This window comes from Accipiter gentilis, chromosome 27 (assembly GCF_929443795.1).
Source record: "Accipiter gentilis chromosome 27, bAccGen1.1, whole genome shotgun sequence".
NCBI classification, from domain to species: Eukaryota; Metazoa; Chordata; class Aves; order Accipitriformes; family Accipitridae; genus Astur; species Astur gentilis.
In genome coordinates this window covers 14,496,862-14,568,950 of record NC_064906.1, presented here as the reverse complement: position 1 = coordinate 14,568,950, position 72,089 = coordinate 14,496,862, and positions in this window count along the sequence as shown.

Genomic DNA, 72,089 nt, shown 5'->3' with positions numbered 1-72,089 from the left:
TGTAGTATCAGCTGGCATAATTATAAAGAGCTGTGGGAATTCTTTGAGAGTAAAAAATGCACCGTAACACTTTCACTGAGTCCTTGTTGCTTCTTGAATTAAATTTGGTCTTGTCAGGTTTTTTACCATGTCTTTTTTGGCAACTTTTTATGTTGTCTCTCCTGTTCTTCCTTCCCGTCACTTCATTTTCCATGCATCTGCACAGACAGTCATAAAAATCCATGGCTCACAGAAGACGAGCTCTCACAATAATGGCTATTATTTGTCCCTCAGATAAAATTTGTCAAAAGCAATGGACCAAAATACTTCCAAAAATTTGTGTGTTTTTCTCCCCCCCAAGTACACCAAATATGTAATTGACAAAGTTTTAGCAGTTATTTTTTTCATCTCATTTACATACCATTCCAAACCCAGTGAATAAAAAAATCATATTTAAACAATGCTAGTTGCTAGCTGCAACACATTCAAAGGAGTTACTGGTAACACATCAGACATGTAACTAATTTGATGTAAGCAGGTAATACCTTGGTTTTCTAGTAACATAGAAGAGCTACTTGATATAAGCTTAGCCAAGGTGGCTTTAGTAAAAAAGATATCTCAATTCTATCAAAAAACAATCTGCAGTGCTCCTGACAACCACCTGCTTACACTAACTAAAAGGTCAGATAATAGAATGACAGTTACAGTAATACCTTCTTATTTAAACTCTCTTCAAATCCTCTCATTTAACCTCTATGGCTATAAGTACAACTATAATAATTAAGGTATTATTTTTTTTAATTGCTATTGTGACAAATATCCAAGTTTCATTGTGGATTTATGTGAAAGTCAAGTTTCTGCTTCTTAGTAATGATGGAAACTACAGTGTTACACTCCTCTATAGCATTTTAAACACAATTCAGTGAAGTTATCTTTTTTGAATTCCATGTCTAGTGGATAACTGCTTTTAAGCGGTTAAGTAAACAGTGTGTATATCAATTTAGAAAATATTTTCATTCATTGCAGTTCATTAGGATTAATTTCTGTTATTACCTTTAATCGTACATGAAACAGACTAATACTATTCACCATTACTTTCAAGAAGTTTCTGCCATTGATATAAAATATTTTAGATGCCAGATCACATTTGGAGATTATTGATTTAAGTAATATTACTAGTTAAATAGAGTACACTGTAATATAAGAAAAATGGCATATAATTTTGATCTTGTGTTATGTTGAGGGTTTTATAAATTACCTGTCCAAAATGACAGAAGTCTTGACCATGAGTAATCAATATTTGTCTGATAAAGAAAAAACATGCTAAATAGACATTAATAAATTAAAAAATGAAGGTGATAAAAGTTAAAAGGAGAATAATTGAAAATGTAATTGTTAAACATATTTTACTTCAGTGTCATATTTTCACCTTCAACCAGAGATCTTGGAATACATATGGAACAAGTACTCTTTCTGATTAATTCTAAATGTTAATGAGAAACTTATCTGTACTGACATTTCCTATTTTCTCTTTGTAAACTCATCAAGTATGAGAGAATGATGAACAAGGGAGGTATGTGCAAGCTTTCCTGTTGAACTGGGATGAAAGTTATCTTGGTATACTTGGCTTCCAGACATTCCTGGAGAAGCCACCCATTGGGTGGCTTGGATGGAGGACTTGAAATCCTGGAGGCAGGAAACAGAGGTACAATATCTCACAATAGCCTCCTGCTGTCACCAGCCACCTGACAGCCCACATGGGGTAACCCGTTGTTCCCTGGCCCTTAAAAGAAGTCTGCCCACATGACTGGCCCCTCAAGTCACTGAGTGTGTCATCCCTGTGATCATTGAGGGGTCTTGGAACAGGCAGGGGTGTAAGGAGGAGAAAGGGAGTTCTTGGCAGCTCTTTGATTGGAGCATGAAGGACTTTACGTTGACCTTTTGAAATAAGAACATTTCCCCAGAGCCCAGTCCAGCTTGGGAAAGGTTGGCACAAGCCTGCTCCATCAACCAAGTCTTTCCAACAAAGACTTGGTGAGAAGTGGCCACGCCAACTGCACCAGCAGTGGGAGAGACACCCCTGGGATGCAGGAGTAGGCATCTGCTCCTTCCTGGAGAACTGGTTCCAGCTCCTCTGCCTGTCAAGCCTGGATAAACTGAAGGGAGAAAGCCTAGAGGAGGAAGGATATGGAGAGGCAGGGCAAGAAATGAGCACATAGGGAGAACATGTGGGACAAAACAATTTTGCTCTGCCAGGTCACTCCAGACCCGCTGGAGATCGAGGTGACATGGAAGAGGAGATGGTGAGGGACCAGCAGGAGGTGCAGCCATTGCCTATATACATGGCCCTGGCTGAGATTTCCTCCAGAAGCAGGCAACAAACTTTCTGCAGAAGGGCCACATCCATTGCTTCCAGTCTCCTGCAGGCACTGGAAGCATCTGTAGTCCACAACCTTGCTTAGCCTGGGCCCAGTGCCTTGAAGTAGTGCAAAGTGGCTTAGACACCTGCCAATAAGTAGCTGGGATGGAGGACAGCGAGCTATCCTGAAGGCAGGAAACAGGCATCAGCTTTGCCAGGCTGGGCATCGTCTGCTGGTGATAAAAAATTCCATTCTGGTGTTTCAAGCCTCATGTAATACCTTCTTTTGTGATCTGAAGTGTTTCTGCCCCCCTCTGTAGAGTGAAGAAGAGGGATTTCTTCTATACGAACTGAGGAAGAAGTTGGGTGGAGAGGACCTGGCCTCTTTGCAATATTGCAAAATTTCTTTGGCTTCAGCAGATGTTGGTCTCTGGCCCCCTCAATGCCTGTCCCCATCTCCACTGGGTGACACTGAGCTAGGGGAGCTTCTGATCAAAACAAGGTGGTACCAGACAAACTTGACCTGAGGGTGAAGTGTCATGTTGTGACCAGGCTCTCAGAGAAAGCAGTCTGGGATGTAAAGCTTGGATGTAAGCTCTGGGAGAGTGGGGGAGCACAGGCAAAGGCAAAAGGGTGCCCTGAAAGCGGATTGTGCACCAGGTGGTCCATGGAAAGCTGCAAAGAGTGCAGGTGGGCGAGGAGCAACCAGGCCATGGGTGAGCACTCTGGGGTTCTTCTTTGTCTCTGCCATGAGATAGCGGGTGGCTTGTTTCCAGCCTGAAGGCTTACGTTTCCAAAGGGGGCTAACAAGAGGTAGCCTTCATCTCGGAGAAGCTGAGAGCTCAGAGTGCCTGTCTTGGCTAGGCCAAACAAGGCCAATTTTGCAGGTAGGTGCAGAGAAGAAAGAGAAACTGGGGAGAAGTCAACCTAGTCACACAGTAATACAGCCCCTGCATGCCTCCACTTGGTCCTTTCTGTCCCATTCAGGAGCAGGCAGCATACTTCCAGCCATGGCTAACTCTTCGCTGCAACCAAAACCTTTCTGAAGAAATCTGAAGATAATTTCCAGGCAAAGGGCATTGGTCGGCCGGCTAGGGGAGATGCAGGTCAAGAGAAGTGTTCGTTCCCCTTTGCACTGGGGAGGAAAAGCACCCGGCGTACCGTGTCTGTTTTGTGCTCCCCAGTCAGTATAAGTCAGGCAGTGACACGGTGGACAGAGCCCATCAGAAGGCCACTGGGATGAGCAGGAGCTGGAGCACTGGACACCTGCTGGGAGGTCGACACCTTTCTTTGTTCAGCAGTAAGAAGAGAATGTGAAAAGGAGATCTTACTACTGTCTTCATCTACCCTGGAGAATGTAGAAAACCAGATCCAGGATTTACTCAGAGCTGCACAGCGACAGCATAAGAGGTGATGGGTGGAAGGTGCAACTTTTAGATATTATGGATAATCTTTTCTCTACAAGGGTCTTCAAACAATTGCAGGGATTTTTTGAATTCTCTGTTTGTGGAGATAACCAAAACTCAGCTGGACATGTCCCTGAGCCACCTGATTTCAGTTGGCCTTGCTGGACCAGATCAGCTCCAGAGGTTCTTTACACTAAATTATTGTATGACTCTATGAAACGTGTTGGAGCTGTTGTCACAGTGCCAGAATTTGATACATAAAAAGCAGGAGTGGATGGTAATGGCTAAGTTATACTTACCAGCTTACGAGCAGTGGGTGACCCTACCTAGTATTTATTTAATCACTGCTATGGTCAGGAGTTCTGTGCAAATTATCTACTTTTTTTTAAAAGTGGTATTATATTGATTATTTTTACCTCCTTAGGAAGCACTGTTATAAAAATCTTTATGTTCCTGCAAGTCTTTTAGCAAAGAGGATAAAAATCAAATTTCACAGCTGTGCTAACATTAGGCCCAGACCGTTTTCAGTACATATTAAATACAAAACATTAAAATAATATTAAAAGCCTAATTTAAGCTGACAAAGGCAAAGAAATCAGAATTTGGATGAAAAAAAGACGAAAAGGAAAGTAACCTCTCTCTAGACATATATACACCAATTTTCTCAATTTTTTTTAATAAGATTTATATTTCTTTTGGAAAAAAAAATAATGTCCCTGGGACTATTAGGGAACAAATAACATGGGACCTTTTCCAAAATAATCTATTGTAATTCATGATTTTCATCAATTTTAAAATATTAAATACAATTACTAAATCCAACATATCAGGTTAAGGATATTGCTCTTTTTATGTTCCAGTTAAATCCTTTGGAGTTTTCATATTGGCAGTATTACATAATACAAAACTTAGAATAATATGTGCAGTTAAATGCACTTCTACAAAAGTACTTAAAGGGGATTCACAGCAGCTTCTTCTCAACTATAAACAGATCTCACTCATTGTTTATTTTGGGGAGAGAAGTAGATCAGGAAGTTCAGCTAGTTCAAGTGTATTTTTAGAGAAAGACAAACTTTCAGAACGTCTTATATTAATATGTCAATGGGAGTTGCAAGGGCATCCCATGACTAGCTTGCAGGAAAATCAGGACAAGAATGAAGTGCTGTAAAAACGGGATAATTATTATTGACCGTTCTGTGTGTTATTTCTACCTTCTCATAAGCTATGAATGTACCTATACTTGCTGCAAAAGTGTTCTTTGTTTTGTGTTAGGTGGGTATTCTGTAGATTTAAGAGAAAAGGTGGTAGGACTGACCTTTTCCTGTCTCTTTTGTGAACTACACATATATATGCATTGCGAGATGGATATAAACAACTTTTGAAGCTTACTTTTATGTTGAGAAACATGTACAGAAATGGTACACACCATATGTAAACACAAACACTATGACTTTGGGATGGAATATGCTAAGAAGTAGATGAACCTTGATCTGAGGACACCAGGTACAGACATCTGTGGGTCGTCTCTGGTGCTGTACTGGTGGGCTTTGTTAGATGCTTGGTATCTGGAAGGGGAAGCTGGGGTCTGAAGTGTCAGCCTTTGTTATCGTAAGGTGAGTGACCTTTCAAAACACACGATAAGTCAAAGTCTTCTACTAATTTATCGAGACAACATTGTCTCAGAATTCTCCAACCGATCTTAGAAATTGTATCTTGCTGTGTCTTTTAATCTTGTGGATTTAGCTTTTTTCCTACAAGGAAACACCTATTTTGATTTTTCAAACAAAAGCCCACAGTTTTTAAGCAAGTGGAAAAAAGTAACTGTTAGCTTATCTTTAAAAACGTGTTCTGTAATGTATTCATTTGTGATAGACCTACATTTAACATAGAAACAAAGATGCATATTGAATGAAAACTAGAGTAAAGATAAAACCTCTGTATAAAAGCTAACAAATGCTTCAGTATTCTACATCCAAGAGCTCAGGCAGTCAATCCAAACAAAATCAGTGGATTTTGTTTATTATTCAATATAGGCTGTAGGAGATGAAAGAACTGGTTGGAAAAGACAGAAAAGAAGTACTGAGGTAAAAAACCGTATGAACCAGAAAAAAAAAAAAATCCCCCTCCTGCTCATCTGCTACTTGCCCCTGAAGGCCCATGTTCTACTTGAAAATTGTTTTCCCACCTAGAAGAGGTCGCCTGGTGTCAGCCCCTCTCTAATGACTCTCACGGTGTTATCACAAGTTTTGTGTCTGTGCACATCAACAAGTAGCGTGCCAGTGCCAGCTCTCACAGCTGCGGGAGGGGCAAGGATCAATTTAGAACATCAGAAGATATTTGTGGCTGCAACTCTGGTGTCCCTAGCTCGTTTGTGGATCGTGTTTTTCTTAGACCATACCATGGCCATTGCAGTGTGAGATGTTGGTCCATGTCAGACAATCCAGAACGATTTGGAGATAATCTGGAAAACTGTTGCACCTGAATTTGATCCTTTAGTGAATGACTTAAAGATGCTTTTTTCACCAACTGAAAAAGCAGAAATTGAACCATAAAAACAGCAACAGCAAAAAACCCCCAAGCCTCCAAATAACAAGTGAGAAGTTCCTCTGGAAAATAATGCATATATGAATTAATCTGGAGGGGAAGAGAAAAGAAAATCTTAACTTAAAGAATAGTTCAATAGACATACTCAATTAAAAGACAGAATGTGTTACTTTCCAGCTACATCTAAGTGTCTGAATATTAAAGTATTTCTATTGGCATACTCTGGGATTTATGACAATTGTTTTTTGGTGGTTTTTTTTTTATTTATTATTTATTATTATTTTTTTTCCCCAGTGAAAGATTAAAAAAAAAAAAAGCAACAAACCAAAAAGGGTGAATCTGCATAGCAAGGTCCTGGATACTTTTTAGCTGTCCGTATAAGCATATCTTGTGTGGTCTGATATGTAGTTCAACATGCAGTTTTCAAAAATGGCAAGCATGCACATGACTTATAAGACCACATCACTTTTCAGTTTTGACAATTTTACAGAAATCACCCAAAGGCCAGAACAGCAATGGACGTTCATACCCACTAGAAGATGTATTTTACAGTAAATTGAGCTTATGAAAGGAAACTTGTTGAAGCTACTTTCTCACAGGCCAATCTACTCATCATTAGTTGGCAATACTCCAGTCCTGTTTTATGGAAAACATACATACTTACCTAATCAGCTCCCTTCTCTATGCTACTACATTGCTACATAATACTTTTTTTTCCGTGCACAGATGCTACCACTCTTCGTCTCATACCAAAGATGATCTTAGCATAGAAATCATCACATTGGCTTCTATGAAAACCTCACTAGCAGAGGATACTACCTGGTCATCCTATAAGAAGAATGATGTTTTTATAACTTTCTATATATTTTCCCGTAGGGGATTTGGGTCCATCTTTCTTCCCTATTATTCTCCATGCTCTCTTCCACTTGCATATAGCCACTGTAAGCTTTACACAGTTTTCCCGTATAATGACTCTACAGAGGAAAAGATAAAATTAGGAATAAGCACCTATACAATTGCAGTCTAGGCAATTCTTGCTGTAACTGTTGCCTACTTCCTCATTTTCCAAAACTTTAACAGCAAGTCAGCAGATTTATGTTTTAGATAAAAGTCACCTAATTGCATTCCTTGGTTTGAGAAAAATAAACTTACAAAAAACTCATCTGTCTTGACTACAAAGTGAGTTTACAAAAGCACTTTAGTACAGAAAAATGCTGGACAGGGTTCTGAATAGTTTTATTATTGCAATATTTATATAAACTACTTTTAAAAGCATAAGGACTGTTTTCCCTCTTCGTACGTTTGTAGCATAAATATCATCAATGGTGGTAGGAATGATATGCATGTTTGGAAAATAAACCATTTAAAGACTATGACTGAAACATACAGAACTAGAAAAAGACTCTTTTAAAGGAGAAATACACTGTGAGGATCTAGAGTCTTTTATTAGCAGGTTGTTGGTTCACATTTTTAACACATCAGTGGAGACACGGGTGTTAACTTTTGATGATCTCACAGGGAGCTGTACAAAGCAATGTTGATATTAGATTCAAATTTGAATATATGTGAATATCTCCTAAAGAAAGAAAAAAAGAAAGACGACTTCTGGAGTCATCTCACAATGCCGATGTCTGTATAGGCAATGAATTGAATTAAACCTATTGCACTGAGAGACGGCATTGTGTAGGGACTTGTATGTTTGTTTAAATAAAGCTGTTGTTCTAGCAGATATACGCATGATTTGATTGCTTTTTTGGAGGCAGGTTCTGTTATCTGTCTCTACAGAGGGCAGAACACTGAAATTAAATATTAAAGTGAGTAAATGCATTTAGTTCAGCTGAAAATTCCGTCACTACTGAGATAAATACCTTTTATAGTTTAGACATTTCTATTTAGGCTTACTGAAAGCAAAGGACTTTGCTTTTGGAAAGTTCTGAATTAAAGAGTAAGCAGATAAGCCAGTTTCTTGAGACAGAGTACTCTGCAGCTACAACTGTGTAACTATGACACTGTAGCTTATTAGCTAAATGTTGCTGCCTTGAAAAAAAAGTTGAAAAATGGCTGCATCCAAACCCCACACTGCTAAACCCTGAATGCTGATAAAATAAGCAAATTTCCTCTGTTTAGTCTGTAATAAGCGTGATGGGCTCCTCTAGAGCTAACAGGGTTAAAGCCTCCAAGCTGCTCGTGGAAGGAAATCAGAGAGGCCAAACCTAAGAGGAGACCAGCTTGAAGGCACCGTGGTGTTGGTGGCAGTCGGGCGGTGCGATCAGCACGTGGCAGGACTGGGCTCACAGCGCAATCTGTTGAGGACTGAATGAAATATAATTCCACCAGGAAAACCTTCACAGCGTTATCCAGCGCATTGGCCCTGGAAAATCCGTAGACTGTCTTACAGCACCTTTGGTCTAGATCACGTATAAGTTTTACCCTTTCAGTTATGCTCGTAGCTATTGAACTCTAGATCTTTCAGTCACGTGTCAAAATAAATACTGTCTGACAGCTAAAGAATACCTTTATCATCCCTTGTTGCTCACTGACTTCATAGAAGCATACCTTTAGTCTTCACAAGAAGAAAGGAGGCTGTGATCTCAATATTTCAACACTTTTATTTACCTTATCTGTAATATAATTAATAGATGACTGCATAAAGATCAAGGTAGCTATCAAAGAAAATGAGACAGCTTCATATGAAACTTGCTCTTTTGAATCAGTCTAGGACTCTATCAAAGCATGTGTGATAATTTCATGTAAATCCCGGTGTTCTGAATCTGTATCTTTTAACCTGTACATACCATTTTTAACACACTACATTTCAAAGACATTCAAAGCTGATCTAATTTGTATTACAGAATTACATTATAATCTGCAAGCAGCACATCATACTGATTTCTTAAAATTAATGTGGAAGCTCATTATAAAGACATCTACAGAGGGCTCATGTAGTCTTTCTCAAAAATACTGTGACTTAAAACAACCACATTCTGTATTTAAAGTACACCTTTTTCTAGCCAGTCAGATCTTTCTCTGAAGTCGGTATTTTGAAATTCTGTATTTTGAGCATAAACCCAAGATCAAAATATTCCCAAGACCAAAATATTCAGTGGCATCCAGGACTGCCATTTGTAAAAAAACCCTGAATTTTTGGTGTTAAAATAAATAAAGTTTTAAATTTTTGATTTATGAGATGATGAACTAAGGAGATTGGTCACTGTAGTGGAAATGAATGCAAGTGATGGACTGAAGTAAAAAGCAGTAATAGCAAGTAGGGCTATCGTAAAGGGAAGTCTCCAGTTGTATTTCTGCTAACTTGTTTATGTGAGACCTAAATAGACTTTTCAAAATGAACCTAGGATTATAAGTTTAATGAACAGACCTAAAAAAAGGGCCTGTAGTCCTTGTCGTGACAAACTAATAGACATTTGTTTTCCAGGGAACCATCCTAGATGGGGTACAGTCATCGACTGCCCTTTTACCAGGTTCCAGGGTGAACCACTTTTTGGAAAAGCACAGCAAAAGTAGTATAGACTTCCAGGCCAATCTCTTTAGACATGTTATAAATTGTAATCTGACCACTCTCTAAGTCTGGTTTTCAATTAACACTGAGTCATTACACTTGAGCACCATCCCGTCCCAACATTGCTTTACTCACTACCTCCTGCCTGCCTGAATAAGCAAATTGATTCTGTCTATTTTTATTCTCTTTTCTAGATTAGCAGGAACTACCCACACTACACAAGATAAGAATGCCTAGCAAAAACTAAATATTAAATACAGATGATGTAAATAGCTGACCAGCCTCAAGGTTCATCAAATGATGAAACGAAAAAAAAAAAAAAAGGGAAATAGGCCTACCTTGGAAAGACCTTGGCCCTTAAAGTAAGTTTAATAAGCTGTATACTGCAACTGAAGAAGCTGCAATAAAGCTATCAGGTTTTAGTCCATGACCATGTCCAAAATCACAGTCAGATAATCTGAGCACAGAGGACTCCAAGACAGCTGGATAATCACACTTCATGCCCATGTTACTTTCTAATGGAAGGACATCAAACCAGATCTTCATATCCTTGGTCTGGCTGATAGCATTACTGTGTGTTCTCTCAAGAATATGTCTTTATAAAGGGGCAAAGAGAACTGATCCTATTCCTAACCTACCAAAGTGGTTCCATATAAATTACTAGGAGTCATAAACCCCTAAAAAGAATCAAAGTTTACAAGCATGTATAACTTGAATTAGCTACAGTTAAAGTAAGCCTTGAAAATCGACAAACATAGTACCAAACAGAGCTTTTGTTTAGAACATACCATATATGAAAAAAAAGGACTAGAACAAATATTCTTCAGTCAACTCCACAAAGCTGGTCGTGTGCTATCAGAAGAGAGAGGATCTCCAGAGTGCCTAACCCCTGACGAGCAGAATCCAGTCTGATACAACTATTTACCCATCGTCTCAGAACACGCGACGTTACAGCAAGACAGAGCCGGGAGGTTCAGAGGTGAGGACTGCCTAGTAGCTGCCAGGCAATCAAGAAAAAAGCAGTGTCTGGAGAGAGGAAAAGCCCATAGAAAGCATCTGAATAAGAAAGCCTAAACAAAGTTGACGCACAGTATATCTTAAGGTCATCTTTCTGCCTCATCCATCTGCAAGCTGAAGGTGTTTGCCTACTGTTTTGACTGTGAAAGCGTCAGTGTCTTGGGTTCCCACTGTCAAGCACTCAGGTGGTTTTTTACTCATTTGGAGTAGGCACATGTTAGATTTAGAGCATCCATTAACAAGGGATTAGATGGAGAGTGTTCATTAACAGGGCAACGGGAATAGGGACTGTACAGCGCACAGAGATGTGATAGCACTTTTCCTGCACCTCATACAGGCGATCACAGCTGAAATTTAGATTTTGCATTCATCATTTCTGCAAAAATTGGCATGAAGTTGTTGAAGGTCATGCCCACATAATTGAGGACAAAATTCCACTCATTACCTTTAATTGGAAGAGTGTGCATGTCAAGAACAAAGCTTGGTCTCTTAAGTCTGAAGAAGGCATTACCAACTGTATAGAGTGAAAAACGTGAAAACTAAAACCCGTGAAAGCTTCGTGTTTCACCAAAAAGGCCTGCTAGTAATACACTTTCTCTACAGTAACACATAATCATCCTGGGATATATATTAATAATTATGGCTTAAAAGAACAATAAATTAATGTGGTACAGAAACAAACCTGTAACAGTGAAAACATTTTGTGCCCCTTGCCAAAAAGTATTTAATAATTCAAATGAATCTTTTAAACAAACAGAAATCTAAAGAACGATCCCACTATCTGAATGCCATGAAATCTACTGGCCTCTCTTAAGAACTCTTAAGAAAAAGCCCTGAAACAACAATTTCTATTCCATCTCTTCCCCAGAGAAAAAGAATCCAGAGAAATGATCCCTGCTAAAAACAAGTACTGATCTGAAGCTACTAGTGATGTTTCAGCTTTGAGTGCATGCCTTGTTTTTCAGGAAATAACTTAAATCCAGTACAGATTACAGCTATGAAATAAAAAGCAGAGCCACATCTGGCTGTCACATCTGTGCAAAGAAAAGCTTACTTTGTTTGGCTTTTCTGATTTATGGGTGTATCTAAATCATCTCAAGGCTATTTCATTTCTCATTTGCATAAAGGAAGCAACAATATTGTATCATTTTTAATTGTTATAATGTGCAAACAGATTTTGTGCTATGCCACTTCACTGTTGTATCTTTGAAGAATACCTAAAACAAGGGGAAATAGTGCACAAATATATATTTTTAGCCAATTTCAAAATAAAACATAAATCTTGCAACTTAATAAAATATACATTTAAACCTACAGCTATTGCAAACTACAGTATTATATATTCTACTATATGATACATAATATATGGTGTTTTTTTTAAAAAAATATTAAAAATTATTAAATCAAATGAGGGAAAAGTCTACCTCCTTTTTATAAGACCAAGCCTTGGTCAGTTTTTCAGCTCTGTAAATGAATTACATGCATTAATGGGATCATTGTAAGGTAATGAAGCCATTGAGTTACAAGGCTGCAAATTAAGCTGTCAATCAAATTCAATGAAAAATTTTGAAAAATTTTCTGTTTTATACAGAGTTGAATGTGGAAATAAAATAATAAAATATTTTCATTTGAAATTCCACTTGAAATATTTTTTCCAAAATACTAAACTTTACTTCAGAATATATTTTTATTGCAACTACCTTGTTAATGTCTATATTCATACTCTATCAAATACATAACATTAATGTTATATACATTTTGTATTTTTATGTACATATTATTACTAATACTTGTAAGCAGGCCAAGGAGAAGCTTCCATGACCCTGATGTATTACTGAGTTTAACTCAAGCTTTGCATGAATCCAGATATCTCCCATCATGGCTTTTTTAGTGGTATCATGGAATTAGTTGCATAGATGTCACAGTGGAAAACTAAGTTTTTCTCTTGCAAACAGCTACACATATAGTTAATTTTGCACACACAGCCTGCTTCAATAAATCACTAAAGCACACAGCCAACTTTACACAAATGCTTCAGTCCGTCCTTACTCAACAAAGCAGGTTAAAACAAGTGTAGTTAAGCAGTGCGGTGGATTAAGTTCATTAACCGCCCCATTAAAGGTATGGAGAATATGCATATGCATAAAGCCAAATAACTGGGCCCAGAATAAATGTATTGATCTTTTAACCTCTATTATGAGAAGAAAAGACATCAAGGAAAATGTTAAGACTGAGAGAAGAATAATCACAAACAAAGCTTGACAAACAGAAAGCAGCCATTTATAATATTGCAGAAATGGAGACTGCTGATTACAAAGGGGATGGAGAAAAGGATCAGAAAAACAACATAGAGTTCATACATCAATAAATACAGTGAATGCAGCTACAACACACTGTAAAAGAACTAAATTGTCAGTTTAACAGGAAAACCTATGATCTTCTTTGATTAGTATTAGCTTAAGTTATTCATTGTCTGTAATGGGAAAATGCTAAGAATTATTTTAAAACAAACTATATAATTTGGAGGTTAGATCAACAATGACTTTTAGATGTCATAAATCATTACTTCTTTGAAGAAACAGGAAAAGGAAGATCACATCATACTTACTCAAGCAGACAATGTACACAGTGAGAAAACCCCCCTTGGAATTAATGCAATGGCATTTATAAGAGAAATCCCATATTTAGCTATAGTTACTTTTTTAAAAAAAAGATGCATTTTCTCATATATTATGAGACAAAAGTCATGTACATAATATTGTTTTGTGGCGGATCTTCTAGAAAAGGACACACAATATTTGCCTATTTGTTTCATTCACATTGCAAATACATTCTATCATGAGCCTCGTTTCTCTGTGCTGTAATGTTGCTTTCATTTCCTCCATGCTCCAGCAAAACTATGTTGAAAGAATATACTTTAAAATGCTAACAATTTAGCAAAACCACTCCAATAATTTGAAAGTATGTGGACAGTTTTGAAAAACATCAAGATAAAACAATTAAGTTTAAGACAGTCAAAACCCATACAGTCATTTCATGCAATATGTTCTTCATGTGAATGGTTGTTTTCTTTAGCTCAAATTAAAGATATGGAATGTTTGACAATAGACATGAATGACATTTGGAACAGATTAAAACCGTATTGGCTTAGAAAATCAGATTCAGACTGGAAAGAGAAGATACAGGTTATGTAATTCAGAAATGACAGGCAACAATTTCTAGTGTGATACAGCTGTTGTACTGCTGTTCTGAAGTACTGGTAATTGCAAATTGCTAGAATTTTTTTTCCAAGTGCAAAGACATCTTACGTAGAGAAAACTGTTGAAATAATAATACCCTAAACCTCAAAACACTCAAAAGCTGACCTATTTAAAATGGTCCTCAAACAGTTCAACTTTTAGAATGCTCATTGTAGAAAACACTAAACACTGAAAATTAGAGTGATAACAAAACTATTTTCCTTGAGATTTCAGATATAAAGTAATGTATCTTTACTGATAGAAACACATGTTTACATATCTTCAGAGATCTCAGAGGTAAAAAAATTCCACCTTCATGTAAATGAGAATTATCATGAGGAAAGCAGGAAGAATACGTTGGAAGCTCTCTGATGCAGGAACTATGCACTCTTCTGTACTTATGTGATATCTAACATAGCAGGGCTTTGGTTTTGGTTAGTTCATGGCAATACCATAGTAAACAAGATGAAATTAAAATAATGAGAGCAATTCAGAGGTTTTGGTTCACTTTGTTTTGGAAGAGGCAGGAAGGTTCCTGTTCTGAAGGAACAGTAATTCCAGTAGAGCACTTAAGCACCACTTAATCTGTGGGACTTTAGGGAAACCTTCATGCTACACAGAGCTGGTATTCACTTTTTGCACAGTGATGAATTGTATCTATTCTTCTAATTCTGTAAGGTCTTCCACCTTGAACTGTTTTTGTCTTTCGCTCCTGCTTTCCCTGCAGCAATCTGGCAGATAGATGTACAAGGAAATTGAGGTTATCCAGTCCCTTTCCTTGATCTCAGGTTGTGTTAGCTTCACTTATGGTGTTGAAAATGTTTGCCTAATCTGCTTTTAAAAAATAATATTTCTACTGTCTCTCTGGGAAACCGATTCCTGCTCTTACGTGGTCTTCCCACTAGGAAGTTTTATTCCTCCTCTGGAGCTTAATTTCTTCTCCCAGTTTAAAACCTTTATTTCTTCCCTACCCACGCTCAGTGTGGAGAGAACTTAGTCATTTGCTCTTCTCAGTCACATTTGCACATCAGATACTTATTACTCTGTTAGCTACTTCAAACTAAATAACCCCAATGTTTCAAAAGTTCTTTTTAAGTACCATCTCTCAGACCTGTTACTTCATTGCCTTCTCCTTAGAAGCCTTGTTTGAACAATGCTCCATAATACAGGATGCAAGACACCACTCGGGCTGAGACCTTGCATGTTCTGGGGAAGGACACCTACTTACCGCTCCCAGTGTGCTGTTTGCCTTTTGGAAATTGGCAATATCTGTCTTCTGATTCACTAGTGAAAATACAATTTTCCAAAATATTTCAGCACACTCTGGTCCCTGGCTTGCTGTCTTACAGCTGTGTGTAATTTATTGACTCAAGACATTGTAGCTCATCCGCACTCAAAGGCTCCTCATCTTGTAGAAGAAAATGAGACGTTTGTCTACTATGTTGGCTTTTGTTCGTGTCCATATTACCTGCCCTCTTTCTACAAATTTTGTAATTCATTTGTATGACTGAAGTTAAACTGACTGCTTGTAATTCCTATTTTCCTCCTGCACTTTTAAAGGTGGTAATTATTTGTCCTGTATTAGTCTTCTGGAACTTCGCTTATTGTCACAGGTCTTCCAGAAGGACTTCTGATGCTTCTGACGTTAGTGAAATCATGTCTTTACATATCTTGGAGTGAAAATGGGCATGTCCAGCTGGCTTAAAATTGTGTAAAAAATTTTAGCAATCTCAGGTTTGTTCTTATCCTTCTATAGCCTGACTCCTTATCCTTTCGTCATGAGCATTAACTGCATTGCCTCTTGGACTGAACTTGACCTTTTTAGTGAAGACTGGAGCAAAAAAGACATTAAATTTGCTTTCAGTTTCTTGATGTCAGATGTTGATAGCTTCCTGCTCCCTTGAGATGTGGCCAGCCCTTTTGCTGGTGTTCTTACTATTTACTTCTCTTGCCAGCAGTTGCCTGTTTTGAGCCCTAGCTCTTCTATTCTTTTCCTCATGCTCCAACTAATCTTTTAAGCTCCTTCCTAAATTACCTAGCTTCTACTTCTCTATTCTTCATTCTTCAATTTTAAGTGACTGAAAAGCTCATTGTCACTAATTTCACTTTCTATCCTTCATGTGCCACAATGTAATTTTCGCTTGTGGCCTTGATGTAATTTTTAAAGCAATAGCTAACTTTGCAGAACCCAATTTTTACCTCATTAGGTTTCTTTTCCATACGAGTTTACATCTTGCTTTATTCTTTTCTCAGCAGATCTTTGAGTAAAGGCCACTGTCATTGTCAAATTTTCAGGTGATTCTGCTCATTGTTAAAAATAAACAAACTACCTCAATTACTTAATTTTCCTAGGGGTTGAGTCTGCAAACACCTAATAAACAAAGACTTGGGACCACAATTTTCCATCTTATGAGAGGCCTGTGTTTCCTTTACAGCCAAAAGTGCTTGTCAGAAATGGTATTTGACAGCTTCTACTGCTCTCTCTCCCCTCCGCACATTGATTTTCACCTTGTACAGTACTTTAGCTTCAATTAGGCACAAGGTGTTATGCCTGAGACCACTTAGCTACCCATCAGAAAGGCCACAACCAACCACTGCTGCTGTGGAGACCAAGGACAGAAAAACTGATTTGGCTGTCAGACACGTTGAAAAAGGTTTCATGGTAGCTGCAGGCTAAACCCATGAACTATAAGCAGTGTAATTATGAAGTGGATGGAAAACAAACTCCATGGTTACCCAGCTCCCTCATTATGATCAGATCACTTGGCACATCACTGCAGAGAACTTTACTTTGGAAAAAGACTACATTTTTCATGAGTAGTTCAATAAAAGAAACTATTTTATGGGTCCAGGAGATGGTTGAGGGGGTCAGAAGGAAATAATTTGTTTTTATTTTGCTTTAGAAATTAATTCCTATTTTTATAGCAATTTACAACAAATTCCTGCACATTAAATACAAAGCACTAAAGCAAAAGTTAAAACCAGTATGTATTAGTATTTTTGGAATGAAAATTAAAACGTGCTGCCACTTTTGCAGTCCAAGTCATTATGTTTTATGGCTTAGGTTAACATTGTGCTATAAAATATAGTAAATAACTGTTAAAAGCAGTCATTTGCTCAGAATTATTATGAGTTTAATTTTGGGAATGGTTCAACCTGCCATTATTATTTTTTTTTGTATACATGGAAAATTTTTGAATTTTACTGCTCAGCTCTTAACTGCGTTCTGTCATACTGAGTGGAGAGTCCATGTTAAGAAGTCAACTTTAAATAAGCCAACAACTACTGTGTTTGATGTCATTGCTTCACTTGTAGAAAACTGTATGTGGTAAATATATATTCCTATTTTTAAACCATCACCTCATATGGGAAAGCTATGTTTGTTCAGAAATCATTCGTAGCCAAAGAAGCTGACAGGGTCTTTTTTTCCTAACCAATCAATGTTATATACCAGGAGTCTCAGCATGAGATAATAGTCAGCTCCAACTTCTTGCTAAAACCTCTTAAAGGTCCAGTCTTTCACATCTTCTATTCCTAATCAGGTACAAAAATAATAACAGTTTACAAGCTGTATTAGGATTCTGGAATGCTTCAAATATATATAACCAGACAAAGGTTAAACAAAGGAATTAAGTACTAGGCTTATAGGTGTCCCGAGCTAGTCCCGGGGCCTGTGGGTTTCTTCTTTTGATCCAGTACCATATTGCAAGACAGTGAAAACTTATTTGTGATGTGCCTGTACTCTCCTTATATTTGTGCTGCTTTGATTTTCATTTACTATGATAGTACCTCTGTGTCAGGGTATTTCATTATCCCTCCAGCTCATCTAACACATCATTAAGAATTTTAAGCTATCCAGCATCATTGTATTGTAGTTTTCTGGCTGCTGATTCAAAGAGGTTGGAAATACACTTTTCTATGTAGTTCATCATTCCAATGAGTCTGCAAGACCCTTTCATAATTGCTGGAGGACAGATTTGGGGCTTGGCCAAGAGTAGGTTGTGAACTGCCCATACTGTTTACTATATTCACTTCTCTTCCTGAAATGATACTACAATTACTCAGACTTCTTGATGAAACTGCTCTTGCTCTTTGAAAAGATGTCTTAAGTCACCCGTCTCAGCCTTCTACCACTTTTCCCAAATTAAGATGTCATTTCTGTAGACCTTAATATAGAGCAGCAAACATTGTATTTTCCTGTGAAATGTCATTGGTGCTGTATATAAATCAATTTAAAGAAATGGTGTTTTTCACAGCAGTGTTGAACAGGTGTCTGATTTTTTAAGCACTCTAGTTGAACCCCCCCTGATTAATCAAACTTAGAAAAACAAGTGATGTCAACCATTTCTCCCACAATTTCCCTTTCCCTTTCTGCTTTAAGGCAATGACAAATATTTCTTCTCTTTAATTCAGGTCTATGTATAAATGTGAGATCTGGGTTTTTTTTCACCTACAGTGACCGGTTTATAGACTTATTCCCTTTGTTTCTCTCCTCGTGCTATAATTTCCAGAGCTGTGAGCCTATTAAACTTCATTTCCATCCTCTGTCATAGTATGGAATGGTTTCTCCTATGAAATGCATTATCTTGGGGCAACTGGTCTAACTTCTTTATTCCCTGAAGCATGACATTAAAATCCTCTTTGGTTGTTATGATCTTGGCCCTATAGGACTTGAGATGTTTCACAAACTAATATTCTTCCCTTGGCACCCTGGCAAACTGTAATCCTTTTCAATTCTATTCACCCAAACACTTTACGTATTCTCTTTGTGCAAATAAGTTCTCTACCGTAGGTGTTTTGTTTCAAATACATACGTACTTCTGCTTGTGGCTTTTCTTTTAGTGTTTATACTGTGCTTTCTGCTACTATGTTGGCTACTGTACTGTCCTCTTTAACACGGAGAACTCAGTGCTCCCTTTGCTTTGAGGCTGGGTGCAGATGGTAACCTCGTGAAGAAATTGTCTCACTATTCATGCGACCACAGGACCAAATGAGCCAATGTACAAGGGCATGTCAGAGCCTAACATTTCTAAATGCAGGCAGTTGACTTTGTTATATGTTTCATAATACTTAAAAAATTGCTTTTCAAACCAACTTACTGCTTACTAAGCCAGATCATGCTTGTTTGTCTTACAGTTTTTCTTCCCTTATGAATTTTGCATTAAGAATTGCAGAGTATTTCACTAACTAGGGAAAATTTTTATCCATAACACCAGATTAGCTGGTGGTGAGGTTATACCTATGTACATGCATAATGTAGATAAATGTGTAAAAACCTCTCACTGGCTGAGGAAGTTTTCCATTTCATAGGCAAGACCTTAAGCCAGGGAGCTGCTCTGCAAAAATTGGCTGGGTGACAAATCAGTGACATAGGCTTCCATGAAGGAGGCAGAGTTTTAGACAGATCCTTCTTTTGTTGTTTCTTAATAGCTAGTTTAAATCCTTTTGTGCTCAACTTTGCTGTTTACTATGAACCCCAATCCATTCACTTCACTTTGCCTAATTAATTAATATATTTAGGAGTTTCAAATACTTCATTTGACCTTGCAAATTCCATGCCTGGAGCTGGGTGTTGAACTTTACAAAAGAAGTTGCATTTATGATTTCACACCTTCAGCTTTGAGCTCTTTACAACTTTCTGGCTTAGGCACCTTTCGTTTCATTTTTTGGTCCATTGGCCAACCTGAGAACACTGTCATGATGAATGTCCTCCAATTAACAAATTTCAGTATGGTAGCTTCATTCACGATAGCTGTCGTGGTTTAACCCCAGCCAGCAACTAAGTGCCACGCGGCCGCTCACTCCCTTCCCCCCCCCTCAGTGGGATGGGGGAGAGAATCGGAAGGAAAAAGGTAAAACCCGTAGGTGGAGATAAGAACAGTTTAATAGAACAGAGGAGAAGAAATGAATAATGATAATGATAGCACTAATAAAATGACAACAGTAATAATAAAAGGATTTGAATATACAACCGATGCATAACGCAATTGCTAACCACCCGCCAACCAACACCACGTTAGTGACACCCGAGCAGCAATCCCCTCACCCCACTCCCCCCAGTTTATATACTGGGCATGACATCACATGATATGGAATATTCCTTTGGCCACTTTGGGTCAGCTGTCCTGGCTGTGTCCTGTGCCAACTCCTTGTGCCCCTCCAGCCTTCTGGCTGGCTGGGCATGAGAAGCTGAAAGATCCTTGACTTTAGACTAAACATTACTTAGCAACAACTGAAAACATCAGTGTGTTATCAACATTTTTCTCATACCAAACTCAAAAACACAGCACTGTGCCAGCTACTAGGAAGACAATTAACTCTGTCCCAGCTGAAACTAGGACAATAGCTCAGCTGGTTAAATTAAAGCACTACTGTCATACAGTCTACAGGAGGAATAAAAGTAAATGTTTTCTTTCTTTTTTTTTTTTTAACACAAAAATACATGCTGAATGGGAAGAGTTCTTATGTGAAAACCCCACATAAGGACACTCAAAATTTAAATATGTTGCTTAGTTAACAATAAATATAAAGGTAAGAATGTACCGGGAAAAGTTAGTTTTGCATATAAATCAAATGTCTGTGCTGTATTGTTGGAGAGGCAGGTGAAAGCAGAGCCTATTCATACAGGAATGGTCATCATCGGACATCAGCGGACAAGGGAAGAGCTATGGATGTCATCTATCCAGACTTCTGTAAGGCCTTTGACACGGTCCCCCACAACATCCTTCTCTCTAAATTGGAGAGATGTGGATTTGATGGATGGACTGTTTGGTGGATGAGGAATTGTTTGGGTATCCAGAGGGTAGTGGTCAATGGCTCAATGTCCAGATGGAGATCGGTGACAAGAGGTGTCCCTCAGGGGTCTGTACTGGCACCAGTACCGTTTAATATCTTCATCAATGACATAGTGGGATTGAGCAACTCGGCAAAACTCAGCAAGTTTGCAGATGACACCAAGCCGAGTGGTGCAGTTGTCACACCTGAGGGACAGGATGCCATCCAGAGGGACCTGGACAAGCTTGAGAAGTGGGCCCATGTGAACCTCATGAGGTTCAGCAAAGCCACGTGCAGGGTCCTGCCCCTGGGTCAGGGCAACCCCTGGTATCAATGCAGGCTGGGGGATGAAGGGATTGAGAGCAGCCCTGCCGAGAAGGACTTGGCGGTACTGGAGGATGAAAAGCTGGACAGGAGCCGGCAATGTGCGCTCAGAGTGTGGCCAGCAGGTCGAGGGAGGGGATTCTGCCCCTCTACTCCGCTCTGGTGAGACCCCACCTGCAGTCCTGCGTCCGGCTCTGGGGTTCTCAGCACAGGAAAGACATGGACCCCTTGGAGCGGGTCCAGAGGAGGCCACAAAGATGATCAGAGGGATGGAACACCTCTCCTGTGAGGACAGGCTGAGAGAGTTGGGGTTGTTCAGCCTGGAGAAGAGAAGGCTCCAGGGAGACCTCACTGTGGCCTTTCAATACTTAAAGGGGGCTTAGGAGAAAGATGGGGACAGACTTTTTAGCAGGGCCTGTAGCGATAGGACAAGGGGTGATGGTTTTAAACTAAAAGAGGGTAGATTCAGACTAGATATACAGAAGGATTTTTTTACAATGAGGGTGGTGAAACACTGGAACAAGTGCCCAGCGAGGTGGTAGATGCCCCATCCCTGGAAACATTCAAGGTCAGGTTGGATGGGGCTCTGAGCAACCTGATCTGGTTGAAGATGTCTCTGCTCATTGCAAGGGGGTTGGACTAGATGACCTTTAAAGGTCCATTCCAACCTGAAGGATTCTATGGTTCTATTTGGTCTGATAACAGAAGTTTTCGTATTCTTCAAAGGTGAATTCAGCCATCAGCAAAGGGTATATTCACAGATGATATATCACTTAAAAGTAACACTTCAGTTCTCAAAATAGGTATAATTGAACTGCAGGTACTACAGAGGATCTTACTCCTTATATGGGGCTTAATCTGTCATTAGTGAATAAATTGTTAACACTGGGATTTTCTTGATGGAGCTTAGAATTTAAGACTTCTGTAACAAATTGCAAGATTTCTGAAAGAAGAACTTGATTATGGCCTCAAAAAAAGAGATATCTACAGGCACAACTGTGGAGCTGTGATTATACAGATGTTATTAGACTTTAAGGTCAGAAGAAAATATTTATCTAAATTTCATTGAAATAAATATTCAAGCACCTTGTTTACCTACAAAAAAAAGTACAGAACTTCTAGAAGTATGTCGTATATCAACTTGAGAGGAACAGAGAACCCTAGAGAAACAGAGGAAGCATCTGAAATCTTTTCATCCTAGATCCCAAATGGAATTTAGGCATCTAATTAGAAAAGAACTCAATCAGAATTTCAAAATCTAATCCTAAAATTAAGTCCAGCCATGCTGAAAAGCCTCTTCAGTTTTCACCGAACCTTAAAAGCACCCAAATTCTAGAGAGTCATTCAGACTTTGGTACTACTTTCCCAGGTAACTGCAGTCCTGCTTCTACTGCTCTGCCTGGAGCCCTCTTGATAGTGATAAATAAGCAAAGTGCCTGGTGAGGAAGGGGCATTGCAAGGACTTACTTCATTCTTTTTCCTCTCCTGTTAGCACGATTATAGAAAGTTTTAGTGTTAAATCAGCTAATATTTTACACAAGGTCGCAATTTAATCTGCACCACATATGTTTATTTACAGTTTCAGTAAAAGTTTTCATCCTTTTAAAATTTTTCTTCTCTCACTTGTAACAGTATCTCTGCAGACACTATGTGGGGATTTTTTCCTTACTTTTTTTCTGTCCCGATGTGTTTCCCTCCATTTATAGACCACTAGTATGGTGTTATACTCCATGCTCTTTGAACTAACCTCTAACATACGCTGATTTAAAGTCTGCTTCAGCTCTTCCATGTTCAAAGTGAGTAAGTGCTCTCTTTTGTACCCAGAAGACAAATGAATGCCAACAACCTGTAACTGCCTTTGATGTTTGACCTCTGTATTGAAAGTTTGTTATAGTGTCTCTCTGAAGAAATATAAACACAGAGAGATCATCTCAGTTGCTTCATAGCCTAAATGTATGCCTTAAACTGAAAGCATCTCTGCGACAAGAAAGTAAATCTATGTAACTGCATGAATTGTGTTGAAGTGTTGCTGTTTCAGGCTTGGACTCGGAGCTTCACAGCCAGAGACATGATAATATTACACACAGCTAAGGAGGGAAAGGGGACTTTGTTTTTCTTGCAGCCTGAGTAGCAAAGTCATTACTACTTTTTACAGGCAAAAAATCAGAACAGTGTAATCAGCTCTTCGTTGTTAGGTAAAGTAGATTTTTTTTTTTTTTTTTTTTTTTAGCTTTTTTTAGCTTTTTTTTTAGCTGTTTTGTTCAGAAGTATGTGAGTGTGTGAATTCTGTGTTCCTTTGATAAGTTAGAGGTTTGAGGATGGGTGAGACTTCAAGAGTCACTTTTATTTTCTTCTGCTACCACAAGAGAAATGGGTGGCAGAAAATTGTCTGGCATTCCCTGTTTTTCCTGATTATGTCATGAGGAAGAAAGTATAAGGCATGAAAGGGAGAACAGTCTCTTTTCTCTCTTTCTGTAAGCCATGGGAGAGAATGTCAGCAATGGAGCCTGGAAGGACTTTTTTCTTTAAACACACTTGTATGACTGAGCTTGCTCTGCCCCTAGTGATCTTAAAAAAATGTTTATACTATTGCTTTTGTGCACACATTTTTTTTTCTAAGGAAATTCCAGGTGAGCTGACCATGCTTTTAAGGTATATTTCAATAGTGACAGACTCATAATGTCTGGCAGAATGTTGTTCATTCAGAATTCCTCTGCTCTGCTCTCATTGCTACCTCAGATGGAGCTACATCAGTGCACGAACACTGGTTAGGACTTGTTCATGTGCAGTTCCCATGTCCAGCAAATAAAACACAGGATGAGGCAATCCCTAAAGACAGAAATTGCTCACCAAACAAAATTAATACCTCATCTTTCACAAAGAGCAGGCTTAACAAATAGAGATCCTGAGTCTTATGAGACTGTGAAACTGTACAGACTTCATATGGGGAGGGGGATGTGGAATGAATACGGCCCAGTAAATCCCTACAGGATCTTTAAAGAACATATACAGATATAAGGGTTTGCCCTGCTCTGTGAAGGTGCTGAAATTTTAATAACTTCTACCTCATGCTGCCTGATCACAAGAAACTGATTGATGGTACACAGGGAACCAAAGTTAATTTTGAGCAGAAATGTACAAACTGAAAGTGGGCGTACTAGAAAAGTTTCAAATGCTATAAAAACGTGACAAGCATCCTCCTGAGCGAGACCTGTGTCCTACACCATACCCTGTCTCTAACACTGGGGGATGATATTTAGCCTGAACATGTGAGTCTGGCCACCTGCCTTTTTCCTCTCCTGGGATTCACAGACGTTGGATACGTGCTACCTATGGATATGGGATAGAGTCCATATCCCTGCATACTTTCGCTGGTATCCATTTATGGAACTGTGTCTCTGAATTTGTCTAATCTCTTTTTGAAACACTGATACTATCTGTCTGCACAATCTCCTGTGACAACACATTTCAAAAGTTAGCTACCTGTTCAGTAAAAAAAATTAATTTCCTCCATCTGTGTTAGATGATCTTCTACTAGATTCAGTGAGAGCTCTGAAATTCTAGATTTTAGGAATTTGCTAAATAACAATTCTCTCCGATCTTACTCCATCATTGTAATGATTTTATAAACTTCAGCTGTATTTCCCCTTAACCTTCTCCTCTCCAAAATGAAGTCCCATCTTTTGCAGTTGTTTCTTTTTTTCTTTCACTGCAACTACTTTATTCCTGTAGCCATTTTCATTGCTCTTATACCTTTTTTGATTCCAACTTGTCTTTCAATGAATTTTGAATGTCAATCGGGGAGTTCTGGTACTCAGCATCTAAGATTATCACCAATGGACTAATGAATTGAAGCATCATTCTGTTGATCCCTTAGCTCTGTAATATTCCTCTTCCCATCAGGAGTCACAGCATAACCAGCACATTTGCTGCCTTGCCAAATGTTAATACTGTTTAGTAAGTGCATGCTTGTGTGAGTATCGGGAATGAACAAAGCTGATTGAAAAATTCACTGTCACTAAAAATCCAGCTCAGCATTATTTCCTGGAAAATATTCCTTCAATTCTTAGTCTTTTTATTTCACTCATTTTGTTTGATTCCTACAAATAGTTTTAATAGAGAGTTTTACCAATAGGAATGTTCACTGATATATAGAACTTACAAGCAAATATTTAAAAATATTATTGTCAGAGGATTTTAAGATTCACAGACATGAATATCAGGAAACTGGAGCTGAAATTTCACTCAGCTGACCTACAGCAGAAATAAATTCAGTGAAATATTTGGGGAATCATGACCCTATAATTCCCTATTATTACAGATTTCCAAATAAATCTTTCAGAATAAGATACAACCATGAATGAATCACATGAATAATTAATTGATTAATTTCAGATAAATAAATCTGAGAAAATTATGAACTGTTCACAGACAATTTGCCAACAGAAAAGGGGAAAAATTATCTTATAATTTATTTACTATGAATAATTCTCCCAACTCTACATGAGTCACTGGTGCTCTGAGCATCCATTATTTATATGCTTTTTTGTTTTGTTTGTTGTTTGGTTTTCACAACATCACTGAAGTTAGAAACGGGAAAATATAAGGTTGTTCAATCTAATATATCATCTGAAGTTTCATCCAGTGTGTCTGCCATCTTTCAAAAGTTCAGCTGGCGAAATTTCAGCTGTGACCACCACAAAAGCATAGCTTCAATTCTTTTTCCCTTTAGTCTCTGCCTACACCAGACCCAGGCTACTTTACTCACTTGAATCCAGGCAGAATGACCCAGGAAAATTTCATAGTTATAAAGGAAATCTTGAAAGCTGATACAATAATAGCTGTAATTTACATGGACATTAAGCATGCCGAGGTGCTACCATTGTTATCTCTGAAGAAGGAAAATTTAATCCAGTATTTCACTAGATGGCTGCACCAAAACAGTCCTGACAATTTTGCATAACCCAGGCTTTTTTAATACATTGCTGCTTATGTACACAGGATAAATTAAATTATAAATGGTAGACTCTGCACACACCTAAAATTTCTTCCTCAGTCAAACCGAACATTGGAAAAAGACCATGACATCTGTTATGCTAAAAGATAATGAAAGGCGGGAACAACTCAATGAAATGAAATGATCTGGACCAGATTTTTATTCCTGCTTGGCCCCTACCAGGGCACTGAGGAACTGGAGAGATGACACCCTCAGGAACTATTCCAATATATTCCGGGAACACCATTCTGCTCTGCCATCTTGGTTGTGAACAGGGTTACTGGGAGGTTACTCCAGGGCTTTGGCTCCCTTTCTCTTGACCTTCTGTTATGGTACCATCACTGACCATGTTCCTACCCCAGTACCACAGTGCTTTTCTGATGCCCTGACTCGTGCGCCAGATTTAGGGTCCTTGGAGGGCTAGCTTAGAAGTGTGAATAGTGGATCCAGTGCTGGAGGAATAGGGGAAAAGGTTAATGCGTGAGCTAAAAGTGTTTTTCCAGCTGTAGACCTGGATTTATTATATGACCCTACACGTAGGTATGCCCATGGTTCATGACTGCATTCAGGACGAAGGCTTGAACCTATTCCGGGCTGCCATCTGCACACAGGCTGCTTTCATTCCCGTCACCCATCCTGAGGCACCTACCAAAAGGGTTACATCAAAACATCAGTACAGGGGCTTCCAAGATCATCTACGGTGCCATCTTTAAACAAATTATCCATCTACTCTGATGCCAGACGTCATTCTCCCTCTGTCTTGTCTCATGTCACGTTTTTCTCCCACCCTACCCAGCTCCGCCCGTGAACCTCTCGTTCTCCTAGTGATTATCATCTTGTGCCAAAACAAAACCTCTCGAGCTTGGGGTGGATACAAGAGGAAATGTCTGTGAATGAGGGGCTCCCTCTCCCTGTCAGCCTTCAGCTCATCCAGGCAATCTTTCTCTAGAACCGAGCAGAATGCTTTTCACGGGGAACTTCACTACGAAGTCAGTCACTAGAAGGTGAATTTTCTTTCATTAAAGCCACCCATACAGGCACAAACCTGCACTGCAAAATCGTAGGCATCTGTTTTAACACTGCAGGTATACAAAACCAGGACAACTACAAATCAGCTTTGCGATTATATGTTGGCCAATTTCAATATATTTCATGATTACACACTAACCAAAACCAGCTTCGGGATGTTAGCCTAACAAGTAGAGCCTGCAATAATAAGGTGGCTCCTTTTCCCAGTCAGAATTATTAAAATGAGACTCTTAATTCTTTGAAGTGAGCAATGCAGGTAAACTATTCAAAAGATGCTTGGCAAGTGATTTCTTTATTATTATTATTATTATTACCTTACTGAGTGAGATGTCTGGATTTGTGCATTTTTCATGGTCTTCATCTGAATCCAGATTCCAAATGCTCTGTCAGGATTGAAAATCCAGGAAATAAGTCCATTACTGTTCTCAGTAGGTGCCACTTATGTGCTTCTGCATTGCGTCTGTCAAGATGAAAGGGCAATCAAAAAAGTGTTCGGCCTCATCCGTGCAATGTTTCTCCATGGTGCAGAAAGGAAATTCTTAGGCCAAAGTAGTAAGCTAGATACTAGTTATACTGAGACCCCCAAATAATATCTTTTCTGAGGAAAATTCACACATTACTATACACACTGCTCTCTGGAGAGAATGTTGTTTCAGTTTTGGAAAAGATGACAAAAAGTATTGAATTGCAAAGGACCTAATGAAAAACACAAGAATCCAGCTTATACGTTTTGATTAACCCTCTGTGTTAATAGTCTGATACTAAGTAATCTGATTTTTAAATTTTATATGCCATCTGATTTATAAATTTTATATATGTATAAATATATTTGTATACATACATATATAATTGATCCAGAAAAAATTATTTCAAATACAAGCAGAAATAAGCTGTGATCACTGAAAATTACCATAGCCCTTTAAGGTTAGCTTTGTGTCACCGTATGGGAAAAATGCTACATTTTGCTTACTGTGTTGATTCTTAGCTTCATAGGTTTTGTGTATTCAGCCTTATCTGAGCTCCAGCTATTTGTTGCAGACTGAGGTAGGAATAAAGCAAGAATAAAAAAATTAGGTAAATTTCTTATCTCTTTTAGTGTGAAAGTTAAATTACAGGAGTTCCTACTGTTCTCTAACAGGTTTTCTTATAAGGATTACTTTAAGTAAGGTCTTGGTTTCCAGTGCTTATGACTCCACAGCTTTAACCCCTGGTCTGATATTTTTGCATTCTATGTGTCCAAATTTGTCTGATTTTTTTGGTACAGGGCAGGACAAAAGGAAGGTTAGATAGGAAGGTGGAGCAAGGGTGGGTATGGGACTGAGAATGCAGCCACTCCTGAAAGTGAAGCTATGTTTTCCCCTTGTTAAAAAACGAATGACCTTTTTATTATTTTTGTGCTAAAAATGAATGTGATGGTCCTCTCTGTGATCATTTCTTCATCTGGAGTCCACTTTCTTTAGAGGAATGACTTGAAGTTTGGCAAAATAATATAATTGTATTAGATGTATGCTTTTGCCAATCCCATTAGAATCTACTCGGATTTGGCCATGCTTTTAAGCTTGTTTTAAAATTAAATTTTTCTATTCTCTGCTACTGGCAAATATCTGTGAAAAGCATCCCTTTCTTTTTTATGGATGGGGAGACGAGTTTCTCCACACATACCTGTGGGCTTCCTTGATAGTGTTCCATGCGTAGTCTTGGCAGCTCATCAGCAGGATGGGGACAACGCAAGCATTGAAATAACGCCACGGAATAACAGGGGAGGATGAGGTCACTACACATTTTGGAAAGCTAGAAGATTACAGGCTGAAAAATAGTATCACAGCTGTGAAGTCAAACACTGAACAGTTAGGTACTGCCACACTTGGAGCTGCTTGAGCAATCTTAATTCATCTCCTATTCGCTTACTTTATGACACAGAACTAAGAAAGCAGTCAGACAACTAAAACGTTAAGGTGGCTTTATATTTTAGCATTTTAACTCTGCATTGGCATCTAGCATCGAGGCATCAACCTCCATTAAGTGCACGGGGGAAGCTGGATGTATGGATATCTGTGTATATATATGTGTTTTAATATGGCTCCGGTTTAGCTTGTTCTTGGAGATATTCTGACATTAAGGAACCAATTTGTGCAAACCTCTTCTTATCCCTTGCTAAGATTTTCTAAATATTTGCAACTTATTTTGAATGTACAAAAGACTTAATTATGACAGAGAAACAATTCTTCACCGCCAATTGTAAAGCTTACCTGATGCTAGAACTGAAAGGCATGTGAAGAAAGCTCTTGAAAGAGAAAGACACAGTTGATAAAGGAGTGGAGAAACAACATAAGACCCCATTGCAAATTGAACTCTCCAAACATGCAGCAGCCATCTGAAAGAGATTAATATAAGAATTTGAACTTTTTATGAAAGTAAATGGAGCTACAGAGAAAACTGAGGAAAATGGGATTTTTTTTATTATTCTTATTAAGCCCATGACATTAGATTTGCTGAAAAGTTTTCCATTAAAATGATCAAGAAGAAGCCAATTATCAGACAGTGCTACAGAAATTAAAAGAATGTTACACTAGTAGTGAGAATGTACATAAAGAATTAATCTCGGAAGCGGAGACACTGGCCTCTCATTAATCACCCAATAAGAACATCTTGTACTTCGGAATGAGATTCAAAATGTTTGCATGCTGAACAGCCCAATTAGCATCTTGTTGCCTGGAGCTAAGAAATAGGAACGGGTCGGAACAGGGGTGCATCTTAATTCCTGCAGTTTAACTGCATTGTTATGAGCGAAATGAGGTATTTTGATATGTTTAGGATGCACAGCTCAGAGCCGCCTCACGGAGACAGGTGACTACGTGCTATTTACAAAGAAAAAAGGAGTCGATACCTTTTAAAATCAGCCAGAGAAGGAGCTCCTCCTGACTGTAGCATCGCTTTTTTTGTGAGAAACTGATAATTCTGGAGCATATGAAATGTGTTTTGAGAGCACTGGCTGAGGCGAAGCCCTCGGAGATGTCAGCAGACGAATGCGTGGCTTCTACAGACTGACAAGAGCCTCAGCGCGGGCTGGTTGCTGAGTTGCCCAGACTGTAAAGGCTTGCCGTGCTTCGGTCTAGGTGCCTGTGGAGCTCTGAAGTGAAAAATGATGAAAGGGAAGGTGATAATGAAACCTTAAGTACCTCCAGGATTAGCTGGCAGCTGACAGTCAGTTCCCAGGGTCTGTAGTTTTGGAGGCAGGACCCTAAACCGCAAGTCCTGAATTCAGTGCAGAAGTACCGTGGCAGATTTAGGTGCGCTCTTTCATTACGTGATAGTTGACTGTTTTTCCAATGAACATCTTGGCTTGTGACGTAGAAAAGGTATGGACCAACGTTGCCATTAATGAAGCTGTTGTCTCCTTCACCCCCAGTTAGTGCAGAAATGAAAAGGTATTAGCGAACGTAGCTCATAATTACAGCCACTGAAAAAAGGTAATACTGTCTTGCTATTGTCTCGTTTCACCTTGGAGATCCAAATTCTTTACTGCCCTGTCATGGTGTTTAGCAAGCTCCTTACACCAGGCTTTTCACAAGGGGTCTCTAATTGTACGTGCCTCATTTTCTGTGTACCTGGGCTGACCTCATGCCACGGTACTGGGAGCAGCTGCACTGACGAGCGAAGCCAAGGGATGCTTCGCTTTAGAGAATAACTCTGTCGTGTTTTTGAACACTAGTTGTGGAGGATTTCTCAGACGGGATGCTTAAAATAATTGGAAACTTCTGACTTCAGTGTCTGTGTGCATCAGCACTTTGTAAAACGAAGACAGTTACATCTCTCCGCTTCACGTTGTTATTTTGAAAATAAATTCTTATGTTACAGTGACATAGGAAAACACCCATGGGAATATGAAAGAGTCTACGTTCAGAGTGGGATTTGAAGAGTGAGCTAAAGTAAAAGCTGGGAGAGGCACACACTGAAGAAAGCCAAGTATTAAACATTATCTCAGGATCACAATGTCAGCCATTCTGCATGCTGAATGAAGTGGTGATCTTCTGTGGAGAGTGGCATGTGATTAATTAACTGAACACTCTTTTAAAAAATCACATATGCCAGACCCCTGAATAAAAATTTTACTGGCGACTTTAATACTGACACCTCAAAACTTCAGTGTTTGGCTTTGTAATCTTAATGTTATTCTACATTGTTTTTCTTGATATTTTATACATACATGATGGTGTGATGTGGAGTCCATATAACTAAATATTTAACAGGGATTTTTTGGATAAGTGGTCAATAAATCCATCCTGAGAGTAAGAATACTTCTTGGAAGGTATATCTTGCAATATGATTATATTTTACATACACCACATTTTGATATAAAGAATGGTCATGTGAAAGGTGTTTTTTTTTTTTTTAAAGGATTTTAAAGAAATTCTTTATTGGAGCAGAGCACTGTTTTACTACAGTCAGTCCACTTGTGTAAAGGGAACAGGAAAAACATTTCTCAAGGGTTTTCAATGGATAAATGCGATAAAAGTTTATAGTCAATAATATTTATCCTGGATCTTTTAGTGTAAAATGCAGATGAGAAGAAAGGGAAATACTCTGTCATGTTTGTTTTCGTTTTAATAGGAAACTTTTGAAGTACTGAGAGTGTTGGAAAGTTAGAAGTAGACCTAGAGGTGATGAATTAGTAGGGTTACAGGTAACACAGTAGTTACTGAAAAAATGCACTGTAATATTTGTTCTGTGATCAGTCACAGTAATTATTCTCTCCCCACAATGCAGTCTCAGGAAGCTAGGTGTTTTTTTTTTTTATTAACATCTACAGTTGTAGCCATTTTACTTGAAGGGGAATGTTTCAATGGAATATAAATGTAATAATTTGCATCCTGGTAGTCATTAAAAAGATGCGACCACTTGATAAAGTGCCAGTGAAAGTGATTTTCAGCATGCAAAATTCATCTAGATTTTTGTAAGCCAGGGATCAGTGACAATTTAAAAATGCATGTGTAAACAAAATGTAGTTATTCCAGTTGGACCATAAATATAAATGTCTGCCTATCTCAATTGAGGTGTTTTTTTCTTTCTAGGTCTGGGAGGGTTTGATGAACTGAGGAATGTGAATTGCAGCTATTTTTAACAGTTAAAAATAAACAGAAGAAATAAAAAGTGATAGGAAGGTATGTTTCTTGCAGGAATGAATGCTACATGCAATGTGGATAGCAACTGAGATAGAAATGAAATTCTGTCACAGAAAATTTACTGTCCTGTTTATATATGTTTTCAGCCTTTTTCTTGTTTGAACTATTTTTCTCTTGTTTTTAAAGTCATCTGGATTATGTAAACAATTACCTTAAGAAACCAAAATCTGATTTTCTTACTTATTATTGGAGGGCTAGATGGAGAGGTGTAGAGGTTATAGCCATTCAAGAGAATGTTTAAAGACCTACAACTTCTAGAGTTAAACATGCCATGGTGTGTCAGGGAAGCACTTTGAAGAATTTCAGGTGAAGGCAGAAATAGAATACTGTTTACGTTTGTACTTCTTTTTATTTTGGATGAATTTATAACATATCTACAGGACAAACTACCACAATCCAGAGGATAAAAACTCCACAAAGTATTTAGAAGGTACATCTGAAATAACATTGGTGAATCTGTGACATATAGAGGAGTCATGAAAGGAGAATGTAGAGACAGCAGTCAGAAAATGTCAACAATATTCTTCGGTCAGGTTACAATCATGCACAATAGAAGGCCAGGATGAACAGTCACAAGTTGTAACAAGGCCTTGAACAACCTGATTTAATTTTGAAGTTCATTCTGATTTAGCCAGAGGATTGAATTAGATGCCTGCTGGAGGTGCTTTCCAACCAACTTTTCTGTGGTTCTGTGAATAAGGACTTGTCCTGATGGGCTTATGCATGTAACCTGTGTTATTCCCTGGGATATGGAGCTGTGGAGGTCTGTAAAAACTTATAGTTTGATTTCATTGTATTTCCTTGTTTAAGTCATTGTCTGGCTTTTTTACCTGTAAAATTCATAAATGTGGTTTAGTTCAATTTATGGATATGAAAGAATAAACTCTACGGACACCTTATTTATTTGTATCTAGGGTGTGAGAACAGATGACATAGCTTTCTTGTATTGCCTTCATATGAGGTGGTGATTCTGATTTATATTCTGACTTACTTAAAATACTTGTGTAGAGCTGGACTCTGCTTTTGCAACGACTCGTCAATAAAAGTGTATGTTCAGGGCCAGATTATAGCCTATAGTGCTTAAATATCTTGAGCTATCTAAATGATAAAGTAAAACAGACACTTCACAGGGGAAACAAAATAATCATTTCTCTAAAGCATATTATGAGCTCTCCTTAGAGAAAATTTAAACAGAAATTAACAACACGTGAACTGTAAATCTGATGGTTGATTTCTGAAGTGTGGCTATGTAATGTGCTGATAAAACAAACCTAATAAGTCAGAGGGAAATTCTAAATTTCATACCTATTGCCTACACTTGAACTTAAGTATACCTTTTGTATTAGTTATTGGGAGCTGCAAAAATTCTAGTATAGGATATACCATATAGTGCTGTAATCTGGTGCAATGTAATTGAGGTATGGGGGTTTTGTCTCTTCTACTGTAACTAATAATTGTCATGTTCATCTGTTTGCTTTTTAGCTTGTTGAAGGGGCAACACTGTTCTCAGCCTTCATAAGGGTCTGCAATTATAACATTCATAAAAACAGCTAGTCATAAACATGTCACATAAAGTATTTCACAGAGTTTATGTGAAAGGAAATTGAAGTCTCTTGAAAATGGAACTGAATCTTGTCCAAACAACCTTCGATACACTAATCCAACTTTATTGTTGTTATATATTACAGGCTTCTTTATCCATGCATACTATCATTAACCATACAGTATGTTTTGATAAATGTTCCCCTTCCTGGAAACTCGTGCAGTTCTTTGACCAGTGTCTCTGTTGGTGGTGCTTTTTCATTAACTCTAAACTGTGGAAAAAGAGATGCCATATTTAGGTGAAAGAAACTGATAAAATGAAAAAGTAATTACCTCCCAAGGTGTTTGTGTGGTAGAACTATCTGTCTGCACTTTAAGACTCCTAGATAATTGGTTAATATTTGAGAAATAATAAACAATTATACCTAGGGCTAATAGCACTACTTAATTTTTATTAAAGATCTACAACGGCTAGGGTCACCATGTAACTCAAATTAGTCAGGCAATATTCCCAAACAGTATTCAGGATACGAGTTATATATTTTGGGTGAACAGTTCCTTCATTTTGACACATGACAAATGGAACAACAAAGAACAATTTGAGGTATGAATTTCAGACTACATATATTTCCACCTATATATATTTTGGTTGTAAAGTCCACCTAAATGTTGCTTTGATCCACATTAGAGTTCTTCAGGGTTTTCCTTTCCATTCCCTCAAAGACAGTTAGGTATATGTTGGGTCATTCAGACTTGCATGCCTCTCTGCTGCTCCTGACCAGAATCCACAGGAGGTACTCATGAGGGATGGCTGATGGAGTAACCTCAGAAAAGTGTGTTTATGAACTCCAGTCAGGGAACTTTTCAAAACTTCCTGCTAGCCTCCCATTCTGCAGAGGCAATAGGAGATCTCTGGTGCACCTGCTCAGATTTTTCTGGCCGATCTTAGTTTTTGCTATGGTAAGTCATGGCAATAGGGCCAAGGAAAGATATTTTCATCAGTATTTTTGTTTAAGATCCAAACCTCGAAAACACTATTTCCAGAAAGTTTGCATTTTTTAAGAATTCTCCAATGGAAAGTTGAGAACTACTATGGAAAGGATATGTTTCTATTTGACGGTGGAGAGAAAGTTCAGTAGAAAACCAATTATCAGTTGAAAAGAAGTTGAAAAGAAATTTTTCAAAGATTTACAGTTGATTGTTTTTTGGTTTTTTTTTTTTTTTTTTTTTTTTTTTTTTTCCATCTCTTAGCCAGAACTGTGTTTTTTTTCTTTCTAGAAAGGTATTGGCAGTCATGCCTTGGTTACTTTCAGTTGCCTGAATCGTGAGCCCAGAAAACCTGGTTGAGTATTAGTTGCTTCCCCCTTTGATACTAGTCAACATTCTTCAAGGCTTTCACTCTTTACACTCTTAACATTTGAAATTACGGAAGAGAAAAACATGCTTTATCATTCGTAACAATCACCACAAAAGGGTGAAGCTTTGTGACAGAAGGAACTCAACAGCGAGGAAATGAAGTGCTGTTTGGGACGAAGGGGATACAGCTGAATGTGGTTTTCACTTTTCATTGTGTGCTTTCTCACCTGTTTGAAGGTTTCCTCTCTATGTGTCACTTCTATGCTGTTAGAAGTTATGTCTTTTGTTAAATAATTTAGAGCTTTCCAGTCTGCCAATCAGGGAAGGATTAAAGCTATGTTTTTTTCTTTTTTCTTCTCTTTTTTTTTCTTTCTTTCTGTTGGCCTGCTGCTATCTGTTCCTTTTACAAAACAGAAAAAGAGAAGGCAAAATGGAAAAAATTAACATCCATTACAGATATACTATAGCTGTGTTAGGTTGTTCCTGAAAGAAGTCAGAGGCAGAGGTCACACCAGAAATCATATTTTACACTCTGCTCTTTTGCGAAAGCAAATCTTCTGTGAAATCACATCAGTGTTTATGATTTTTTTTTTAAATTCTAACTTGTTTTTCTGCTTTTGATTCTTAATATTTTAGGCAAAATCTTATGCACAAGGTTCAGAATATGGAAACTTTTAAAGTTAGAATTTGTATACAAAATGATGAAACAATTTAAAAATAGAAATTCAGACAACTAGTTATTCCATTGATTTGGGCTTGTCTTCACTAAGATAGAAATATAAAAGTCTTTACTTGAGGCAGATCACACTTGATCCTCTTCGGGATTTTCTTGACATTTGCCTTCTTGCATTATGTGTTTTAACAAGGAAGGCAACAAGGAAATAAGGAGCTCCTCCATCATTATGGAGGATAATGTCACTGGAGCGGATGCCCCAGACCCTGTGAAACACACAATAATCTAGCAAGTGCTTAAATATAAATTGTTGAACTCTAGCCATAACTTTAACAAGTTGGATTTTGCTTCCCCTTTCCTGGGCAAAGTTCTTGAGAAAAGAACAGCAAGAAAACATGAGTAGCATTAGTTGATGAAAGTGTTCTAGGCTTGTCTTTGTCCAGTGGTTGCAGCAGCTGATAAATATTCCCAGAGTTAGACAAAGGATTTTACTAATTTGCTCTGTTGTTTTGTGGATAATCCACTATATTTGGCCACAAGCCTAACTTCGTGACATGGGGAGGATTGTCAAAACCACTTTAAATTGGCTTTGTTCACTCTCATCACAGCTGTCAGAGGGCTGTGATGGGCAGGATCTTCTAAAAGTCCTTTAAAATCCTTCATCTTGTGAAAAAAATTGTACCTTAGATACTCTGCTATTCAATCCTATTGCTCAGTATCAACGCAAGACCATAAAACTGAGACTTTATTGACCTAGATGCAGAACTTCCTGACAGCATCTGACTGTTCTTCTTCTCTTCTCACCCTCTGCCACCGATGTCATCACCTAGTTGGCCATATGTTTGTAAGAAATAAGGACTTGGATAAAAACCAGGAGCCTCTAGATTAACCAAAGCATGAATAAGGAAACACATTACACAACTGACAGACAACAAGTTGAGAAAGTACTTATCTACTGACTGTCAAGCAATGCATGTTCTGAAGGTCCTACTGCAGTTATAGCTTAACCTGTTTGCTAAAATAGCAGCATTCACCATTGCACACTTTCTTCTTATCCCTTCCTGCCTGTCTGAATGGTAAACCTTTGTTTCAGTGAGATAAATAGCTCGTTTGTTTGTCCTAGAAAACTATGCCATTGTTTTTTCACAAGTAAGCTGAATGGGGGTTGCTTCCATGAATGTGCCCGAGACCCTTTGTAGTAAGGATAAGAAAAAATGGATCATATGGTAAAGAACATGCATGTGGCCAAATGGATTTTGATACAAAATGCTCAACTGACTAGATTTGTTAGCTTTTCAAAAAACATATCTCTCGCTCCTAACACCGTCCTTGCTTTTCATTATTGCTTTTTCCCATGTGGACTTGGACTTCTTGCCCTTGGCTGCGTTAAAGCAGTCTGGCGCTGTAGATGCTATTCAGAGGGTGTTTTATGCCCCTCACCTTGCTACACAGCCCAGAAAGGTCAATAGTAGTGTTAAGACTAGGTGTGCTGATTCGTATGCCATGATCTTCACGCCATACTATGGGTAACCTGCACCAGCTCCCTATCCTTACACTTCTGTCCTCTGCAGTGCAGAGGCTCGCAGCTGAAGCAAGTTGAGCACAGAATTGTTAATGGCGTTGTCTGGGCATGGCTTGTGATGAAGTGATACCGTCTTTCCTTTGTCTGCAGAACCAGTTTAGCCTCCTAACATCCACCAGTTTCAAAGTTCCTTTGCTGAACTTGACTCTTCCTGCGGTATGCCTTAGGTCTGTCTGTCAATGTAATAAAGTTTTATTCTCATATTCAAGTTTTTCTTTGTGAACGTGAGGACTGGAAATAAGTATATTTGTAATTTAAATGCAAAACTTGAAATTGATGGGTTGCTCTGGAAGCTGGAGCTGGAAGATCCATGTATCATTTACCTTCTTGTTCTGCATGTTTGAAATCATAATTAGTGTACTTAGGTTGCACTTATTGTATACGCTAAGTCCCAGTAGTGTACGCATTGTATTTGTATTCTGGTATTTCCTACACAAGTGTAATGCTCAGTAAAAGTTAATATTTTGATAATTCCTCACTGCCTTTCTAGCCTCATTCACATTCATATAAATATGTGTAATCATAGACTACCTTCATGAAAAAACACACTGCAAAAAACCTACTTAGTTAAAGCCATTTTCATAATATTTTTTGAAGTTTTGTTTTCTTTTTTTTTTAAGTTAGCACTTGTATACTTTAAACCTTCACTGTTGTCGAAAGAGAAACCTATCGTGAATAGTATCTGACACAGCAGTAACACAAATCTTTCATTATGTTTTATACCATCCTAAGTAGAACGGAGCTACAGAACTTAACACAGAGGTGTATTTGTTTTGTAAAGGTGAAAGAATACATCTGAAACCAGTCTCATCCTGTGCCTTATTTTTGCTGTACAAAGATCCAGCTTCATGAGAAGCAGAAGTCCTCTGTCTTTCGCTCCCTATAACACCCCGTAAGGTGATGCTGCAGCACCTTCCTGAGGTGACTGCTCACACCTGAGTGAAGGAAGAGCTGGACCCCGAGCCTTGCAGTGCAGTGCCCTGATTTTACACTCTGTCTGGAAAATGGGCTCTGTGCCTTGTGTCTGGAGTCTTTTCTGCCCAAAGATCTATCGAGGCAATCTATCAAGGGTCTACCATGGTCTTCATAAAGAAAGCACTAAAGTTCTGTCTGTCTCTGGATGACAAACCAGTTCCCTGAATCCTGTTTCTCATGTCTGACTGGGACATGCCCAACCTTGGGAGCCAGGCTCTGCTGTGTAACTGAATGAACAGCTTAGACCATAGCTTGCTTTAGGTGCTTCAAGGTTTTGATGGTGCTTGGACGTAAAGCAGTCTGACTCACTCTCAGTGACTTGCTTCCCAAAGTCCAGCCTGAGGAAATGCATCCCTTTCCGTAGAGCTTTGCAATAAATAAATCTCAGTAGTGCATATCGAACAGCTTATTACTTCGTTTTCCATTGCTGCAAAAGGTGCCTAAGCACATATTTTTCTCTACTACTATTATAAAAATCAGGATGTAACACTCTGCTTTGCTGCGGTGTTGTCCACTCTGAAGTGAAAGGTGAAAGATGTCACTAATGAGGAAAATTAAGTTTAATCTCACTAAGGGAGACCTACTGGCCTACATCACTAAAACATTATTTATGACATATTTTGGAGGCACGTATCCTAAGAAATCCAACCTTATACAAAAAAAGCCCTCCCAGTCTGTTAATATACAAGATAGTAAAACTTGTGCGCAAGGAAACACAAATTGCCTGGAAATGGATGTTTTTATGTGAGAACAAGTGAACAGTAAGATACTCTTGACCAGACTCTTCAAAGTTACTTCAAATAAAAATGTTACCTTTTTAGTGCCTCCCCTGTCTCAACAGTGTTTGTTGCATATATTAGACCTGCTTCAAGGTGATTTGAATGTACATGCTTAGTGTTTGAAAACCTCTTTGTTTTTCATTCATGAAAGATCATTTATTCATATTTGATTTTATCCCCCTTCTATTTGTCCTTATTTGGACTTCACATGCCTGGCAGATACAAATGTATAGAAAATAATCCATATTGCTTTGTATTGGATTCATGTATATTACAAAGGAAAATCCCCATGGCATTAGGATTTTTGTGTGTATAAATTCCTCTTAGATGTGTACCCTTACTGAGAGCAGCATATTAACAAGTGAGACAGAAGAGGAATTTGAACATCAGACTGATGTTGATCCATCCAAGACAGTTTGGGTCTTAATGATCCTGATTAACGAAAAAAAAAAGCTAATGAAGAAGGCACAGATAAGTGTTCCATGTTGCTTTTTGATATGTTATAGGCATGGCAAGACCTATTGGCACAATCTGTCAGTCATAAACCACCATCACAGAAAATATTGAAAAACAGAGATGGAATTTATTGTCCTCAAAATAATTAATTTATCAATTCTTTCCATTACTACTCTTTTTTTTTTTTTTTTTTTTTTTTAATTTGTGCAACGTTGAGTAGTGGAAGGGAATATGGCTGTCAATTTATAACATCACATTTAATTTTTTTCCTCAAAATTTAAAGCTTGTTTTTCATTAGCTAACAAGAAGCAGTTCTGTGAGTTTACACTGACTCTTACTGGTATGCCCTTAAACTTACCTAAGCCTTCTCAATCTTTTGGACAGGCAGCATGACCATGACTTTTACTACTGGTTTTTAAAATACTGCTGGTGTCCCGATTCAGCCATCATTGAGTTCTGCTTAGTTATGATCCTCTTATAGAGAACCTTTTGTGGTTTCTCTCGCAAAAAAACAGAGACACAATACAGTTGGCTCACTCTAAGATTAGGGTTAGAATTTCAAATGTTTCAACTACATTTGGAGTTTTTTTCTTTTCCGTCCATCTTTGGGAATCATGCAGAGGAAGGTGGCATTACAAAGAAAAGTGTCGAACAAATTAACCCCTTGTCTCGTATATAATATAAACCTCATTGTGTGGTGCTCCCTTCAGTGCAGTCCTGTCACTAGGAATAATCTGGCCATCCATGAGCAGATACGAGCTGAAGAAGCTAGTGTCTGGAAGTAGCTGAGATGAGGAGAAGAAGTTACTTTCATTATGCGTAACAGTTCTGGCGGTTGGGGGTCACTGAAGATGGATGTGCCACCTCTGATGCACTCCAAACTTAGCCCGTTGAAGTCCTTTGCAGGACATAACGCTGGTGAAACTGAAGCTCTTCCAAATCAAAATGGAGTCTCTTGGTATTCTGGGTCACTGCGGGTTTTTTTTTTATTCCAAGATTATAGTTTAAAAGGACCATGCGACTGTGGATTTTTAGTATAATAATATAGTATATATGATAATGCTCTAGCATCCAAAATAATCCAAAATAATTCAAAAATAACAAGATAATAATTACTGTCTTTACACATGGTACTTATGTAATTATTACAGGATAAACAGAGCTCATTTAAATTACCTATTTGATTAGGTTATGTATGCTTTGTGAGATAGTGTTACCCAGTCCATTTATGTGTCTGTTTTGATTGACATCACTTTCACACTAACTACTTTCTTTTTGTATTCAGCTAAAATAGACTAAATTCATCATGCACTGAATGGAAACTTAAGAATAAGTGTTTAGATAATTGGGCATCAGGGATTCTTAGAAGTCTTTATTATGTGAGAGTGCCCAAATAACATCTGTTCCTACATTCCTGTTATTCAAGGTTGCTTTGTAGTTATTGGGTCTTCGGGGACCTCAGAAGCAAGAAACAAAGATATGCTGAATAAAATCCACTTTATGTAAAGCCTTTTACACCCATCTAGTTAGTGAATGTGGCCTGGTTTAGGGCAAGACTGAGTATTAGTGAAGAAAGACATGACTGGTTTTTTGATACTCAACAACAGCCAGGTGTAAGAAATACAGAAGGAAGTTGTTTGGGAGTAACAATGCCTAGACACTTCTCGACACCAGAAGGCAGCCAGCTTTTTCAAGGCTCGTTTCAACCTCAGTAATTTTCCCCCAAATACCAACAATTTCCAGCATATTCTCTAGAGAAGGTCTTATCACAGATTCAAAGGAAATGTAATTAAAGTTAAAAAACATAAAAATGAATTGTTTGAGAACAAAGGAGGAAACAGGTACGGCATGAAGGGCAGTGCTCCTCAGAGATTAGAAGCAGGTAGTCAATTGTAAAACATCAGTTTACCTGAATTATACCTGCTGTCTGTCCCAAACCTCATCTATTTATATCCCAGTTCCTTCCATAGACTGGCTTCAATGGTGAATCATGGTAGGATAAATAAGCGATTTGGCTTTCCAGTTGACTGAAGATTAATTTTTCATCATCTCTCAGCATCACGTGTGCAATCTGCCCTTCTAATTCTGTTTTAAAGCTCCACTTAAACAGAATTTGCTAATGGTTTTGATTTGGCACTGATTTAGCAATCATTGCCAATAGAGATCACCTTAATCTTCTCAAATCTCGAAAGGCAGCAATTGCTTTCTGTACTGCACAACAGGTATTTTTCAGTGTGCTGTCCTCAGAAAGTCCATCAGCTTTTGTCTCCGTACTTCATTCTGTTAAAGAGATTTGATCACAACAACTTGGCTTTTACTGCTTAGGACGACACCTGGAATTCAAATGTAGATCTCTTTCTGTGACAATGTTAGCTGAGATAAAACTGATGAGAAGGAGGGCACAAAAGTTGTTTTTCTCTAAGGAAAATCAGCTGTCTGGCATTGTGCTACTACTAGCATTTCTCATAGCATAACTTTAAAATGAAGAGGAGGAGTGTCTGACATAATTTAGGAACATATACTGTGGCAATATATGAGAAGGAAATAGACATTCAGGCAATCAGTGGTTAAAGAAATGAATTTTCCATGTGCCTCCATTTAACTTTAGTGATTTTCAGCATGCTCCACTTCTATTAACTAATGATTATGTGGAAGCTTTTATCTTTCACTAGCATTATCTCAGATGATTATAAAATGAAGCTGTACTTAAAAACAGAAAAAAAGAGACAATCGTTTAATTATTATTCATTCTTAAACAGCAGTGAATAAATATATATGAAATTAAAGTTCACAGGCTTAGGAATTCTTGGGGTTTTTCCTAATTTTTTTTTTTTATAGCACACCTTTTATTTTAATTAATGAAAGATTAAAACCTAATTATCATTCCAAAGTTAAAGTATTGTATCAGGCCTCTTCATGTCTAAACTATAGTTTTGGATAGTCAGAGTACCAAAGCAGGGTTCTTTGCATTTTCAGATATATATATTTTAATCTATATTCTGGTCTCTTGAGTGACCCTGGGGAGTTTCACTGCATTCCCATGCCTTAGTTTTCCTATCTGTAAAATGGAGATGACAACACTGATCTCTTTAATTGTTTTACACCCAATATCCTCTCATTCATTAAGGTGAGCAGAGGCTGGCAAAACTTGCCCACAGTAGTGAAAGTAAGGAGCTGTGATTTCAGAGTCTCCTTGAAGACTTCTTTACTCTACAGGGGCTAACGCGGGTCTGCGAGAGCAGCGGTACTCAGGATTATGTAGACGCCTAAAATAGATGTCTACATGGAAGCAAATCGCCAGCATGAAAGCTAGGTAGTAATAATGAAAGCTAAAAAAGTAGTAATGAACCCACTCTAGAGCTGCTCCCAGCCCCGTTAAGCCTTCGTGCCTGCACCCAGCTCCGGTGCGCCGTCACCTCGGTGGGGAATAGAGGGGCTACGCGGGTGCGCGCAGGAGGGGAGGAGTGGGGTGGAGAGATTATTCCCCAGCTCTGTGGTTCCCTGCTCCTCTGAACCGGGAGAAGAGGCACCGTGCGGCATTTGGGACGCAGAGCCTTTTGGTACCCTCTTGGCCTTAGCAGTGGCTTCTCAAACCCTTCTCCTAGGCCAATTTTCAGCAGAGCATTAGATACAAAGATATTTAGGATCTAGTGGCCCTTGTGCCTCCTATAGGGGTGCATTATAACCTCTGTTCTAGCTCTCTAAATATAAATAAACCTTTGTTACATAGCTTTGTAAATATTGTTGTTATTTTTTTAAGCAGCGACAGTCAGATGTCAGTATTCGAGTGAAAGCTATATACCCCAAGAAATAAATCTGCTTCTCGGTTAATAGTTTATAATCCTTTTTAGGTAGTATGCTGTTGAAAACAAATGAATGTTATGCATATTTGCATTTGTGAAACTGGGAATGATATAACATGGGATTTCTTGATATTTCTTCCCTAACTAGCGTTCTGATTTTGTTTCTTATTTGCTTTCTCCAAAAGGTGTTCCAATCCCTTTTGTAATGGCTACAAATTTCTGTGAAATTGTTCCTCCCTGTTTCCCACTACTCTTCCATTTAATTTTAAGAAGTTGCTAATAAAGTCTATTTAGAAGAACTGTTCAGAATAGTAAGTTCAGCACATCCCGGACTGCAAGTAAGGAAAGATGAGAAGAAAGGAAGCAGATCTTAAGTACTGTTTCTCCTGCCGTTCTGTCACCAGCTTCAGTATCCACAATATAACACTAACCTCATGAGATGTGAAAAGACTACTTTGGGCTTTGTGGATGATTAAAACACGCAAGGAAATTCGTGCAACGAAATAACCACAGCTTTATGAGGAGATTAATTTCTGGAATCCAAAATTCAGAGAAACTTTTGGATAGAACTTTGTGATAGTTTAATATCAGATGATGGTATCTTAATACTCTAAACCTTATATTCATTTCTTGCAATAAGAATTTATCTTATTAAGAAGTTGTGAAGAAAAATCTGTGGAATAAACAATGTGATATGCTACATTATTAAAATGATTATTTACAGCTTCTGAAAACAAACTGTTTCTAAATTCATACCTCCTACTGAGTTCTTTTCTAACTATACATTCAACACAACTCAAAATTTTCCAGAGATCATGTTATTCTTCAGGAATATTTTTTAAGAGATTATTTCCAATTATTTGCCAATTAGACTATGTTATAATTATAGAAAGCTGTCAGACTCCATCAGACTGCTTCCCCGTAATCCACTGATTTACTAAAAAATTCAATTACTTTGTATTTGGCCTCTGCTTGTAATTTGTACGCCATCAGTGTGTAAAAATCTGCAGTATTCATCCTGTCTGCCTTTCTCCGGCCCTTCATAACTGTCTCTGCCTGTGAAATTGTTAAAGAGAAAAATAATCTATGCTGTCTTTATAAAAAAAAAAAAAAAAAGTAATTTGAATCCTTCCACATTAGATAGGGAATATTCCAACACTTGATAGAGGTGCTGGTACAGATAAAATCCAAACCAAGATCCACCTGAACATTATTGGATTTATTGTTTTCTATCTATCTGATCTCCTTCCTTCCTTTCGATATAAAGTTATTTGATTGAGAGCTATAATTGTAAATATTTCTGAAATTCTGATTGCTTTGTGTTTTTCAATCTATTGCACACTTTAAAGTATTTAATAAAATATAATATATAATAAACATCAAAATATCTAATATTTATATATTAGATATTTCTGTTGTAGAATGCAAATTGTGTTATGTCACAGTGAAATAACATTCAATTAACGCTAAGTATATTATCTAGTGGTTTTACTGTAATGTCCCCGTGATTTTAGCTCATACTCTAGAAATTTAAGAATGATAAGCAATAAAGTCAGGTATTTATGTCAGTTATTTGTGTTCTTAAGCCAAAATGCTTTGCTCATGTATTTTAGCTTAAGAGATCTATGATATCTCTCAGTAATTGTGCAATATTGCAATTGCGATGTTAGCTCTAATGCTACAGCTAAATTACAAGCTAAAATGACTATAGCTTCATTTCCGAATCTGTTTTAGGTTGTGTGATAAATATTTTTTGGACACAAATTCTTTCAGATCTGACAGGTCAGGTTATGCATGTGGTAGAATTTCTGGTCAGCAGTCTATTATTAAAATAGACTGTCGTAAGTTAAAGATCATGGTGGGTACCTTCTAAAGGCAAAATTATTTAACTTGATGATTTACAACAATTTTCTTAATTAGTTCACCTTTGAGTTCAATAATTAATCCTTGATGAAGTTAGCGTCTCTCCAATTTTCATGATCTTAGTTGTAGAAACTGAATAGATCTTCAAATTCCCTTTATAGTTAAAATGTACTGAAATGAATTGACTGCAGTTGGTCAGGTCTGTTGCAATATTGAAAGTTGATAGAAATCCTTCCCCATCTCTCAGACGTATTGAAGGTTTATCTCTAATAAACACCATCATGTCTTTGGAGCAGAAAGACAGTCGGAGTCCAAACCCGGTTACCTCATGTCCTTTCCTTACCCTAACTCAAAGGAAAGCTGCTGGTGCCTTGCTTCTCAGGGTAGGAAGAAATGAGGTGGAGTGGAGCAACATACCAAACCACAAATCTGTTCTTGAAACTTTCCTCCATGTGAAGGTGGCACTGGGGGCATGGAAGCTTCCCAAATTTGTGTGCTGTTGCAGGGGTTGTGCAATGACTCTTGCCCTCCTTCAAATGACCAAAATGAAATGACCATCTTCCATTTCTTTTTTTGCTAGTTTTTCCATCTCACAGTTACACTACTGAGGCTCACAGAGGTGAGGGTTTAGGCTTTAAAACATAGAACAATTCATCTATTTCATGTCAAAACAGAGTAAAGGCGTGTGCCCGTTTCTCCTTAAAAAAAGGTCACATAAGGTATGCTATTTATCAGCAAAATATAATTTAAATATTTTGAGTATAGGATAATTAAATGCCTAGCAAAACTCTGTTGATCTGATTCAAGAGATTACTCTTCAGCATCAAAATCAAGCTGTATGTTTCTACTTCTCTACTTTTCAGCATCAAAATCAAGCTGCATGTTTCTACTTCTTACTGTCATTCTAGAGAAAAAATCTTAAAATATTTTCCTATTTTATATTAAATTGAAGGTAAAGGATGCAGGAAACTTCAGTCCACCCTCCGTCTTAAAGATAACACAAATCCTTTGTATCTGATGTGGCAGAATTTTGACTGTATACACAATTAGTCTTTCTGAGCCCTTATTGTCTAAAAAGCTTGATCTGACTCTGAGAAGCCAATAAGAAACTGTAAATTTTCTTATGATCTTGTATGCCCAAGAAAATGCTTTGTTCACCTGCTTTAATTTTACAGCATGTAGGAGTGTTTTATTTAGCAAGTTTTTTGTGTGTTGTTTTTCCAAAGGGTTTTGAAAAGTAGGACAGGTTTTTGGTTTTGACAGTGTTGTCTCCTCAGTAGAATAGGGTTGATATTCAGGAAAGACTTTCCATGCAGGCTCTATTCCCAAGTTTATTCCTTTGTGACTCCAAAACAAGATTTGCGAGTAGCACTTACTCAGAGATTTCAGGCTCTGGTTAGCCTTGGGTGGATGGGAATAGTTTAAAATACTGAAATATTAAAATAAATACAGCAGAAGTATGGATATATTTCACTGGCCAAGGTATGCCTGCTATCTGAGATCTGCAAGACTTACATTCTGAAAACTGTCATTAAACACTGGAATATTCTCTGACAGCTTACATAGCTTTCATGTTACATATTTATATGTGCAGTTAAACCTCTTCTTTGCTCTCAGAACTGGTGGGAGGAAAGAAAAATACATATAAACTGAATGATTCCTTGCCTGAGTGGAGGGTCAAGCAGAACTAGCCTTTTATAAGCAAAAAGGTGGGATGCCACCAATGTTATCAATTACATTTCTCCTCCTTTCTTTTCATACTTCTTCACGGAGACATTTGTAAAAAACCAGCACGATACCAACTGAACCTCACTACTATATGCAGCTGTGATCAAGCTGCTAATTTGATAAAGTAACCAATTATTTTGGAAGCCACTTAAATCCAAGAACCATACTTCGCAAAAACATATTATATGGTAAATTTGTTTCTGCAAGGTAGAATAAACTGAAGAAAAATTATTAAGCGAACTGTAACTCATGCAAAGAGTGACAGTTCTTAATGCTCAGAGTAGATATAGTGAGAGACTAACAACAGACCCAATTTTACCAGGAGATAATCCTTCAGAATTAATAGACAATATTTTCTTTCTCTTCATGGCCTCTTTAGTGAGGCTTCTAATAATGAAGCATAAGTACAGATGCCTGCTTTATATTATGATCTGAAGAGAGATTACCAACTCATTTAGCATATTTCAGGCACAGAACAACTATAAATAATTATAATACTGTTTATCTTTATTAATGTAAATTAGTTAACTAGTTAATATGTTATTAACAGTGCTGGTTTTTTTGAAAGTTAACATTTGTTCAAACCTGGTAGGCTTGGAACTGAAAGGACATTTTTGTTATCTCTGACCACCTTATTGGGTTGTAAAAGTCATTTTTCTTATATGAAAGTTTTCAAATATTCAGTTGGATTCTGAGGCAAAATAAAATAGGTGCACATATTGAGAAAAATGAAAACCAGGGCTAACACATGTAAGAATTGTACTGAATAATGCTACATGACTCTCACCCTTTCTGTCTGTGATTTTTCGGCTTCTCTTTATACTCCCTTAATCAGATCCTAAGGTGAAATTTGTGTCCAAGATTTTCTGGAAGAGAAGTCAGTGGTTAAGCTCTGAATGTCGTCATCACAAATCAAAAGTGTCCTGATTCTCAAAAGCCCATGATATGCAGAAGCTCTCATTGATATAAACAGGACTCGGTGGGCTCTCCACAACTTTAAAAATCCTTCCATTTATTTAGGAGCTTCTGTTGTTGCTTATAATAAAGAAATTATAATTAAAACTGTGTTTCCTTTTGAATTCTATTTCTGAAACTGTGGTGTTTGCCATTCCTGCTTCTGAAACTGTAGTGTTTACCTCAATCTCCTCTAAGCCTGTAGTTGTAACCCTGTTTCGTTTTCTAGTTTCCACTCATTTAACTTCTCCAGTTTCCTGTTTACCCAAAATGCTATATCTAAGATCACCATCTTCAGCTACTATTACCACAACAAATGTCTTGTCTGCTGTACCCTTGCATCCAAGCTGTTACTCTGCCATGAGAGTCAACACGATTTTACCACTAAATAAATCTTACCTACTTTTTTCCCCCCAAAGGATTTCTTTATACACACATTGGAAAATTATCCTTTAGATGCTGTTTTTTTGCCTTCTCAGATTCACATGCCTATTGTCTTCTTCCCAATTCCCCAGACTTCTCATGTTCCCTTTTCCCTTCAAATGCTTTTTAATGTTTTTGTCAAAGTTTTCTTATGCTGATGCTGACAGTGATTATGTCTGCATACCTTATGTATTGGAGCTAATGTATGATGTTATAAAGTCCTCAGGGGAAAGGATTTTGTTTTTCAGAGGATTTTGAAGTGCTGTGGACATTTAAAATGCTGGCCAAAAGAACATAATGGAGGCAGAACTTTATTAAACTTTTTGTAAAAACACAAGACAAAATTCTTCTCTGTGATATGCATGGAAAATCTCCACCCCTATACGCTGTTCTCTGCATCTGTGGGACACCCATGAATGCCTCATTAATGGCAATAAAACCTTATAGTTATAAATGGAAAGTAGAGTATCAAAAATTCTATCTGCTTTGGCTTGTGAGAAAATGTAATCTTATATTTAAAAAAGCTGTAGAATTTCAAAGTCAATATTTCCTGCTGTGTATGTGCCCAGGTAGTGAACTGCATGACTTGAGGTACAAGTTCTCAGTAGTGCATCTAATATGAGAACTACTGGGAATAAATTGTTGACCACTCGCATTTTGTCCATGTTATTTATTTATTTCGTATCAAATTTTGGCCAAGAATCAACAGCTGTTAATTACATACATACATACATATATATATATATGTATGTTTTAGTACAATATAGCCCTGATATGAATTAGGGTTTTATGGATGTTATTGATGGTAATGGTAAATTTTAGTACTTTCATCAATACTTTCAGGAAATTGAAGCACACTGATTGAATCCAACTTGGCCATTTTAACTTACTTTGGTCCCGTATCGTCTAATAACTCATGCTCATTTAAGAGTGGTATTCTACTCTGCCAGTATTGCTGTGAGAGTATATCTTGGCCACCTCTCTGCTGAGTCACGCTTCTGTTTCCACAGAGCAAATAGATTGACAAAAATAGATGTGAAGAACATGTTTGTTTCTGTTTTGTTTTGTTTCTGCTAGTTGCATGGAGTCAGTGAAGTGCAAAATCAACATAATTATTACTATATTTTGACTAAAGGACTGCATTTTTCTATTAGGAATAGTCACACCGCTCTGTTGGAGTTGAACATGTCAGCACAGGCTAGAAAAGAATAGATTTCTTGCTAGCTACTTCAAAGGCAGGAGGTATGGCCTGGTGGGACTTTCTGCTCTGAAAGAGAAGCTATGTGCAGTAGGACTCCTTAGAAGACAATGACCTGAATTCTGAAGTTCAGGAGGGAAACGCAAATAAGGCAGAGAACATGCAGGTGAACCATTGTTTTTATCTAGGTAGGCGCATGTTTATTTATGACATTATGTCAGTTTTCAACATATTTAGTTACTTTCCTAAAAGGCTGAGTTTTATGTGACTTGCTGCCTCATATTCCAGAACAGCTAAAAAATAGATACGTAAATAAATTAGATAGTGCCTTGACTGTAGACTGTTGAAAAGTATGGAAACAGGGAAGTGGGGGTAAAAGGTTGAGGTCTCCACTTATTGTAGAAACAAACAAAATAAGAGGTCATCACTGTTAAAGTACCACACTGTGCATACAATGTGCTAGAGGGACAAAAAGCTTGGGCCCACAATTAGGCAAGAACCCAGATGGCTGAGATTCAAGTCTAGTTATAGTTAATGAATATCAGACCAGAGGACTCCATTAGAGCCCCAACGCTTTGCTGTCATCACACTTGGCATGGAAACTACTGGAACACAACAAACACAATACCCCACTGTGGTTTTCCAGAAAACCTTCAGGTTAGTACTGTTAGCTCTTCAAGGAAGCAATGCTCACGTTTCAAATGTTAAACTGCATTAATTTAAAATTTGCATTAAAAAATGTTTTGTCTGTGTGCTCTTTCTGCTACTAGAGGTTGTTTATCAAAACCTCTGAAAAAAATTCATATTAATTCAAATTCAAACGAAATTGAAACTAACAGAAGCATTCTTTTCAGTGGAAAACATGTTAAGAAAATGACAGAGCTGAAAAATCTGACATGAAAAATGCCTTCCAGAGCATTCATCACTATGAAGCCACGATAAGCGTCCAATACCTTTGCCATGCCATTTCAGAAAACCTTAATAATGTTACTTATAAGGGCCTTTAAAGTTAATTTTGAAAGAATCTTGGATCTACAGACAGCAAAAACAAAACAAAAATAACACAACACCAAATGTAAATGAAATTATGTGCAATTTGGGGGACTGGGTGGTTTTCCATAAGGCGCTCTCAAAGGATGACTACAGAATTGCTTCCTTTGGACTTTTTAACACTCCCTGTGATGCCGATAATTTATAGAAGGCACACAGGATGTGGAATTGGAGTTCTTTGGTAAACTGTTTGGTTAGGTTTTCAAAACGATTATTGTGGGGCTTGCCTGAAATCCAAGTGTGGAAGAAATAATATTGCTTAAGTTAGCTTTGATGTTTTTCTGTATTAACCTTTGTTAATGAGTTGTTCTCTACAGTAGTGGCTGTGAACAGTTAAATCTCTGAAATTGATAAGTCTTTTGAATCTACTGTCCTGTAAGGAAGTAGGATTTCTTTTTAATTACCCGCAAGATGGGTCCCAGGTGCTTACTCCGCATTCGCTCTGCATGCAGATCCGGCTTTGACATCACTGGGATTCCAGAGAGAGCAGGAGCGCAGAGGAGATCCTCACTGCAGATAAGAAAGTGCAATGCAGTCTAAGAATTTTTCTTTCAAAAAGGGTAGTCGGTTTCCAGGGGGAAAAAAAAAAAAAAAAAGCCTATTAAACTTTCCTGCATTGATTGAGAGAGAGAGAATGTGAGAAGAGAGAAGAAATTATGCTTTCTTCTTTTTCTCTTTTCTTACTCGTTTAAACAACATAATGAGTTAATGCCACCTGGATTCTGACTCGAGACTGTGTTGTGCGCACATCTGCTCAGACGGTCTTTTATCCAGTACTTACAGTTCATGGCAGGAGCTGTACCGCCGTAATACACACTTTTTTAGCCGCATATCTCTGCACTGTCGGGTGTATTCCTAGTGCACAGTAGCTAGATCTGTAGAGTTAACTTTGACACTGAAGAAATTATTATATGCATTCCTATACAGCAAGTATTAACTAAGGACTTGGAAGCTGTTGAATTTTATGGAAATTTTAGACTTTGAAACAAATTTTTTTTTTCATGTTCTTTAAAATATTCTAGTGAATAACCACCTTTGAAGAAAACTCGCTGAATTGTAATCAAAATAATTTGCATCAGACACCTGAGATTTAATAGTCGAGCTTATCTAGTTTAAGAACAAAAATGAACTGTGTAGATAATATAAATAACCTGATTTTTAAATTAAATATTCAAAATAAGCTACCCCAGAGTTGTTAGATATCTAATAAATTATCAGTATATTTTTGAGGAATAAATCTGTAATTCAAATAATTCAATAACAGAAAAATAATGTGTTCTGTTTGCAGATAATTTATGAACAGAAAAAAGAAATTAAATAAATCAAATATTATTTTTTAATTACCTACTCACCTCTATTTAACATTTATTATAATATGAATTAAAGAATTGAATTGGATTTCTTGAACTGTCTTGGGAAGGTTGTCTTTGTTATGACATATTAGTATTAAATGGTAGGCTTGGCACCTTTAAATTATTCTGTAAATATAAGCCCATAAAAGATATTACTCATATTTTAAAACTACTTGATAGGTATTTGCCAGGAAAGCATGAAATAAAATGGAAGAAATAAAAAGCCTGTAATTGGCAGAATGTTAGTGATTAACACTTTTTATGGAACAGGATGCAACACTTGGATTAAGGTTTTAAGTAAAAAGTACTAATTTGAACTGTCTTTTAGTATTCCATCAGGCTTCTGAATTTCTCATTGAAAACTGAGCTTAGATTCTGTAATAGCTCCTCTTCTATTACAATTTCATCACTTCCGTAGGCACCTGAAAATGCAAAGCTAACTTAATGGGCCAGCAGAACTATACAAAATCGAGTGTATTAATTTCCAGTAATTTTCCCCATCGGTATTTTTTCCCCAGGTTTCCATCCACATGAATATGCATTTCTAAAATCAGATTCAATTTTACTGCACAAAATCTTAAAGAAGAAAATAATCAGTTCAAATTAATTTTTTCAGTGCAGCCAATCTCGCCAAATCCAGAGTCTGTGTTAGCATATGTTTAGACAAGTTCTGTTAAAAGATTTGTGAATTAAGATAATCCTCTTAACATGTTGATGAATTTCCTATATGTCCAGATTTTTGAATTACCTGTGTTTTTTGTGTTTTCCTATGATCATACTTTAGATCTTATACACCCTAGTATCTTATAATATTTCTTTTTGTTGTTGTAACTCATCTCAGCAGATGGTCCTAGCATTCACTTGCTTGTGTTCATCTGCTACATGTAGTCCTCTCTGGTTCACAAGCAGATCCAGAAATCCTGGAAGAAGCACTCCCATTTTATAAGCTGCGCTTCATATTCTTTCAAAAAGAAGTATTTCTTGGTGTCCTCTCACATTTCTTCTGAGACTCTCAGCTGGTTTTAAAGTCATGAATATGTGGCTTTTGGTTTACATCAAGAAAATTGTGAAATCACATTTAGGAGTCCAGATACAGTATATTCTAACTAGTAATTTGCAGTGAACTTGACCAGTACGGTGAGAAAACTGTTACAAGTATTACTACAGCTTTAGTAGGAATGAAAATACATGATTGATCTTTTTATAAGTGACTTAGGAGACTGGAAGAGAAAGGTGCTTTTAAAGAAAAAAAAATAACTGGAGAAGGAATACAAATATTCACATTAAAAAATCCTGTGGCAGAATTATGTATTGGCATTTCTTAACAGTAACATCTTGCTGCTTTAAGACTCATTAGAACAAAATCTTCTTGATGTTAAATTTCTCTTACAGAAGTGCCAGAAGTATTTTATTCTTAGACACCCTATGACTATTTAATCACAATTTCTATGAGAAAAGACTATTGTATATCATGATTCTAGCAATTAGGAAGTTTAAATGTATCGTTATATTAAACAGACGCTTTGCACACTTTCCAACCTGTAGTCATCTTGAGAGAAATGTCATAATTAATTGCTCTGTTGACTGTTTTGAGGTGAAAAAAAAAGAGAATCTGAGTGTTGATGAAACTGTAAATAGTCAAACTTTTCTCAGGAAGAAGAGAAGACTAAGGCATTTCTTGTGTAAACTGCTAAATATATCTCAATAGGCTAGTCTAACGAAGACCTTGAATAGCTAAGCATCTTGACAAAATGATAAATAGTCCCTTTTATCAAGGGGAAAATGTTGTAAATAAGTTTTTCTAATGCTTTTATTTTATGAGATTAGATTAATTTTTCATTGCTTTATTTTACCACATTACCTTTAACTAGGACACTGAGTATTCCTTGCAGTTTATATAGTGTGTGTTTCTTTTGGAAGCAAACGCCTTCCCATAGTAAAATGTGATCCCTTTGTACATTTTTTTTCCACCTTATGCCATTAATATCCAGAGTAACTCAGCTAAAGCCAATGGACTTGCTCAAGATTTACACGAGTGTAAATGGGAATGGATTTGGGTTCTCTGTGCTCCCAGTCGGCCTCGTGTTCCCCCTTCCCTCTTAAATCCCAGCCATGCATTTGTCAAACAGTTATTAGTTCATTAAGTGTTTCAGAAAAAAAAAAAAAAGAAAAGGAAAGAATGTCCTTCTAATTTACTACTTTCACATGATACATTTGCCACTGCAGGCCACCAAGACAGTGAGCTGAAGAATTTCACTGTGCCTGTGTGAACTAAGTAATTATTATTTTCAGGCTTGACTTGCTGTCTCATAATTTTGGTTGTGCCTGGTGTCATTTTCTCATAAGACTATCTACATATAAACAGAGGGATGTGTGATGGAGGACCATGAGATTTGAATATGAATTATCTCTTTGTTGTGTATTGTATCTTATGCATAAATTCATGGCTTTACCGTTCGCAAGTTATCAGAAGATAAAAACATTTCATGGCTGAAAATTGTTCTCGTTATTCCATTCCTTAAATTATTTTCCTCCATTGTGGCTTTTAATTCACTATGTTTTGTTGTTAATTTATTTCTAAATAGGCTTTTTATTGAATATATTATGTCAGGATTTAATAGAGGATGCCCCTTGCCTGGTATTAAGTTCCTGTGCATATGGGTAATGATGTCCAACCTACTATAAGCTACATGTGTTTTTTCCAATACAAACATGGTGGTTTAGCTCTGGGACTCTACTGATGGTTTTGGGAGCCTTTTGAAACCATACCTCTGCGAGACTCCTTGTTTGGCTTCCAGGAGCCCGAGTTCCCTGAAAATCAAAGTTCTTACAACTAGGGTGCTTTTGTGGGATTCATTGCCCCAAACAAGACAGCAAGCGTGTGCTAACCTCACAGGTTTTGTCTATTTACTGCAACGTGACTAAGTAGCCAAACGCATAGAACTGCCATATACAATAAACATTAGGTCTGACCTGTTGGCTAAGATCAAGTGTGAAATCACTTTACTATCTGATATATTACCTCCCACGGGACTCTGTCCTACCGTTGCAAGGAAATGGACTCAATAATCTAAGAGGTTGTTTCCTTTGCCAGCTACTACTAGGCAGAGGTGTACTAAGAGCAGCTGTAGAGGGAAGGCTGTGGAAGCTGGAAGTGGACACTAAGTGCTCTCTACTTTACTGGCAAATCTTCTCCTCCCTTCTTAATAAAGGGCATGTGTTATGGAAAGAAAAACACTTTCTGAGTCTCCCAAGCAGAGCAGCATGTCGCCAGAATCAGCGGCAGGTTCGCTGCTGTAGAATTTATGTCTTCAGTTCTGGGATATAGATCAAGATCTTTGTAGAAAGATGTAGAAATGACAGGTAGAGGCTATAGACTAGGTTTTGGGGTGTGTGTGTGTGTGTGTGTGAAAATCCCTGCCTGTGCCCCTCTTGCAACAGCACTACTACTCCGTCAAGTCCAGCAAGACTTAGTGCAGACGATGGGGGAGAGAGACAAGAGGAAGCCCTTGTTGCCTGCTTTCATCTGAGGGCGGTAGCACTTGAGATAAATAATAGATGTTAAACACAAATTTTTCCATTTGAAACCCCAAAAGTCTAAAAAGAGGGAAACTAGACATTTGGATAGTTAGAGAAATAGAGATGGGACAGGCATACTGACACTCCTTTATGTGTGTCTATTTTGCTCCCATTCTGAAGCTTTTCTACAGCTGGTCAGAGTTGTACGTAAGCCACCACGGTTCTTGTGCGCTAACAGGGAGCGATTCAGCAGCACACTGAGCAGGAAGGCATAGAAAGCTAGAAAAAAAGATAAGCTGGAGAGGAAAACAGGAGTTCAGGTACGTCCCTTTGTTTAGCAATGTGTCTCATCCAGTTTTTCTCATTCAGTACTAGTTTTTCTCCATTAGGACTCAAAGGATGTAATTTCACCACCTAATAATTTGGCTATGGTTCGCACCAGCATCCTTCCCTCATCACCACACTGCTGTGTGTTTGGTCTTCCCTAGGTGCAATTTTGTCACAGATCAGTTAGTCCCTTGCAAGATGGAGTTAAGATGCAGTTCAAGCCAGAAACTTTTTACTGTAGGTCGTTTGACTCCATCTACCTTATGTAGGCCTTCAACATTATCAGAGCAAGTGTCATAAGCAAATATTCCCTCGCAGCCTTGCTCTTGAGCCCACAACATACATCTTCCGCATTCATTCTGTAACACTACCGCTCTGACCAGAGGAGAAAGAGACCTCATAATAGCTGAGGAGTTTTGAGCCAGAAAAACACGTACACTGATGTCTTAGGGTCAGAGGAATGACATGGGATAAAGTGCTATGCAATGTCAATGTAGCTGGCTACAAGCATTGCAAATATAAGCTGCTCTGCATTACTTGGCACTCCATGGGGCAAATACTTGTAGCAGTGAAGGTGAGGCTGGATTTCAGCCCCCCGCCTAAGAATAAGTGCTGACTGGACTATTTTTAAGCCTGTCTGTTGGGGGAAGAAAATAAGGTTCATCCCACTAAGCATTGTTAGCTGTAGGATCACCCAGTTACAGTGCGTACCTCCACCTCAAACATTTCATAGGCTGGTGGCAAGGGTGTAATGTGGGAAATGAGGGGTAGAAAAAGGCTATAATATAGGATTCCCACTTTCTCAATGAGTGGTCTTTCAGCTAACAGCTTAGACAATACCCACATACTCAAATGAACAAATGTTTTGGGGTACTGTCTTGTGTAGCACTCGTTGTGGCTCATGTGCATTCAGCTCTGCTTAAAGTACACCCAAAGTTTAGACCTTTGGTTCATGGCGGATCTTAGGTAGGTGCCTGCCAGGTTTGCAGGGGTTCTTTTGCCCATACCTGGGAGCGTAAGTTCAGCTATTTCACGGTACCAGTGAATTTAGGACCGAGCGTAGGTGCTCGATGGATTTAAGACATTTATTTCCACAGCTACTGTTGTGTCGGTTTGGAAATTGTGTGTACAGGCAAAGGAGTGGAGCAGAAAGTTGCATTTTGGCACCTGAATAGCAATAAGTCCTATTACAAATGTAGCCTCTGTGGAACATGCCTTAAATCTCTGCACATCTTTGAGACCAGCATCAGGGGACATATGAATCCAGCCATGTAGTTTTCCCATTTCTTTTGGAACTTAAACCCGTGGAAATAAGAACAGATTTTTATTATTTTTTTTTTAAGAAGAATTTGCAGAAAGTATGGGTATCAGGAGAATGGAGGAAAAGCCTCTTCTTATCTCCTTAACAGTCTCTAGCCTCAAGGAGAAGTCCATAGGGAGCAATGGGAACTTCCTTGCCACTGCACCTCCTGTCATGCCACAGGCTGCAAGCAGTCCTGGGAACCAAAAACCCCTTTTCCCAGCCCCTGAGCAGGTACATGGCTGTATCCCTCGGCAATCTGCCCGTTGGAGCTGGATCATTCTTTTCCAGGACGTGAACCCGCAGAGCCCAGGGTGGGTCGGTGACTAACAGGCCTAGCCCAACGCTTTGCAATTAATATCTTTAACCTGGTGCCAAACAAGAGAATATAAAAAAAAGGAAAATGTCTGCCCGATTGATATTTTGTTTAGGTAGGGCCGCGGTATGGAATGACGCTCGCGGACAGCCAATCGTTACATAACATCTTATGTCGTGGTTTTGTAAATTATTCCAAATGAAAACTCCAGCAGCCAATTAGCTAGCTGGATGTCTGCATGTTATTTACTGTTAAAATAACAACAATGTAAGTTAATGCAGTCAGAAACCTCTTTACTCCAAAAAGCACGGCATACTTTTTACAAACTTCAGCCCTCGCTGATACGCTTTTCCTTGGCATCTGTGTAGTAGCTGGAGACCATGATCCTGTGACTTTTTCCACTGGCATTCTTTCATAAACAAGCCTTATACCAGCTAATGTTTTTCTTTAATAATTTGTGGTCAGGCACAGTGCCTGTCACATCTGCGATCCAACCACGCATGGAAGCAATTAAATGTGATCGTCTCCATTTTCAGAATAAGTGTGCAGCTCTACCTGAGGCTCCAACAGTTCAACGTTTTGTTGTTAATCACTGAATGAACGGCCTGATACATATTTGCTTCTTGAGCAGGAAAAAGCCTCAGACCTGGAGATACTGTCGGTGGTGTGTACATCAGGGATGGAGAATGATGGTCCCTAAACTATCTTTTTCTAGTTCCCCTTTCAGGCTTACCCACTTTCTATTTCATTTGACAAACCCACCTTCCAGCAAAGCTGAGCTCTATTCCTTAACACAGCCTGTTCACTCTACAGCCCATTCTTTTTGCTCTTCTGTCCTTCTAGCTAGTATAAGAAAGAGTTTTGCACACAGCTGTAGTATAATAGATGCCAAGAGAAGAGGTCTACCATATTACAACAAGCCCTTCAGCTCAAAGAGGCTGGACTTCGTCATCTTCTCCATGGGATTTCCCAGGGAGTAGGAGAAGTTGTCTATCACGTTCACAGGAAACAAACCTCACAAACTAGTGGAAAGACTGGAAGACGGTAGCAGCTCCTGTTATAGAGTATAACTGGTGAGAAACCTTGCGTATAATTTACTGGCTCTTTTAAAATTATTGGCTGAAACTGGTTTCACATTTAGAAGACAGACATTTTCTTAGAAGAAAACACAGGGGTGGCTTTTTTCATAAAGCCAAAAAAAGAAAGAAAAATATCAGTATTTTTCTAAACCAATGTTGGAAAAAAAGAGACACCAGTAGAAACGTATTCCATGACATGCCAATTTCCATATCATATTCAGTCCTTGAAAAAGTACTCTCTTTTTCTAAAATACTTTGTGAAAACTTTCCTGGCAAAATAATGTCAATTAGATCACAAGAAACATTGATAACTTGCAGATTAAAAACTAGTGGTGAATACCTAACCTCCCCGAAGGCCCACAGAGTTTACCATCAATTTAAATATAATTTCTTCACCCCCAAAATTTTTTTTCTTCTCCAGAAACTGAGATTGAGTTCTGAAATTAACTGGGAATGGCAGAAGTATTACTGAAAAGCTATTTTCTTTCTTATGTAATGGGTACTACTTCCGAAACAATTTCTTTTTGGAAGAAGAAATATTTTACTGAGTTCTGTGTGTTCAAAGGCATGCACACCCATGGCAGGTACTGATTTGACCACTTGAGTCAGACGAAAGTTCTGTCACATTAATTTTTTTACTTTTTTCTTGCACTATTCAATCCTATTAGATTTAGTGTAGTCTTGAAAAAAATGTGCCACCACCTGATTTCTTGTGACCAAACTCAGAAATGTGTTAGCACACAATCATATATGCAAATGACAACATTGTACTGTTTTCTACAGGGAAGGAAACCCAGGAATCTGTGCATGTTTTGTTCAAAAGTTGTGTTCTGTATTTTGTCCTTTGTGTTTACACTAAAATTAAATAAAAAATATTCACAAAACTATGTTAATGCTGCCTATTCATTTTGCACTCAGTTTATAAAAGCCATTTTATTGACCAAACTCCAACTGCTAAACAACTAGTTTATTGACTCTAAGAAGGCTTTGTTCAGTTTAAACCACGCTGTATGTCCTGGATGAGCCTGTTTTTTACTAGCTGTAAAAATAAACAGAGAATACAAGGGAATAATAATAATTATAAAAAAAGCCATAGGCTAGAGCCAATGATAATACAGTAATAATAATACAGCATGTGAACAAAGGATTCTTACATTACAGCTCGCATTGTGGTCTTTTATTGTATTAAACACAATTTAAAGAGAGAATAACTCATCAGTAGCATAACATTTTCAGTTTACGTTTGCCAATGTTAGGAAAAGTACAAGACCCAGGCTCGCCCCACTTGTCTCCGAGAGCAGTGATTGTGCTTAATACAAAGATTAGGCTTTGGAAGATAGCGGCCTAGGCTGGTATTATTGCAACCAAGTTACAGCAAACTAGCAAAAAGACACAAAACTGGGAAAGACTCATACTGATTTTTTTTTGGAGGCTTTTTTCCAGAGAAATCTGGATCAGGCCCTGGGTGAAAATGTTATGGAGGCTTACTGTTTTAAGACAGATTAGTATTCATAACCTACAAATTGGCTGCCAAAAATATGACCAAACAATAAAATGCAGATGCTTGGTTATGAGCAGCAGTTCTGTGGAAAATATATAATACAAAAAATCAGAAGGCACAATTATGTTATTAAGTCATTTTTATGTTTCTCCTGAAATTATTACCAGCATGCAGGCTATGTCAGGATGTGGCTCCCATTCACAGCACCCACTGTCTGATAACATCACAACTATTTTCAACTCTCTGAGCTAATTGGAAACATCAAATCTGCTTTGCTAGAATTTAGTCATGCTTCATTTGAAAGTTAAAAGCAGCTCCTGGGAGGAGGGAGGTTCTTTATTCAAAACCCCTTTTATAAGCAGTGTGGTTAGAGCTGGAATATTTAAATGCTTGTTTCTAAGCCTTGCTTTAGGCCTTGCCATCTTTTTATTTTAAGGGGGAGAAATGTCATGCAGCACTTTAGTGAGAATTAGACTTTTTGTTACCCAAGCAGTACGTTGACGTCAGGCAGTGTTAAAAAAATACATTATCATTATCTCTATCATGTGAAATGTTTTCATCAGCAGAGTATATGGAGACAAGATTAGTGAAATACTTCATGTTTCTTTCCAGAAATAGGATCCTTTGGCATGATATTGAGAATTTTAATAGTAGCTTGCCCAGAAAACCCATATTCCTCCCAGTAAACCTGCATATTCATGGAATAGACACATGCTCTTTTGAAGGCTATTCTGGTTGCAGTAAGTATATGTTACCATAGAAGGGCTCTCAGTTTTGTGATAGAATGAAATATTGAACCATTCCCCATCTTCCCTTGGTTTAGCCAAAATGGAATAAAAGAAAAAAAAAAAAAAGAGCAAATTATGGCAAGACCTTCTTGTCTCAGCATTTCAAACAGCTCAAATGTGTGTGCTTAAAGATGAAATGCAGGAGAGCACTAAGTTTGGCTTCTACAGGCTTGGTATTGAGTCAGTACCTACAAATTCTTTACCAGTGTGAACTGAGAGTCTTAGCTGAGCTGGGACACAGATGTCTGGACTCCTGGGCACATCTGCATGGTGCCACTCGAGCTGGTAAAAAGATGTCTCGTAATCCCTAAAGATTCTTAAACATTTATTAATCTTCAAATAGAATTTGGAAAGGTGTGCACATTTTTCTGATTCCTTAAACCATTCTTTGCAGAAGCTCCTGTACAAATAATGTACAGCAGTGGGACTAGGAAGAAGGAAAGAGAACAGCAAAAGGTGGGTAATATTATCACAAAGTAAATATAGAGCTTTTCTGCTCCTTTCCTTTTTTTATGATAATTTTTTTCATTAACAATAAGCCAGCAGTTTTAAACTCCCTTTCAACAAGTGGTCTTTTGACAAAGAACTGAAAATTCCTGACATATGCCATGTGTAATTAATGCTGAACTTATCTCCATTCTTTCAGCATGCTGTGCAGCACTTGCACGGTTGATAGGCTGCAGTCAGTAGTGAAGGCAATCAGTGTATTTTATTCTGTCTCCTGGTTAGGTAGCTGTGGGTGTCAGCAATCTCAGTGGGTTTAGGTAACAATTTCTTTTCCTGGTGCATGGGAACATCAAGAGGTACAGATACAAGAATAAAAGTATAAGGTACAGGACTCTCTGCCCTAGGATATAACCAAACCTGTGATCTGTGGGGGCTTTAGGAGGAGAATTTTCCTGTGGTCAGGTCAGTTTTTAATTCTGCAATAAACCTGACAGACACATGGAGCCTTTTGAGATGACCGCCTCATGTCAGAGACAGACGTGAGATAAGTAATGTCCACTGTCACAGAAAAGGATTCTTACCTTCTGCTATGTGCAATATTGATTGCCTTCCACAGGGGAAGAAGGAGCTGGAAAAACATACTTACCCCCACCACAAACTGCTGAAGATACTCATCTAATACCTCATAGGACACTTGACCCTCAACAGGTAAAACCAACAAAATTAAAAAAATATCCTAGGCATTCCACTGTGATTATGCAAGAATGTGATGTCATTAAAAAAGACTGTACTTGAAGGGAATGTATGTGGAGTTGTAGTAAATGAAATTCATAAATGGTCTTAGAAGTGTCCAGGGCTAGTGTACGAGGAAAGCTTTTTTTAAATGGCGCAGTCAATAGAAAACGTGAATTTTATTTCATAAAATGCTCTTTTAAAAGTCTTCAGCACTGACTAAAACCCACATTGTTACTGCAGTAGCATTGCAGTCAATGCACCTGTGAACTTTATTTTCCTCAGGCTTTTATGCTGCGTAGTTTCTAACAGCTATTGATTGCATTCTTGCACCTCTTTTGACAATGACACCGTAAAGTGCCATGGAGTATAAACATTTCTAAAGGAGTGATGTAATTGTTAGAGGCAATAATATACTGTACAGCTTCTGTTTAACCTTGTAAAACTCTTTAAAGAGTCACAAATTATTTGGTAAGTGCTGAAAAGTATGATGTATGTTCACCTTAATCCTTTAAACTCCAACTCCTAGTCCTGTACTTCAGCGCCACACATATTACATTATGCATCAGGGTAGATAATGACTCACTTAAGTAGTTTCAGCAAGAAACACACTTTTGTGGATCTCATTAAGGGGTTCTCAGTTTCTTCCATGAGATCTTCACCTCCTGCTGAAAGAGGGACTGAAAATCACTGGCTTCCAACCAGTGCTTGCAAAAATAATCAAAAAAACCCAGGGAGTTCCAGCCTAAAATTTTGAAGTAGTTTCTACAATCTGCTAGGTATTATTTGAGTTCTCAGTCAGCTCCAGGAGAATTAGGACTTAAATTCCTGATTAATACCATTGAAAAGATTATTGGAAAAGTTACTTCTTCCCATCTTAGAAATTGCACAGCTAAAAGGAAAGGAAGAAATATTTTAAAGATTTTATTTAAAAGTTTATAATTCAAATGCTTACCTTCTTTTTTTCTTTTTTTTTTTTTTTGCATGTTTTTAATAAAAAGATAAAATTCTGTCTGTTGTTCTGCATTACAGGATTGAGGACTTTTCCTCCTGCAAACCATCCCTTTTTCCAAATCTTGTTTGAGCTACGGTAATGGAGTCTGCATTTTCTTACACCAAAGAAATTAAAATAATGTCTCTGCACAGATGAGAATCCAATATTCATTCAGGGCAGAGAGAAAAAGGGAGCCTGGCTCTGCTGCCTTGTGATGAGGGCTCTCACGTGGGAGGTCTGAGGTCTGGGTACTTCTCTCTTTGCAGGGAGCCTTTCTGTGGTTCAGAAACTGTCCAAGAAACTGTAACTTAACCACTAAATTTTTATAACTGACTTTTAATTCGTGATGTTATCAATGCTAGTGAACTTTTTAATCCAGATGTGGAGTTTATTTTTGCAAAGCAAAAAAAAAAAAAAAAAAAAAAAAAAAAGGCTCTGATAGGGTTGGCTGTAATTATATCCTTAATATGTTCAAAGCCCTTGGTGGGGAACTGATGTTCTCTTACACATGCAGACAGGCATGCTCAGTAATATAGACACATACATGGAGCTAATAGTATTTTTTGATGTTATGGGGATTATGGTAGCTATCTTCCCAGCAGGGAGAAGCATCCAGCATGTTGTACAACTAAAACCATTCTTGTTCCTCCCGAGAAGGCAACTGATCAGATTCTCCATTCTCAGGGAAATGCAATACTTTCCCCTCTTGTCAGGCTGTGCTGTGGACATCTCAGTTTTGACTATTTTTTTTCATCCAAATTGGTTGCAGAAAAATAGTTCCTCCCCGCTGAGCTCCTGAGAGACCATATCTACCCTGTCACTCTATAGGAGCTGAGGTGAAGCAGCTCTGGGATTTTAATGCTGAGGGGGGAAGGGTTTGGGTCTGAACACGATTTGAAGAAGAATTGGGAGCATCCTGACAAAGAGTTTGGTCTTGCTGTAGAGATGTCACTTGGTTCTTCCTGGCTCTTACAGTCTCAACACACTTTAAATGGACTAGCATGTTCATAATATTGTGAATAAAACAAGCATTAGTGATCCACTTACAATACTTCGCTGTGTATCTCAGAGCATGACATTTTATTAAAACTTCTAAATATGCTGAAATGCAATTTTGTAATGGCAAATAGGTATTTTAATGTCTCTCCCTTTCAGCCCCAGAACTCATGTTCTGAAAGCTTTATGGAAATCCTGTATGCTTCCAAAAATCACTTTGGATTCAACAAAACTACATATTTTTCTGGTGCTTCTTTTTCAGTGGAAGTACTCTGGGAAGAACTAGAATGAAACATGAGAGTCTTCATTTTTATGGTATGACCATCATCTGCAAATGAGGAGTCACACTCAACTCATTTAATATCCTCGTGCTCAAAATCTATAAATAGTAGTAAGGAGAAGTCAAGCTGAGACAATATGTCAACAGAGACACTGTGTAAGCAAAGTTATGTGATCTTACCCAACATTAGATGGATTCCCATCTTGTAAAGAAAGTGTGTTTACAAATGCCCTGCCCTGCATGTGGACTTTGGAGGACTACCCAGCAAAATATAGGTGCAACTGTGGTGTGCATGTGCTAACTTAATCTCTTTAGCATGGGTAACAATAACAAAAAATACGGGTGAATAGTTCATGCTAATACAAAATTCAAGCTTTTCAGAGACTTGGAATAGCTTCTCTCATCTGCTTGGAGCTTATACTCCCAGGCAATGGCATCTACCACCAACTCCATTAACTATAACAAATGATACTTTTTGATATTCTTTGTCACTCATTGATTTTCATATGGATGAAGATATTGCCTCATTCTTGTGAGAAAGCTAACCAGGCGGTTCACCTCCAAAGATCAAATACTCTGACCGGCACGGATGTGCCTCTCGTACTATGTTTCATTAAAGACATACAGCACTGCTGGAGTGAATGAAGTTATTGGTTCTCTTAATGTAGTACCTGCCTCTTTCATATGTTGTAGAAATTTTCCTGGGACAAAGAACTTAGTCTTGAATAAGGCAGGCATTTGTGGAAACTTTTTTGTTCCATTTTTTCATCGAACTCTCCTGTCAGTCAAGTTTTTTCAAAGGTGCCTACTAGAGTTCCTTCATCATGATTCCCTAATATTTGATATCTTCTGTACTTAGGAATTAATTTCTTCCACTCAAGTGTGAATGACCAAATGCAAGTGAAGTCATACTATTCCTATATGCCAAGTGTTAATCCCCTGACCGCAGCAGCTTCAAGGGCCTCCAGAAGTGAGGTGTGCCATTTGGTGTATTCTTACGTGGTGCCTGCCACTCTATAGCCCTCATCAGCCACTTCAGGGTATGTGGGCATACCTAAGTCTGAGAGAAAAAAAGCAAACCCTGTAGCTATTGAGCCTTGCTCGGACTGCCATTCTGAATGACTTACAGTCTTAAAATCAGGTCATTTTGGCTTTCAGGTTAGCTTCCTAACCACTTCACTTTCCAGCATCTTTATTCAGCAGCTTAGTGTTTTTCCTCATTCAATGTGTTTTTCCAGTCAGCTGCATTCATTTCATTCTTTTGTACTTACTTGAAATGGCAGAAGACTATGGAGCAGTATTTGAATGCTATCTGCATCCCTAGCATAGGATTGGACAATTTGTTTGACTATAATTTATTTGATCAGACTAATCTTTTTATTCATAATTTACATTTTACATTTTGATTTTTACCGACTTTGATATTTGCAATGATTCAGCGGATTCTTCATGCCATCGTTTTTCAGCTTATGGGTTGTCTGAAAACTATTGATGGTAGCTAATTCATCCCTCACATTGTGTGAATAGACGGGAAGAGTTTAGAGAGGATTGTTTGAGCATTTTGTGCTTAAACACCTGTTCAAATTCCTAGTTGTGCATTCTGAAGGGTGCGCATGTGCACAAATGGCCACCCTGAATATCAGTTACAAAAATAAAAGATTATTTCTTTAAAACTCATAAAAATGTGTAAAAGGAAGTCAAAGTACTTTGAAAGCAAACTTGCAGGTTTTTTTCTCAAAATATTGATAAATTGAAATATATTAACTCAGAGCTATTATTAATACAAAACTCTTCTCGATACACATAGATTTCTGCAATTCAGTCCTTCCAAATGAGAGGAAAATCAGCTCACAAAAAATGTTTGTCAGTGTCCACATTCCAGACCTTGTGTGTTTGCCTCTAATGATAACACAGCAAAGAAAATTAGTCCAAGTGTGCTTACAGTGAAGCCCATGAAGATTTGAATAACATTTCTGAAATCAGTGAAGTTGCACTCATTTTACATTGGTGTAACTGAGAGAAAAATTCTACATGATGTTTTTAATTGCTACTGATTTTCTTTCATTTCCTTGCAAAAGCATAGCAACACCCATAAAAGTGTAATTCTGGAATTGAAATATATTGGTCTTATGAATTATTTCCCCTGTTTTAGCTTAAACCTTCCTCAGATCATTTGGGATGATTCTTAATATTTTTAGACCTGCTTTTTGGCTATGGAAGTGCAGAAATTCAAGACATCCAAGCAGTAAAATCTGCAGATGGTATTTACATCTTCTAATTTTGGATAACCCAGAACAGCACAGGCAGCAGTTTGGGACCTTGTCTGGATTCACACAGGATTTTATCCGTCAAAAATATAGATTTTTTTTTTCTTTTGATTTGTGTGTCTGTATCTTTTTGCTTGTGTTTAGTTTAGCTTACAATATTTCAAAGTCTTCAGCCTTTCATTAAGTGTGTTAGAATCACAGCAGCTGTTGCCTGCATAAAAATAAATATATAGCTTTAAAATCTGAACCTCATACTATACATATTATCACTTCACCTTTCTTTACTGAACACAGTTTTCTTTTCCAAATGATCTACATTACTGAATATTTACCAGATTACAGTTTATATGTTTGCAGAAATGGAAAAATTTGATATCTTCAACCAGTAAAAATATATGGATAATCTAGAAAGAAATTTTAGGAACATATATTCATCCAATCCTGAAAAGGTTAAAACATAAGTATTTCAAGCCTGTAATTTTTCAAATATTTAGGGTAATTTTCATGCACTATGTGATCTAAACCTGTTTGCTGTGCATTCTGTAAAGATCTGTTAGAAAAAATCCTGCAGATGCTTATTGTGATGACAAATTTGTGCAGATTTTCATAGCAACAGTTTTTAGGGGTTTAGACAGTCTTTAGCCATGTGATTAATCCTTGTTGGGGCTAACATCAAAGTCTATGCTTAATTTGAAGCATGTAGCATGTTTAATTTAGAAAGATCTTTTAACATTTGCTAAAATGCTTTTAGCGTCATAGCTTTCCTGTGCTGGAGATAAAGCTCTCAGTATATGGATATCCATAAATACATTCTTAAACTTTACTCATATCGAAAGCTTGAAATATACTTAAGCAATGATACTTACTTAATTAGGACTTACATGCATACTGCTCATACAACTAATTCTTGTTTCAATTGTATTATATTATGATTATTTATATATCTCCTATAAGAAAAAAATCCTTATTTTTCCTGAATACCTCATGTATGAATAACTTTAACAATTGTTCAGAAATCCTTAAGTAGCATTGGAGGTGTAAGATCATTTATTGGCTGAATTTTTATCATTATTTCCTTGAGAATTACATCTGAGGAATTTCATAGTTTTTATAAGGGAAATTCTTCTACAGCCGTAGCTCTATCTAGGCATTTAATAGATTCAATGTTACAATTTGTATATACTGATCTTATTTTATTAGTTCTGATTTCCAGAACAACCCCCTAATATCAGCATTAATTGTAGTTTGAAGTTAAATTTAAAATAAATTGTTATATTGGAAGTATGAAATCACAAGTACATTTTTAAGGAGTTCAGGAAACGATCAAATATTATCTTTGAATATACATACTTAGAATATACTAAATCTTGAAAGAATAATTTTATTAAGATAAATTTTGTGGTGTTGTTCTTTAGCTGGTGATACAAAATAACACGGAAATAAATCTTGAGAAATACTCTATGTCAAAAATTTATTTTTTCCAGATCCTTGTATAGTGCAAATTCTTTTCTTTTCTAACACTCATTTTTTGGATTACTTTTCCGTATTTTTGATAAATAACACATCACCAACCCAGCCTTCCATCTTAGGTCTGTCTGTCTTGTTTGGATGAAGGATTATGCATTTATATGTGGGCCAGAAAACAAAAGTGGCCACTGGTGCCTGGGCTCATTCTGCCACACAGGGAGCTAAACAGGAGTAGGCGAGGTGGCTTAGGCAACGGTGAGAGACTCAAAGAGTTGATGTCTCAAACATCGTGGTGGGGCAAGTTCTGCTTAAAGACAAAGCCTGCACAGCGAGGAACCAAGGTGAAAAGCCCATCAGTTCAGACATCAGCAACAGAAGGGGGAGGGCGTGCTGGAGGGTGCGCAGCTCCCTCTTCTGATAAGCTCTTCTGATACAAAGATCGAACAACGGCCACGTCTGCAGGGAAGGAGAAGTTACTCCACAAACGACCCCCAAGCCCAAAGGCTCACAAACTGCTCATTAGCCTAATGAGTTCGGGTGCCCACCCAAAGGAGTGGCAAGGATGATAAAAGGACACACACTGAAGCCCCAGGTGCACAAGCCCACTGGGACTGGACCCCTCGGCTGACTGAACCAACGCTGGACCCAGGACCGCCGAAATCTTTCTCTCTTCCTTTTTCTCTCTGATTCTTCTTCTCTCTTTCCTTTTCCACAATCCCTACACCTCATCCGTTTCAAGATATAAACCGTTGACCAAGTCTGAGACTAAGAGTGGATCCAGCCGCCCCTAGACCCTTCTCTGAGGAGGAGTCTGGAAAGCAAGGGGGTCTGCTCGGAACCTCGTGACCCAATGGGAGGGATCTCCTTCTTCCCTGAACTGATGTATAAGGTTGCACAGTTTACAGAAGTAGTCTTACACCAATTCCTGTTGTGAGAAACCCTGTCACCTACTACCACACCTCCCCAATTCACTTTGCTTCTGTCATAAATAAAATCTTTAATTGATCATTTGGTGTTATTTCACCTTCATTTAGCCCGAGGGAATTTTGAATTAAACACAACTCCCTGGTCTGTCCAGTCTGGGTCGTGACAGTAACTGAAGTCAGTGCTTCTCCTGGCCAGTCACTGACCTCATTCCAGGATCTTTTGCCTTTTGCCTTAAAAGTTTGTTTCTAAGTATACCTGTCCTCGCACTGGCCAAATGAAAAGGGAAAATAAAAATGGATAGAATTTTCCATCTAACCTAGATTTTTAATGCGTGAATGCACAGAGAAGACCATTATCAAGTACCACAGGTGTGATGGCAAAAGCCTTCAAGGGGCATGTAATCTAAAGGTTTGTCCCCAGACCTGGGGACAAATCCTAAGCCAGATCCTATGTGTTCTGTCTGTCGTCTTCTTTTAAAAGGAGCGTGGTGACTTCCAGGAGGAAACAGTGTTAAGTAAATACACTTCATTCCTTAGCAGCATTTTATGAGGTCACTTAACCCTCCAAGAGGCCCACTTAAAGTTTTGCAAATCAAAGGATGGTTATGCACCCTCCTTGAACGTTACTGTTGTACACTTGGGCTCCGGTCCATATAGATGTCCATGTCTGTGTATCCTCTTTATTATATCAACCGTCTTCTGGTTTTGCACTGTGACCTGCACTGCTTATTGCTTAGTGCTTAGTTGTCCCAGACACTGCTTCTTTGAATATATATGAATTTTTTCTTAGAGTATTGCTGAATAAAATTTTAAAAGTTCTGAGAGCAGGAAGCCAAAACCTTAGTCCTTTCACTTCTCAGGAGAGTGCCCTTATCTCTACAGGGCTGAGTCCAGTGTCACCTTGGATCATCTCTGATGGAACTTATGTTTCTTCTATTTCCATCAATGCCTTTTCTAGCCTTCCAAGAGAAGACATCCCTTGGTGAAGGAGGTGCTCTCAGCAAGGGGGTTCAGTGCGGTCTACTTCTAGATAGGACCTAAGGCCTACCCAAATTAGCACTTGCAAAGTGTTGGGTCAATTCTCTATTTCTAGATCGCAAAAAATGTTTTAGATGAGGGTTACAAGGCTCATCTGAATGCTTCTGAAGAAGCAAAGTTGTCTGGAGGATTTTCATCCTAAGAGTGATGGTGTCTAGTGATTTCATATATGATAGGGCTAGGCAGTCCTAAAAAGCAACAGAATAGATATTGCCTGGAATTTTAAGCGGATTTCTGTTTCCCAAGGTGTAACTTGCCCATAATGACTTGAAAGCTGTATTAGTCAGCTGCTACTGGTATGTTCTTTTTCTGCTGTACATAAGGAATAGTGAAAGGAACATCGTACCACTCTCCTTCGGCAGTTCACTGCCTATCAGTTTCTTTCTGAACTTTCAAGAGTTAAGCATGCTAATGATTTTATTTTTTAAAGCAGAGAAACAAATTGTTGATTTGGAACTTTTATTTACTGCAAACTATGTTTTTAATTACTTTCAGACTGAGCTCCATGTAAGTTGCTTAGCAAGCTACAACATATGTTATGCAAATAACAACAGAAACTACTGTTTTCCATAGAACTTGTCTAAAACTCATTAATAAGACAGAATTTCTCATTCCTAACCTGGTCTTACTTTAATCTTTTTCTAAAACCTGTAGGAAATAACTTAATTGCAACAACAGTTTACAGTGCCAGCAAATGGGTAGATAAAGAAATGGCTTAAATTTTCAAGGCTTTAAAATAGAAATTGTTGAGAGTTTTCATACAGTATTTTCTATTCTCCTTTTTTTGTACATTTTAAAGATAATGTATAAAAATATTACAGAAGTGCAATACAGAAGGAAATAATAGATTAAACTTAATTGGAAGTACTTGTTTTCATAGGGAATATATTACCAGAGATGCTTCTTGGTGTTCCCAATGCACCAGAAGCTTGTAGGAAAGAGCCTGGCTGTAAACAAAAATCTACAGGGGAGACCTCAAACTAGTATTCAGGGTATTTGAATGTGTACCTTACATTACTGAATCTACTCAAACATTGGCATTTAAATGTATAATTGTTGTATCAATGTCTCAGCCAACATTTTTCAGTATCAACCAAATTTAATGGTTAAGTTATTTTAGTAGAAATTGTATATCCACCTGAGGGAAAGTGGAGCTGAGTGCTCTATTATAGTTTTTCAAAATGAACAGAAAAATCTGAAATGACAACAGAATTTCATAGGAATGTCTAGTGCAAAATATGTTGGTTTATACTGTTCAATAGTTATTGTGTTTCTCATTGCAACAGAATTTCTAACAGAAGAATATTATGCATTTGTACAATGTCTTTGAAAAAATTATAAATGACTTCTCTCTTTGCAGATTAATTGTGGTTGTGTTGCTTTACCCTTGCTAGCGTATCTCATTTCTGATATAAAATGCTTAACAATGGAAGAAGAGGCAAAAATGGGGTCTAAATGTTAATTTACATCCTTCAGAATAAGAAGTTAGAATTTTTTAATTGTCCATTTTTGAATGACCACAAATATCACCATCATTTGCATATACATTTGTGATACCATAGACATATTACAATTTTACATTAATGGATACATAAAGCCTTGAAAGCATACATTTACATATCAATCAGAGTCCAGCTCAATCCAACACTAAATGCTAACACCAGTCACTAGAAGAGGCACTAAAATGCCTCTAGCATTTCTGGAATTTTCCTTTCAGATGATTAGCTTGTCTCTGCTGCTTATTTTCCTTCTTTCTTTCTTTCTTTCTTTCTTTCTTTCTTTCTTTCTTTCTTTTATATGTTTATTGTACTGTTGGTATAGAAAATTTGGCACTGTAAGGTACGGTTACTCACATTTTACTCAGCCCAACTTTTGTAGAAATTATGACTTTGCCCTAAAATCAAGTAAGGGAATGTGCTAATAGTCAGGAAATATATATTTGTGTTTAAATATACTTTTTAAAAGTCACTATGGAGATTTACTTCTATCTACACATATCAAAATCCCATAT